The following is a 72,089-nucleotide window of genomic DNA, read 5'->3' on the forward strand; positions in this document are numbered from 1 at the left end:
AACACTAATTAATAAATTTTTATTAATTATTTTAAATAATTAGCACACTATACATTTATTTACATTAATAAATAATTACATTTTTTATTTTTATTCGTATATAATTCTTACATCATTTATTTATTTTTTATTTTTTCTTTCATTTTTCTTCTAGTTATAGAATAATTATAGGAAAAAATATGCAAAAATTTTGAACCTGAAACTGTAACCCAAAATAAATAGAATTTAATTATTATATATTATTAATATAAATTTTTTTATATAATTAACTAATTAAAAATTAGTCTTAAGATGATTTTGAAAGTAGTTATGATGGAAATATCAAGAATGACTATCTGTGTGGTAATTATAAATTCAAATGAATAAAACACATGCATTTACGGGGGGAAATGTATATATTTTCTTTTTAATGAAGTTTCTTATCATTATATTTATATACTATATATCTATATTTATATTATACTATATATAAAAGAATGAACATTTTTTTTACCTGTTTTTGTGTCTAAATTTACTCTTATGATTATTCTGTGAATTACTGATTTTTTAAATATTTTTTTTATATAAATTTCGCTCTAAAAATTACTCAAATCCTTTAATTAACCATCACTATTATATAATTTTCACCATCTCAATTTTTTATTTATTATTTTATTTACTAAAACAAAGTTTCTCTTTTCCTTTATTTAAATAATAAAGAATTTATCTATCTATAATAAACATATACTACTAATTGAAGTACTTGCTTTTTATTTTTTATAGGATTACTTTCTATTAGAAGAAAAAATACACGTGGTCTTTGTAAAAAAAACTCCTTTTTTTCAATGTACCATTTTATTTTATTTTTCACTTACTTTTCTCACTATATCTATACTAATATATAAAGGAGATACTACTTTTAATAATTACTTTTGATTTTCATTTTTACATGGATCATTTTATCCTTTGTTTATTTTTCATAACTCTCTAAAACTACCTTTTCTTATGAGTAATTTCTCATTTTTTTATTATTCTAAAACTACTATAATTATTTATAAAAATAATTATTTTTTTTCTGTTTTCTATGCTAATATATAAATACTAATATATAAAGAGGATATCACTTTTAATAACTACTTTTAGTTTCCATTTTTATCTTTAGTTTATATTTCATAACTCTCTAAGACTATTTTTTCTTATGAGTAACTTTTTATTTTTTTTCCTTTTTTCTATTTTATTCTAAAACTACTATAATTATTTATAAAAATAATTATTTTTTTCTTTTCTTATGTTAATATATAAAGAATATCACTTTCAATAACTATTTTTAGCTTCTATTTTACATAAATTATTTTATCCTTTATTTAATTTCCATAACTTTCTAAAACTACCTTTTTTTATGAGTAACTTTTCATTTTTTTTTTCTATTTTATTCTAAAACTACTATAAATATTTATAAAAAAGAATTACTTTTTTCTTTTAATATAACGTAGAAAGTATCTTTTTTCTGCTAGTTTAATATTAAGCAAACCCCGTTAAAAGTTTCTTATGCCCTTTCCCTCCAACAAATAATCCTACCAACTCTCCTTATTTTCTTATCTCTTTCCCTTTGTCTCGTTTATTCTTCTTGTCGTTTTTCCATCGCATTCCAAAACTCTCCGTTTCAAAACAAAAGCAATATTAACAATAGTTAAGGTGGTCGTGATCCTCAACCGCAGAACCATGATGCGGTTTGTGATGACAAGCTCCAAAGATGTTTCCATGTTCTTCATCTTCGTGTCCTTGGCTTTCATGAATTGCTTTCAACACTTTGGATCCAACGCTCAACCCATTCCACAAGAAGAAGGTATGCACTTTCCATTTTACTCTTACCATGATTTTTGTGTGTGTGTGTGTGTTAATATCACTATGTTTGATTGATTGCTACAACGTGTGAATTTTGGAAACTCTTTTGTAACTTCCCAAACTGGCCCTTTTGTTTCGCTTCTCTTTGAAAAAGTGAAACTGCCTTTTACTTTACAAACTTCCAACCTTTCTCACTTGTGCTCCAAACCCAACTTCCACTATTTGGTTCATCAACTTGCATGGCTACTTGTGGTTTGTTTGGATTGGTGGTGGGAGATTTAAAATTATGGTGGCACCTTGAAAAAAAATTGAAACAATTATGTGTTACTTTGTTTTCGAAGTAGAAAATATCTAAACTGATTTTGGTAAAAGTGAAGCCAAACCAAACATCCTAATGGTATTCTGTTAAAAGATCCATAAGGAAATCCCCAATGTCCATGTTTCTTCTTCTTCTTCTTTTTCCTGATCCCTCTCTTCCATTAACATTTATGTAGTTTTGTTTTGGAGGAGGTTGTGTTTCTAACTTGCTAAAAAAATTAAAAATATATCTGTTTGGTTTCTTTGATCTATGAATTCTTATTAGCAATGCTAGATTCTTCATCATACTTTAATTAATCATTCTTCATCATACTTTTTTAATTTTCTAGGATTATTTTGGCTCCGGTTGAAAGTGAGAAGGATTAAAAAAATTGAAATTTTAATTGAAACAGAAAAGAGAAAGAAAATTATCGTTATCCATGATTTCTCTTATGTTTATTTTCTTTCCTTTCATTGAAACTTAGGGACTTGAATCTGGGTTTTCTTTCCTCTCATTAAACAAGGGATTTGTACCTGGATTCTGGATTTTTTTTTTATTATTTATTTTTATTTTGACACTGTCGTGATTTTTGGAATGTTTTGGTATCCAATGTAATCACGACAATTACTCATTACTACGTGATGTGAGGTTGCCTCGTCTGTAAAGTACAAGAGGGGCCACATTATTATTTTTAATTCTTTACAAAGGGGGAGCATATTTTTTATTTTATTTATTCGATATTTATCTTATTATTAAGGAGACCCTTGTTTGCAATTGCTTTTATAATAGATGGATCATGCAGTTGAGATAGGACATATATTTATAATTTAAGGCTGAAATATATGTACAACACATAATATTACAGCTGTTGAGCAAGCTACAAGTTTGAAAATTGCTAAATAAGTGAGGGAAAATTGGTAATATAACATGCATGTGATTGTTGTCTAGATGTGTGCAAGTCAAAGAAAGTGTGGCAGATCGAATTTTAAATTTTCTAGAATTTTATCCTTTTAGGGCAAAACAATAGCTTCTCCCAACACATGATTTAATTTTATTTCTTTCACCTTTGAGTAGTGACAGAGATGTTCCACAGGCTGAAACTGTGCCACCACTAGTTATTAATTAATTAGCATGCCAATAATTAATAGAGAAATGACACTTTTACCACCATGTGCATTAATTAGTAGCAATAACATTTCGCAATTCTATTCACATTTCACACGCGAAAGAGACTAAACATACTATTTGGCACATAAAAATCGTGGCAGCCATAGGAGAAAATAAAGAAAAGTGAAGTAAATTGTGATAGAGTTAGGTATATGCTAGTCAAATTTTGTGTCAATACGCTCTAAATGTTCTTTTCTCCTTAGGATAAACATGGCATTACTTGTCAATGCAATAATGTGTCATATGATTAGTATCCCTTAAACCACACGATTCTTCATCTTAAGGTTTAATTATGTTTATTGTGGACGTCACGTCGATCATGTTTGTTATGTGTATTATTGACGGTTGTTATAATAATATTGATTTAATAGGACTAAGATGCTTCACGGGGTTCATTTGAGAAGCTTTGACAATTTGGAATATATATATATATATAATTTATTTATTTTTTTCATGGAAAAAGTTCAATTTCTCATATTATATTGTCCGCCATGTATGACTTATTGGTCAAATTATGAATAAAAAGGTAGCATCGTGCTCAAATTGTTAAGGCTATATATATTGACTAGAATTGCAACATATGAGCCAATGCATATGTTTACTAACTAAAGCTTTTGACTTTGCTAGAGTGTTTTCTTGTTAAAATGAGTAGGTCACAATCTAGAATTTACTAAAATTGACATGGTTGGAATTTACTTATAAGTAAAAAATAAATAAATAAATAAAAATAAAAAAGTGATTTTACAATATTAAAAAAATTAGTTATATACATTAGATTTTATTAATTTATAATATTTAAAAAAAATTTGTCTTTATTACAATTATCAAAAGAAGTAGTGCAATTGACATATCATGCATTAAAGAAAATTTTTTTTAGAAAGAGTATTACTAAATGAAATAAAAATAGTGAAAATTTGTTTATAATTAACAACAAAATATGTGTTTTTGTTTTTTAATAATAGAAAACAGAGGGAATATAGTTTGACATCCGATCTTCTTTTGAAAGAAGTTATAGATTCTCTTAAAATTGGCCTAATAATTTTTAAATTACTTAAATAAAAATATTTGGGATGGGGATGGTTAAGACATAAATGTTTGTTTTTACTAATATTTAGTACTCCTAGATTGATTATGGTGATGTCAGAAAGATTTGTTTGGGAGGCTACGAGATTATCTCTTGGATTTATGTTAATCAGTGGTTAATCCCACTTGTCCCACTCCCATGTGATGTGAAGAAGCACTTTGACATTCTTTTGTATATTTTAAGAAGTTTGATTAAATTAATTGTCTCATGTGATGTGAAGCACTTTCATATTTTATTTCAAAGAAAGTTTGATTAAATTAAGACAAATACGAGATGCATGTAGCCTAAACTATTTAATTTTCCTTTGCAGTGAAATTACTAGGAGCAATATCAGAGAAGCTAGAGAACGTGAATTGGAAAGTTACAGAACGTTCCTGCAACGGTGGTGGAGGATTTGATAACAGGAAAATATCAAGGGATCAGGATCAAATCATAAGGAATGTCACGTGTGATTGCACTTTCAACAATAACACCATTTGCCATGTGACATCCATGTAACCATTTTTCATACCCTCTCTTGCTACTTACTATATGCAACTTGGACATAAGTTGTTATTCACGGTGACACCAATAGACAATAGGGTTCTGGGAGAGTTAGAGAAAACAAATGAATTTCTTTTTAGAGTTAATCACTTATATACTGCTAGTGTAAAATTTTTTTATACTGGTAATTAATTATATTTTTTAATGGTGTCATATTACTGTTAAAAATAAATGTGTTTACAGTGACATAGTACAATTAAAATATATAAATTAGTTGTCAATATAAAAAAAACTTTACACTGACAGTATATAAGTAATTAACTCTTTTTTTATGATGAACTAATGAAATTTTTACTCATAACCTCTTTACTAGAGTGGACTGTAACACTCCTTTTAAATAAATAAATAAATAAATAAAAAATCAGTTTATTGAAAATTACATTTTGTGAATTTCACATCTTATTTAATATTATTTCTTATTCTAATTACAAGTATCTTAAGGCAAATAATCAAGATAAAGAAAAGTAATTAATAAGGTTACTTTTAATTTATTCTATCATAAATTTAAGTTTTATTTTAAGTACACCCTTTATTAAGGGATTAGTGTATTTAATGTTAGTTATAAGTGAATACATACATAATAAGAAATAAGGTTAATAATAAATAAAAGGTATATAAGAAATTTAACCTAAATTACTTAAAAAATTAATGACTATTGCTTATAATTAAGAGTAAAGAAAAATTTAATTTGTTGCTTATAATTAAGGTCGAAAGTAGGAAGTTTCTTCTGATTTAGTAACAAGACTACTAAATTTTTTTTATTTTCAACAAATAATAGAAAGTATTATTAGCAAGTGAGTGTTAGAATGAATGTGGATAGTATTTTTCTTTGAAGAATATTCATTTGAGAATTCTAATTCAAAAAATTGGTTATGATAGTGCACTCAAGGGTATCAATGTATCTGGACCATTACCCGATGAATTTGGAAATCTAACTCATCTGAAAATACTGTAAGTTTTATAAATTCTTTTTCTCTCTTACTTTTCATGCATGTTCACAATGTTGTCACTGTCAAAAGATATTGAATATAGATTAACCATAAACTTAATTGTTATAGGTGAATTGACATAACATTAGTATGCATTCTAGTTCTTTCATATGAAAGTGAAACATTATTAACTTCACCAAATGCAAAGGAATCTACATAGAAATAACTGAAACTTTTATACTGAGCAGTGATCTCACTCGGAATTATCTCAATGGCTCAATTCCAAAAAGTCTTGGACGCCTCTCTTCACTTGTCACTCTGTAAGTCATCACTACCTTTGCATCTTTGTTTTTTTATCTTGCTTGCTCTGTTTGTAACTGTGAGGCATTTTCTTCATTTGTTAACTGAGATTGAGAGTGGTTTTCTATTTTTACCGAGTTTAATTTTCATACATGGTAAGTATACAGATTTTTAGTTTTTCACACATACAACTAATTAGAAATCATCACCACAGAAGTGTCTTAATATATTAAACAACCTATAACTGGATGACGGCATAAAAAACTTTTATACTAATAGATTAATAGTGCATTGAGTTATTATTTTTTTTTTCCCAAGTGGGGTTTGTACGATTTGCCATGTAACATAATTCAAATCTTCAATGCACAATTGTTACCTTGTTTCAGATCACTTTTGGGAAATCGACTTACTGGTTCAATTCCCCCAGAAATTGGTGATATGGCTAGTCTGCAAGAACTGTAAGCGTTTGAGAAAACTATGATGTTAATTGATTAACATTGGAGGTGGAATAAATATATTTGTAATCCATGTTCACAGGAACTTAGAAGATAATCAACTTGAGGGAACTCTTCCCCCGAAGCTTGGAAATATGAAAAACTTGGAGAAATTGTGAGACCATTTATTTCATTTTAGTAACTTTATTTGGAGTACATTATCAATTTCAATCATTAATTTGTCTCTTTGATGCACAAATTATCTACAATTTCAATATTTCATACTGTTTACTCATGCATGTCTACCTCCTTTTTTTTTCTCACTTTTTTATCTAAATGAATCTGCAGACTTCTTTCTTCAAATAATTTCACAGGGACAATACCAGAAGCATATGGAAAACTAAAGAATCTCGCTCAGTTGTGAGTGACATGATGTGATACAATTTCTTTTCCTCATTTTATGTCTTTGTTGAATTGTGAAATAACACAACATTTTCTGCAGTAGGATAGATGGGAGCAGTTTATCTGGGAAGATACCTAGTTTTATTGGGAATTGGACCAAACTTGATAGATTGTGAGTCCCAATCTTGATTCATCCATAACATCTTCTATGTTGAAGAATGAAATAATATTTTACTATCATATCATGCTTAACTTGCATTGTATTATCTGAGAAAATTTTCTTTTGGTAGGGATTTGCAGGGCACATCCTTGGAGGGCCCAATTCCTTCTATCATATCTGACTTGACAAGTTTGACAGAATTGTGAGTAGTTTCTCCTTTTAAGAAATTCCAGATTATTACATTTTGTCTGCATTTTAGGAATGCAATTTTCAATCAAGTTCTGCTCAAGGATAAAGTTGCTAAAGCTTAAGTTTTAGATCTACCGACAAAAAAAATATTGTTATTAGTTTTTATAAAGTAAAATGGTCTCCTATGTTTGCAAAAAGACAACATATATCTTTGTTATTTAAAAAAAATATATATCTCTCTTAAAATTTACTTTATATTTTTGGGTCGCTATATAGGAACTTTTCATTGATTAAGCATTTATATATCAGGAGAATATCTGATTTGAAGGGACCAACTATGACATTTCCTAATCTGAAGAATTTGAAACTCTTGATAAGACTGTGAGTTGAAACCATCCCTGCTTTTACCTGAAGAACAATATAATTCACTCAGGCTTTTATCATTTGATTTATATTTATTTCTGTAACCCAGGGAATTGAGAAATTGCTTAATCACTGGTCCAATTCCAAGCTACATTGGAGAAATAGAAAACTTAAAAATTCTGTAAGTTTCATCAAGGGTATATTACTGGCTATATATGCTTTAAGTTGTTTTATCTACTTGTTTACCAATCTCATTATTATCTATTTACATGTTTGGTTTAACGCCTACAAGGTAAGATCCATTCCACGACAATTAAGAAGCAAAAAAATCTAGCTTATGCGTCTTTCCAATATTTGGACGTCAAAATCTCATCACACAAACACATCTTGGACGTGCAAGCAAGCCCACACTTAATTTTATTTTTCAAACACATAAAAACAAGAGACATGTGAGTCTGCTTGATATATTTCTCTTATCTGGCCCTCACTGAAATGCTAGTATAGTAGTAAAGAAATCTCAGTTCTGTTTTTAATCCATAGGAATTGAACTTGGTATGAAAGAAGTTACAACAATTCATGCTCACTGTTCAACCAACTGAGCTAGACACCTTTGGTAAAGGAATTTGGTATCACAATGGTTAATGAGAGAAGTTAAATCATCACAAAATTAAGGATTTAGAAGTCACTACTTTGATTCCTTTATTATCTTCAAAGTTATAAATATTTTTCAAGACTTATTTTTAGATACTCTTCAGCTGTTTGTATAGTGTTTGAAAAGCTACTTTTGAACCATTGAACCAAAATCATTACAAATGGGGACATGTTCTTTTAGGTGATTGAGATTTGTTGGTTAGTTGGTTAGTTGAACCAGTAGAATGATAGTGTACAAAAACTAGGATGTGTGTATAAATTTTAGTATGCATCATCTTAGCAAATTATCAGCAATACAGTGTTCCAAAATGGCAGCAAAGAGAAAGATATTAAAAAATTATTGGAAACTTGAAATTACCTCTCCTTACATTCTCTTGTTAGAATTTTGCTATGGCATGTGCTATTACTTCATCATAGTAATCATCTCTTTTATCCTTTCAGAGATCTGAGCTCCAACAGGCTGACTGGTCCAATCCCAGATTCATTTCAAGACTTGGGAAAATTGAATTACTTGTAAGTGAACATTTTTATTCTACTTCCTGCAAATAATTTGATCTCAAGAATGCTGGTTACTTTTTCTTAATTAATTTTCCTCAGTGATATAATGAGACATATGTTCATGATGGATGCAGCTTTCTGACTAACAATTCTCTAAGCGGACGAATTCCTGATTGGATAGTGAACTTAAAACAGAATGTGTAAGCATATTTCCTTGAATTTTTTCCACCGCTTTAATTGCATACTTTAGGCTCACTTGTTGAAATTTAGCTTATACTATTCTTATGCTTAGTCTTGAGCACTCATTGAATTATGAAATTTAATCTCACTCTGTGTTCTTTCAGTGATTTATCTTTGAACAATTTCACAGAGACTTCTGCATCTAGTTGCCAGATTTTGGATGTGTAAGCTTCTTATTGTTTAAAAATTATTTAAGCATTTCATCTATATCATTACTAATTATGGTATTATTATTGAACAGGAATATAGCTTCCAGCCACTCTCCCTCAGCAAACACTTCGTATGTTCCTTCTTGTGTTCTAGTTTTAATTCTACATCAGCTTTGAATCATCTGTTGAAACTAACTTTCTATATTGTAGATTATCTTGTTTGAAGAGGAACCTACCTTGCTCAGGAAAACCCCGGTGTGAGTGTCTCTAGACTCAGAAAATCGATCATGTTTTCATAAACTATAATGCCTTTGTAAATGAAATTATGATTGTTTCATTTTGAAGAAACATGAGTGAGAGAATTTTTTTTTATTTTATTTTTTTCCTACTTTTCCATAAGTTATTCATTTTTAATAAAATATGTTTTTAGTCTCTTGAATTTAATATAAATATATTTTTGAATTCTCAAATTAATCTTTCTAATTTCAAAAATTCTTGTTTTAACTCCTTAAGTCACTAGTAACATGACTAAAAGTAACAAATTGAGACGGCTAATAAGAATTAGTTGATTTTAAATTTTTAATATAATATTTCTTTTAAATAGAAGACTAATAGATAAATTTTGTGTGATAATATTTGACATATTTGTTAACGATATTTAAGCAGAAGGGTGACAATAATATTTTTTAAAAAATTACAGAAAAAATCAATTTTTAATTTGAAGAATCAAAATAAATTTACCTAATATTAATAAAATCATATTTTAAGTGTTTTTTTTTTTTAATATGTGGTTCACTTACACCATGTCCCTGCAGTTCATTCACTGTTCATAAACTGTGGAGGATCTGCAATAAAGTCTGAGGGCAATGAATATGAAGCAGACCCCAGTCTACGTGGCATTTCAAACTTTGTTGCTAGTGATAGTGGCAAATGGGCTTATAGTAGCACCGGAGTATATCTAGGAAATGAAAAAGCTGATTATGTAGCAAAAAATCAGTTTTCTTTGAATATTAATGGCCCTGAATACTACCAAACAGCCCGCATGGCCCCTGTGTATCTTAATTACTATGGCCTTTGCATGCTGAACGGCAATTATAAAGTGAAACTTCATTTTGCTGAGATAGTGTTCTCTAATGACCATAACTTCAGCAGCCTTGGGAAGCGTGTATTTGATATTTCAATTCAAGTGAGTAATGAAGCAAACAATTTGTTGTTACTTTTTATTCCTTCTAAAGTTTTACTCGTATTTTATATCTGGTTCTCCCGATAAAACAAGAGTTCTGAAGGTAGATATCTACATTACTGTGTATTGACAGGGTATTAAGTATTTGAAAGATTTTAATATTGTGCAAGAAGCTGGTGGAGTTGGTAAAGGAATCACTAAGGAGTTTAAAGTGGATGTCGATAACAACACCTTGGAAATCCAATTAGCATGGGCAGGGAAAGGAACTAATGCCATGCCTATAAGAGGTGTATATGGACCTCTTATATCTGCCATCACTGTGACCCCAAGTAAGTAGTTTTCAAATATTAGTTTCCTCTAAATTAAATACCTTGGCTCTGTTTACATAAACTTATCCAAAAATACTTATAAGAAAGAAAAATATGAAGGAAAAATGAAATAAGCTAAAATTAGTTTATGCATAAGTTAATTATAGAAGTTCTTTTCTATTAACTTCTTCAAAATTTTATTTTTAACTCATGCATAAGCTAGTCTTAGCTTATAGAAAAGCTTATTTCAGTTTTTCTTCTTATTTAGCTCTCCTTGAAATGCTTCTAAAGAAGCTTATCCAAACAAACTCTTTGTCTTTTCATGTTCTGTAAGCATTTCCACTTTGTTGTAGACTTTAAAGTTATTAGACATGGGCTGACTACTCGAACAACTGTTGGAATTGTGGCTGGGGCATGTGCGATTGTCATATTGATACTCTTTGCTCTTTGGAAGATGGGTTTCCTTTGTAGGAAAGATCAAACAGACCAAGGTAAGATTTAAGTCCAAATTAAGCAGGCAGTTTCTGCCCTTATGATTTGGAATACAAGGTTCAGATTGGTTTGAAGTCAAACATGATGAATATACTTCTATCATAATCTTATAATGTAGTAATAGGTATGACTTTTATCTAACTATTAATATTAGATCATACAACAACATAAAATTTACTGCAAAGATCCAAATTATGGTAATTTTACGTTAACAGTTGGTTTCTCATAAAAAGAATTCTCCGATTTCTGATTTCTTTTTCTTTTTAATTTATAAGTTTTTTTTAATCTGAGTACCTACATCTACCTTGTTGCAGAACTTCTAGGTCTGAAAACAGGTTATTTCAGTTTAAGACAAATTAAAGCTGCTACTGATAACTTTGATCCAGCAAATAAGATAGGTGAAGGAGGTTTTGGACCAGTATACAAGGTATCTTTGGATACATTATTATTATCTTAAGCATTATGAAGGCTTTGAAATTAAAGCACTATTTTTATAAATGAGAACATGGCACTAAAGGACATTGCTATTCACAGGGTGTACTGTCAGATGGTGCTGTGATTGCTGTTAAGCAACTCTCCTCGAAATCAAAGCAAGGAAATCGGGAATTCATCAACGAAATAGGCATGATATCTGCTTTGCAGCATCCAAATCTTGTGAAACTTTATGGCTGTTGCATTGAAGGAAACCAGTTGCTGCTAGTATATGAATACATGGAGAACAATAGTCTTGCTCGTGCACTTTTTGGTAAATGTCTCATGCGCATCTTTTGTTGTGTGTACCCCTACCGAGTTAAAATCTAACTGAAAATATTAACTCTTCTTTTGTAGGTAAAGAAGAACAGAGGATGCACTTGAACTGGTCCACAAGAATGAGGATTTGTGTGGGGATTGCAAGGGGATTAGCTTATCTTCATGAGGAGTCAAGGTTGAAAATAGTACATAGGGATATTAAGGCAACCAATGTGTTACTGGATAAGCATCTCAATGCCAAGATATCTGACTTTGGTTTAGCCAAACTTGATGAAGAAGAGAATACACATATCAGCACAAGAATAGCTGGGACAATGTTAGTACTATGCCATAGCAGCCTAAACTTAATCACAATATATCTGTTGCTTGCAGTTATATTCATTTAATTAAACATAGAAATCCATATATTTCATTGTTTTGTGAAATCACTGACACAAGGGTACTGAATGTTCTCTTATCAGTGGTTACATGGCTCCTGAATATGCCATGCGTGGTTACTTGACCGACAAAGCAGATGTATATAGTTTTGGAGTTGTAGCTTTAGAGATTGTTAGTGGAAAGAGCAACACAAATTATAGGCCAAAGGAAGAGTTTGTATATCTCTTAGATTGGGTAAGTGACACTTTTGTGAGGCTTTTTTATTATATTTCAATATTTTCAAAATGTTTTTCCTTTTTCATCCATATCCAAGTTTTCATCCCATTAATCTCCTACTATAATAAGGATTGAAGATAATTTTATACATTAAATAAAAGTAGACATTATTATACTTCTCTTTACTTATATTATGCTTTCTTTTCTTGTTTCCTAGTGTTATGGTTTGGTTGAATTTCTAATACTATATGTTGCATCTATTTGAAGGCCTATGTTCTCCAAGAGCAAGGAAACCTTCTGGAGTTGGTGGATCCAAGCCTTGGTTCAAAGTACTCCAAAGAAGAGGTAATGAGAATGCTTCATTTGGCACTATTGTGCACCAATCCTTCTCCCACACTTAGACCACCTATGTCATCGGTAGTGAGCATGCTTGAAGGAAAAACTCCAATTCAAGCACCAATAATCAAACGCAGTGACAGTGCACAAGATGTAAGATTCAAAGCCTTTGAGATGTTATCACAAGACAGCCAAAGTCATATTTCTTCTGCATACTCACAAGATAGTATAGAGCAAAGAAGCAAATCAATGGGGGGACCATGGGCTGACTCCTCCTTATCTATTCCAAGTATAATCGATTATTCTTCAACCAATAAACTTGTTCCAAGTTCCAATGACGTGTGATTTCCTAGTTGGGGAAGTTGACTCATTGAACTCAAATTCTTGTGTAAAGGATATAAATAGTAACCATTCAGAGAATCAGAGTTATAGCAGCATACATACAAAAATTTGGTGTTGAAGTCAAACATCAAATTTCAAGTGTATAGAAGATTTTTCGTTGTTTAATATATATGGAGGTTTTAAGGCATTTCATGTGTTAATCTTATGTTAATGGCATTCAATTTGAGTTCCACCCCAACTGCCTTGCTTTCTTAGGCATTAAATGACCTCCATGGTTATAGCTAAATAAGGTTCAATTTATATCATATAAAACAATAAATACATGATTTTGGGCGGATGTTATTTTTTGTTAGACTTGGATGATTGAGGTATGTATGGTTACAATTTTGAAACTTGTAACTGATCTCGAATCCGAACGCAGTACTTACAAGTAAATCTCAATTGAATCAAAATTAGAAGATTTTTTTTCTTAAAATAGTTTAAAAAATTAACTCAACTTTCTAAAGATAGGATCACAAGCTTAAAAGTTCATCAAAATCTAGAAAAAGAAAATGAGTATAAGCTTAAAAATAAAGAAAAATTAACACCTTGAATTATGACTGCTAGAAATTTCCATAAGTAGGGAGGTAAATAAATCGTGTAGAAAATAGCCAAAAGAGAATACACCGGATTTCATGATGGATATGGTGTTGCTGAGTCAGAAAAATAGATGATGACTTAAAACTATGACTCATGTTTAAGAAACAAAAGAATCATCTTATCACTTTCGAAACAAATTTTGGAACTCATTGGGGAAAAAAAATTTAGAAATGAGAAAAAGAAGTATGTGCCTACTTGCAAGAAATGGCTACAGCTTTGGGGCCATGAACATTATTAGTAATTTATGAAGAGACAAATTAAAAACATTATTACATTAAAAAACAAATATCATTCATTTTAAAATATTTTTCAAATGCTCAAACTGCAGTCACAAACGGAAAGAGTAGTCAATTACATCAGCTGGTTACTCTTCAAGCTTCTTTCTGGTGATAATTGACAGGTTTATTTTATAATGTCTGATTTAGAAGCCATGAGCACGGCAAGTTTGATGATAATCAGAGGATCTTACACCCAAATTCACGACTAATTTTCCATTTCATGGCTAAATAATTTTGTACAAAGGAAAGATCCTTCCCAAATAATAACCATTCGACTACGAATATTACGACTAATCTAAGCAAAAAAAATAACAATTAGAAGTACTCCCACAACTCAATTTGAATCTAACTTTTTATAAGTTACGCCTGCAAAATAATTAGAAATTCAATAAGTACACCCGGTTCCAAAATGATTTGAACCGAACCATAGAAAATGACAGACTATTACACTAGCAGCCAAGACAGGATTTTGTATTCACATAAAGATGGTAAGCTTTGTTGTTAGGAGTTTCTTTTTTTTAATTCCCTGCAAGTACTGTCAAGGAACCATACCTATGTACACTTCATGCAAAATATAAAACAGATGGTACCAAACACATGAACTCTATCAAAACTCAATGCCACTATTTAACTGAACAGAGAAGGAAGGGCGCCCAACAGTGGAGAGAGGAACATCGACTCTTAGAACCAGACCTGAGTTCCCTACATTCCCATTCCATTTTGATCTTCCAATCTGTAACACAACAAAAAAATGAGACAACCCATTTAGATTATGATACATAAGCACTCTCCTTTCACAATGAACTTTGAAAAATAATAATCAACAATTAGTGCTGACAAAAGTCTACAATGGCAATAAAGCATGAAATAATCAATATTGATAAGCATTCGTGAATCATGATCCCTGTTCTGAGATTTCCACCTGGAATAGTAACTAAAAAATAAGAACCTGAAAGATCCGAGTATGCCAATTTTATATTACCTAATACATATTAGACATTTAGACTCACATTGGCTCCCAACCATAGTTCTATCATAATCATGTTTTTAAAACATTAGAAAACATCCAAAATGGATCTTGTATAATTCAATTATGCTCATTCAGCAACAACTTACAGATACTGAAGCAAATGCAGAAGGATATGTCATGAAAGCACATCCACAAATCAGATTAAGTTGCTCTTTAACTGAATGAATGAGTTCTGCTCGCAACCCTGGATTGCTTCCGCCAAGTGTAGGACAAACACTGACCACATAAAATATAACATGAGATCAGGATGTATGAATGATTAGATACAAGAAAATTTGAGACAATAATGAAGTACAACAAAAGATTAGTTACATTTGTATTAAGATGCATTGGAAATATTTAGACAATTAGTGCATGTTTAGATTTGCATAATTTGCATGGGTCAACAGCTTTCTATTAAAAGATCAAGCTCCCAGTAAGATTTTGATTAAAATTTAATTTGAACACAAACTAATCCAAATACCCACTTATTGATTGTGTTATTAGAATAAAACAATAGTCTAATCCCAATAAGTAAGATCAGCTCGATGGGTCACACGACACCATTAGACTCAGTTAAGAACCAAATTCTCACAGATATTATTCACCATAAGATCCCTATTAATAATTTCCACCTATATCCTTCTTGGTCTCCTTCTATCCCTTTACACAAGGCTGAAAACCACATGATCATTACATTATGTGGTATTCAGAAAACTAGGAAGTTACATTACATATCTGTAATTCATGTTTGTAAAGTACATCTTAAATTAAAGAATAGAGCATGGCAGGTTACACAGTCCAATACTTCCTCTATCAGGCTTAAAATTAAGAAGAAAAAAAAACTTTAAAAGCTTTTTTTCTCTCATGAGTGAAACCATCAAACTGCACTGCATTCTTATTTATTTCAAGAGTGAACTATGCTTTCAAAACTATAGTGAACTTGACTCAAACACTTTGAATTTTGCAGCAAAAAAACCTATCCATACTTAGAGGAGACAATTTTATAATTTTTATCTACATTGGAAAAGTTCAATCTGAATGTTGATGCGGTAGACAAGCATCCACATCAAATATCAACTAAGTGAAGCAGAACAACTATTTTCTTCACAATAGCATTTATGAAAGTGCCGTGGCAAACCCATGATAATCACAGCACCACCATCACTTTCCCCTGCCCCAAAACAAAAAACATAAAATAAGGCACAAAAGGATTGTAACATCTTACCTGAATTGAACGGATGGCCTCACCATAAGACCAGATCGCTTCCAGGCCAACGCTTGAGCAAGACCCAAAGAAAACGATTTGTCGGGCCACTGTACCATCGGTGTGATTCTTGTTCCCCACTTGTTCTATGAAAACAGGAGAGTAACCAATATTAGTTCCAATGCACAAGGAAATCAGTTTAAGCTAACATATAGTGAACATTAAACATCATTTCATCAAAGCCTTCAATAACTTGGATTCTAACCTTGCATGAAAAGCTGAATCTCATTTCCCCAGGATATTGACCCTGCGCTTGAAGAAGACCTCCACAAATAGGAAGGAATGCACTGGTACTTAGACCCTCACCAGATACGTAGGTTAATTGCCCATTAGGGAATTGAAGATCCACAAATGACTGGGTGCAGAAAAATAAGAAGATGATGATATGAAATTTATTTCAGGGTAATTAAACAACTAGACAAACATAAATCTAATTGACTTAGCCACACGATTGCTCATGTACAAAAAGTAAATTATATTCTATCCAAATATCGAATCCAGTATTTTATGCATAAAGAAATGATCTCAGTCAAAATTAATGGAATTTAGGTAGAGGAAAAGAGAGTAACAATATACTATTGATAAATGATGTGCAGTAATATGCTAAAAGATACAAAAAATAAACCCCTATTTAGTATTTATACTAATATTAAACTCATAATTCTAATTAAATAAGGATCATCTAAGCCACCATAAAATATAGCAAGATAAAATATCTACATATTCTCAGACGCTCCATTAACTTACACAAGCTATGGGATTCAGGCAAAGCATGGACATTAAAAGCCACCTTCTGTGTTTTGACCACACTGCTGGACAAAGAGAATGCATTCCATTCTGACAATAAAAAAAATGATCGAGTAAGATAATAAAAAAGCTAAATTTGGGTGGGAAGCACTACATGGAACATCCACATGCAATATTACACAGAAGATGGATAATAAATAAGCAATTCTAGACAATAACTAAATACATTTATCATGTAAGAGAGTAATTTCAACAAGAAAAAGAAGGCATACAAACTATACTGTAGTTGCTGCTTCCTTAACAAAATACATGCATAAATTATTATAATCTTCAAGATGAATACCTATACTAACATGGGCATCATCTCAGTATACTTTGCAATAGATTGGAAAGGAAAACTAATTAACAACTCAATGAGCAAATAGTGTTCAATGATCAAATGCATATGATACAGGTTATAGAGCCCACATACTCAATAAAGCAAAAGTATAGGTGTCCAACTTGTATTCGATACTGGCAACACATCTTATGCATCCCAATGTGTCCAAAACATACCAATTAATTGTTTTATTTTTTAAAAAGAAAAATACTTGGTACAGCTATGATATGGATGAGAATTTCAGGGTATAACTTCATCAATTTAGGGTATGACTTCATATCAAGTAGACACGAATTGTAAATTTTATTGTTAAGTTTCTTTTACCTTTACCTTATAATCCAATGTTACCGTGTAAGTTGTTCAAAATAGTGCAACAAAAAGGAGTCCCCCGCCACTTCTAGGGCTTGCAAACAACAGACACGATACCAAATGCATCATCACAGGTAGTGAATAGGCAATTCTATAGAGCCAAAAGTTCTTTTGCGCAAGACTAATGATGTTTTTGTGCTATTCTAACTTGGACAGGGAAATTGTCTATCTAGTGACATGTCACAGTAGAAAAAATACATTATAATATAGGAAGAGGACAACCTATAAAAGTTTTTTTCTAACGAGTGTCCAACACAATGCCCACACGGTTGCTTTCAAGGATAAAAAGCAAAACACAATATCCATGGGCATGCTTTATTCCCCTTCCCTATTATATTACTAATTTTGTAGCAAAATCCAATTTAGCCAGCTGAATCTCATCTTTACCTTTCTATCGTAGCCATACCACAGCAAGTGCTGCTTGGACAAATGAACAGGGAGGAGAAGAGTTGAATCACGAATAAAGAGAAGAGGTCCAAGCTGAACCAGGAAAAGGGATGAATTTTCATTTCCAGATGTAGAACCACCATGCGATGCCTCTACTCTCCACAAATCTCCCCTTGCAACTAAAGAACCTTCCACTTCTTGAGTTCTACTATCATAAGTAGATGTAAAATTTATTATTCCCTGTACATGAAAAAATATAACCAGTAAATGAAACAGATAGAGGAAGGATGCGTACAACAGAGGAGAAAAGAGAATTTAGCCACACAAAATACAGATTAAAGAGCCAGCACATTTTTTACATACATTTCAAAATAAATGTTGAAAATAAGAAATCTTTCCAAACAAACAATCAAATTTTGAAAGCTAATTGGCTATATTAAACTGTCCCGTGAAGGACTCAATATAAGTCTGATCCACAAGGTAGATCATTTTTCAAGTGGAGATTCTAACTGAACAACAAGATCAACACTGTTGATATGCTTGATTGCTAACATGATCAATGTCATAATCAAATATTTTACTCTGAACTATTAAGTACAAGTAATCATTATTAAAATTTATAAAGTTTTATATAGCAGGGAAATTTGTGGGCTTTGGAAAGAATAAATTTTAAGGTCCAGATTTTACAAATGATAAAGTAAGGAATCATTTGTTAAAGTCATCGTATTTCTTTATCTCTAAAGTAGGACTTGTGCAACTATATTAATATCCCAAGATGCCACTGCACCTCACCCATCATGAATCCCAAAAGAAATTGTTAAGCAATGAAGAGAAAACAACTCCAGTGCAAAATCATGCAGGTTAGCAATCCTCTGCGGCTTCCTCTTACAATAACATAACAAAGACCAAGGACAGACCATCCTCATAATAATATTTAACACCACAATCTCACCAACAAAGGCACAATCTAATCAGAACAATAGCCACTTGATCTCAGACAGAATAAACTTTAAGAAATAACAACTGTTTCTTCTGCACATGAAGCCAGAATTTCACAGTAAACCATAGCAAGCAATCACTTCAACAGCTCTTTTACAATCATAAATGCTCTCCTCCCATTACACAACAACTGTTTTTCACACTCCATCAGTAAGCAAGCAATTAAACAACACCAGTTAATCACTCCACACCAACAATCAATCAGCAAATCAACAAAACCAAACATATAATCTTAAATAACATCATACACAAAGCAAAACCCACACCAAGTGCTTTTACCTGTCGCCTGCCCAGAAGACCGATAGACCCAAGGTTAAACCCACCAGCAGCAGCACCACCGCTGCCACCACCGCCACCAACCTCTTCCTCCGCACTTCCACCTCCACCGCCACTACCACTAACACTCTCAGCAAACCCATGATTCTTCAACCTCTCACTAAGTGACCCCAACCCCAAATCCTCCTGCACAACGAGCCCAATCCCTCCTCTCTGCCACCCCTTATCCCCAGCCTCCACCCTCACCGAACTCTCCTCGTGCTTGAACGGCACCGGCACCGGCAACGAGCGGAAAAACTGCTGAACCAGCCCATTCAAGCTAGCCCCAAAGTCCGCCCCAGCCTGGCCTATCCGGCTACCGATGTCGAAAATCGCGGACACCCCATTTATCCCATACTCCTCCGTCGCCAGCGCGAAATCCCTCTTCCCGAAGCTCTGCGACGGAAACTCCAGATCGAAGAGCTTCGACGTCGGAGGATTCGGCCACGCAAACTGCGGAGGACTCATGTGCGTCTGGATCAATCCACTGAAACCCTGGGCAAGCCGGTCAGCTAGGTCCTGCCCGTGACGCTGCACCTCTTCCCAAGCCTCAAACGACCTCTCCACAGACATTTTCCTCTTCTCTCCAACCACAAACCTCGCTAATCGCTAATTCTTCATAAGCTCTAGGGTTTCACTTATACACTCACAAATCTAATCCAAAAAAAAAAAAAAAAAAACAAATCAAACCTTCAAAACTCAGTCTAAACCTAACTCTATTTAATCTAAAAATAAACTCATATGATTTAGGGTTTTAATCGAATCAGAGCTATAAGAGAAAAATCTGAATTCAATTTTTATCTAAAATAAAATATTGATTCAGATTTTTACGCAATAAAATTTTAAAATAAACGAATCTATGAACAAAATATTTGGTTAATGAATTTGGTAAGAATAGTGAAATTGAAGGGTCTAAATAGTGTTAGGTAGGGTGGTGAGGTGAGAAGTGAAGTGAAGTGGTTAAGGGAGGCGTGGGTGAGACATGGTGAGAGCGGTAAAAGGGATGCGCGGGATGCGCAATGCGCACCTGGCATGGTAGAGCGACACGTGGCGTGGGATTTGGTGTTGTGGTGTGGTGTGGTGTGGATGAGGGAGGACCAAGATTTTATTTGAATGATAAATGATAATGATGAAGGAATGGGGAATGGGTCGCCTGAAAAAATAAAACAAATGGCACTGCCAATCACAACACGTCAACTTTCCACACATTTCCCCCCACCACCACGGTCCACACCATCTAACTCAATCTCCTCATTTCATAGATTTTTTTTTATTAGTGCGACAAAAAATATCCTCATCAATTATATTCATTTTTTTTAAATATATTTTTTATTTTTTAAATTTAGATAAACTTTTTTCTATTCTTTAAATTTAAAATTATTATTTTTAATTTTTTTAATCTTAAAAAATCTTATTTTAATTTTTATATTTAAATTTTGTATATAAAATCTATTTATTGGTGTTCATGTTAATAAAAATATTACACATAATTCTAAGTGTGTGGTTCAGCAGTAGGGGTTGATCCATCCTTAAGCAAGGTCAGAGGTTCGAATCCTGTCTTGTGTATGCACCCGCATTAAATCTTAAGGTCAGTTATCCCACCCTTTGAGGTGCCTCCAACATAGCGAGGAAATTAGCCACTACTATCGGCAGTGGATATTCTAAGGACGAACCAAAAAAACAAGATTTTAAATTATAAAGATTTTTTAAAATTATAAAGATTAAAATAAAAATTTTAAATTTAAAAGACTAAAAATAAATTTAAATCTTGATTTTTTATTAATATTTTATAATTTTTTATAGTTTGATTATAATAAAAAAAATATTTAAAAATTAAACTAAACGTAAACTAATGCAATGATTCTTTTTTATAAAAATAAGAAAAAATATAAAAATGATCACAATAAGAATTCAACCTAAATGTCCATACGTCTAATTATTTCAATTCATCTTCACTCAATCACTAATCTAATTTTAGTGGTTAAACTAATGAGTGATTCATACGAAGAGCTTACTAAATCAAAAATTTATAATTAAAAAAAACAGTCAAAAACTAGCGAAACTAATAAACATGTGTCGTTAATAGTTCAAATTGTTTCTAGAAAAATCCATAAATAGTATCTGTTGCGTATAACAACCTACTGGTCAATTAAGTGACAAAAGATTTGCATAAGTGCTATGAAATTTTAAATTTAAATTTTTATATCATTTTTGTACATGCGTACAAAAAAATAGTAACATGATCTAAACATGATAATAACAAATAAAAGTGTGGATTCCATTGTGATTGCTTAAAGCTAAAAAGAAAAATGAATAATAGTGAGAGAGAGAAGATAAGAGGGAAGAGGCACAGGTGCATCTTCAAATTTGACGATTTTTGTTTCGTGATGATGTTAGAACATTCAAAACTAATGAAAAACCTACTGAGTTGAAGTAATTTTTATTGATAAAATAAATTCTTAAATATAAAAACAAGAAATTCTTAAATGAATAAAATATGCTTTTAGTTCTGTAAAACATTTTAAATTTGTTTTTAAGTCTTCTAATTTTTTTAACTAAATCAATCCTTCTTAAATTTTAATGTGTTAACATTTATTGTCAACATTAACTATTATAATAATAGGTGATGTGACATGAAAATATTCACTATATTTTTTTAATCGATAATATTTTTAGTCTCTTAAATTTAGGATAAATTTGTTTTTAGTCCCTCAAATTTAAAATTGATGTTTTTAGTTCATGTAATTTCAAAAAAATCTTATTTTAGTTCTTATATTCAAATTTTGTTAAGAAATTTATCAAATATTATTGCATAAAATCTACCTTGTTAGTAAAAATATTATATTAAATACAATTAATTAATATTACTCAATTTTCTTAATTAGTTACTTTCAGATATGTTATTGGTGATCTGACTTTCATATATGTTATTGATGATCTGAGGAACTAAAGATATTTAAAGATTTTTAATGAGATATTTAGGAACTTGACCGATGATATTTTATTTTTAGGAAAACAAGATATGGTTGTTAGGGGCGATGTGAAGAGTTTTCAAAGTTAATTCTTCATCCTCAAGTTCCAATTAATTGCTTCTTGGTGTTTATGACTAGTGATAGCATGTTAGCATTCATTTTTAGTTGTGGCTTTTATGAGAACACAAGAAACATACTAATTAATACACCATTATTTTGTGTTTTGATTGCGTAGTTATAACTTATCTAAGACGTGAAATGTTCGCAATTGATTCAAAATTTATTAAATTAATTAATATTATACTTTATCCTCAAATTTTATTAAATTTTAAATTTTAAATTTTAAATTTTAAATCTAAACAAAATTGTAATTGTTATTGGAATGAGAACATTTCAACACGTGCACAGACCTGCTAAAACTTTGCTTTCAAAAAAATCATTTTTCTTAACTCTTGAAATAATGAGCATTTTAGCCAGAAGTTACTATCCTACAAATACTAATTAATAATTATTATTATCTTTTAAGGGGGTTTTAAGGCATATGCTAAATGCACAGCATAATTATTTGACAATCTTTGTTTTAAGAAACCAACAACTATGAAAATATATTAATATTATTTTTAAGGTAAATGATAACTACTGTTTTTAGGTCTTGGTTAGTTACTTAAGAAATAAAATTTATGAATGAAAAATATTTTTTTGTTTTAATTTTTTTTTTTCATGAAGTTTTGATATATACCAGACGTTATAGTTTTGTTAAGTATTTTGTTTTCAATTTTTATTTTTTAAATTATAGCCCTTTATTTTATTTTAGATTTATTATAGTCGTTTTTATCTATTAATACGTTTATTTTGACCATTTATGTTTTATATTTATATCAATTTGTTACTTTTAAAATCATAATCACTTTCAATTTTGTGACAAAATTTTAAATAAGTTTTTAACTAATTTAAGATGTCAAACTTATCAAATTTTATTTTCTTATATGAAAATTATAAAATAATAAAAAAATTATATGAAAAATATATTTTATAAACAATTCTAAAATAATATAAAATTATAATTTTTTTCAATTTTGTGATTATTTTTTACTTATTTTCACACGAATTTTACTATATTGTGATACTTTTTAGTTTGAACTTTAGTTGTACTAAAAAAGATTCATATAAATGAATTTAATAAAAATATATTTTAAAATTTAAATTAGTTAAAAATTGATTTAAAATTATATCTCAAAACTAAAAAAAATGATTATTTCATTAGGATTAAATTGACTAAAATTTAAACAAACATTTAAAAGACAACAAAAATTAAAATAAATCTTAAAAATAAGATAAAAGATATATATATATATATATATATATATATATATATATATATGTATAATTTAATTATATTTTTATGACTAAAAAGTATAACTTTCTCACATTAGATCATTCCAGATTCGATAAAGTAGGTAGAATGACCTAAGGAAGTAAAATATTTGGTGAGGTCCTTTTTTTATTTTTGAATAAATTATACAAGTTCTAGTATATGATTTACATACAAAGACTCTGAAGTTCAAGTTAATATTTGTAGAGATGATAAAAGTGACTAATAGAAAGTGTGTATATTTTGTGTCATATGTGCCTACTTATATAATTTATTTAGTGTCAAAGTGACATCACCCACATGAGTGCAGAAGTAGTGTGTACTCATGTGAATTCTTGCAATTTTTAAGTTCTCGTTGATGACAATCTTTGATTATATCATAATATATTTCACACATATGTTAGTTTTCATACATTTATGAACATTCTTTAAGTGAGGCAAAGTATTAGGTTGTTTGTCCTAAGGTTGTATATTAGGTTTAAATATTTGTGGGTTAGCATGTTGGTTTGTTATTGACAACTTAATGGGTAGAGATGGATTCTAGGTACAAATCAATAATATAAAAAAGAGTAAATTAATATCTTAGGTATTGATGAAGGTAATTGTAAGTTTTCAGTCTTTTAACTTTTTAATATAATTTTTCTTAATCAAAACTTATTTTTAATTATTAACTAAATAAAGTTGAACTAGATCTTAACTTAATTCTGAAACACTTAAGTATTAACTCAATTTAAAAAATAAAAAATAAAAAAATGGTTTTGATTTTTATTTTTTGAGGAACAATGGTAATCCCATGATGAAATCGTCAAATGTATGATGAAGTTGAGAACATTGAACTAGTAGTAGTCATATACGTAAAAGTCACACTCATTCAACATCTTGTAAAAATCAATCATTCGATCATTTCCATTTTCTTGTTTATTGTAAATGATCTACGTGCTATCACTACTAATAACACTAACCATTATTTATAAAATATTTTTCTTTAATTTTTCATCCATCTAAAATATGAAATTAATTTTTTAGTTATTAATGATTATTTTATAGTAAATAGATAACATTTGTTTAAGGAAATATAAAAGAATTTAGATGTATTACATACTAACATAGGATCATTAACAACTAGGATAATATCTTAGATGATTATTTGACCTCTTAATAAATACAGAAGTAGTTAAAAAATTATCATAGAATAATAAGCATTAAAAATAATAATTTTAAATTTAAAAAAAATAAAAATTATGAATAAAATTTACAATGACCAATATAAAACTTACACATTTTACAAAGATTAAAAATACATTTAATCCTTTGTCTAAATTACTAATGATCATAAGTTAATAACTATTTTTTAAAAGACAGTATTAATATCACATACTCAAGAAAAAAGGTAGTTTAGTTCTATAGTACATTTTTTATAAAAAAAAATTTTACAATAATATAAAATGACAAAACTCCACCCTCGCCTCCACTAAATCTTGTAATAACAATGGATTGGTTGAAAAGGCTTACAGATTTACATGGTACAATTATTCCAGTTCTATTGTGGGTCACATGAAAGTTTCAAAATAAGGTGATTTTTGAAGCAGCGTTGGATACATTACATACTCTCATAGCCGAAGTGTATGCAGAATATAGCTCATGTCAAAAGGTGTTTCAGAAGGTCAGCTTGGACAATAAGCAGAATGTTGTTTCTTATTTGGTGATTTGGGAGGCACTAAATCCACCTTGGGTAATGTTGAATGTAGATGGTAGCGCTCTATAGATTCTTAGTCATGTTGGGTTTGGAAGTTTGGTGCGAGACTTGGAGGGTCGATTTTTATTTGAATTTTTTGGAAGCCTTGACATTTCGAACAACATTCATGCAGAGATTATAACTCTTGTTAATGGGTTAGAGTTATGTTGGGAGAGGAGGTTCTCTCATATCAAGTGTCAATCAGATTCTCTTTATCTGGTTCAGCTTGTTCAAGAGGGAACCAACCCGCAATATTATTATGCAAATGAGATTACACTCATCCGAGAGATGTTGAGTAGATCATGGAGTTACTCTCTCACTCACGTGTTTCAAGAAGGAAATTCCTATGCGAGCTGGTTGGTAAAGAAGGGTTTAACGTCAAACACTTCCTTAGTGATCATTGAAGAAACAAAGACTGCTCTTTAATTATTATTAATTGCGAATGCATCAAGAACTCCCTACCCCTGCTTATAGGGTTGAATTGTTTTGTTTAGGATTCTTTTAATTTGATCTTTCTTTGTTTTCTTTCTCTAAACTCTAAACCCTAAACTTAAAATGGAGGAGGTGCTTGTTTTTCATTTTACATAAGATAATTTAATTTACACAATAAGAAGAATTGATTTTAATAGATACATATATATTCAACATTTAAAAGTTAAATTTTGTAAAATAAATAGTGATCAATTTTTAAATATTTAATAATTTTAAAAAAATAGATAACATTTAATAATTTTTAAAAATAAAGTATTCAATAATTAAAAAAAGTTATTGATCTTTTTTATAAGAGAGAGAGAAGAGAAAGGATAAATGAAAAATAAAGATAAAAGAAAAAATAAAAAATAAAAGAGAGAGGAAGAATAGAAAAATAATATATACATACATATATATATATAGTGAGAGACAGAAAAAAAAAAAAAAAAAGAGAGAGAGAAAAGATCCAATACCTCTATAGTAAATCTATCTAATCTTATTATATTCAATAACATCAAAAATTCAACAATTCAACCGACGAATTTAAAATTTTTAATACATAGATCAAGTTTATAAATTTTTAAGAAATTAAAAAATTATTTGATACATCGTTTTATTAATTCAAATTAACATATAAAATAATTTTATAATTATCTATCAATTTGAATCAATGAATGAAACATTAAATAAAATGAAGTAAATCTAGATAGACTGATTTTTGGAGTAAACAAATCCGTCCTCACACACACACACACACATATATATACATATATATATATATATATATATATATATATATTAAGAACGATTGAATCGTTAAAATTTGATATAAAACACGAATTATAAAATGAAGTAAATCTAGATAGACTGATTTTTGGAGTAAACAAATCCGTCCTCATATATATATATATATATATAGAATTTTAAACTCTTAATTTTTTTGAGGAGAAGTTTAAAATTATACTATTTTAAAAAAATAATAATTCCAATATATTTAAAATTCCTTAAAAAAAGAATTACCCTTTTAAATATTCTCTTTCAAACATATTATTAAAGAAATGCACTCGAGAGAGAAAAAAAATAGTGAGGAAGAAAGAAATCTATCGAGAAGAGGAGGGGTGCTAGTTGAGATATATAATAGAAGGAAAAAGGAAATGGTGGTGAAGTGTGATATACAGACGACAACATGAAAGAAACAACTGAGTGACTTTTGTCGAGATATTCGTTGAACTATCGAGATATTTTCAGTAAACTGGACTGGTTATTTTAACTTTTATTCTGTAGTTTTGTTTTGTGCAACTTTTCTTTATTAATCTATGACGTAGACTTGGTCCTATTGATTACCATATGCATCTTATCCATGTAGTATTATTGGATACAGTGTGTAGTGTTAACAGATTAGTATTAATATTACGGAGGCATACTACACATTGAAGGGAAAAAGCCAAAATATATTGTCGTTGTCCTTCATATTATTATTTGGCAATGTGAAGAAGTGATGTTTGAATTGGAAACAAGTGAAGTAGTACATTTTTTATCATGATCGTCACTCAAACCTATAATGAATTACCATGATTCCTTTAATATATAGATATATAGAAATCAAAATTACAATATAATTTAATATATTTAAAATTATTATTGTCAAGTTATTATTTGACATTTTCACATTGTAAATTGTCAAGAATAGATATATTGTTTCATTAAATTGAAGTAAGATAAAAAAAAAAAACATTAAAATTGTCCTAACAATAGAGATTGAGGTATATACATGAGAACCTTAAGTTTAACTCAATAATTTTCTCTAGAGCCCTAGTAAAATCTAGAAATCAGAGTCAATAACCCCAAGCACCACATAATTAGTGTGCATACCTAACTCCTAAGATTTAAATCTAAAGACTGTGTGGATATTACCCTAGCTCCGACTAGTATACCTTTCAATTAAGCAAGGCAAGGAAAAAAAAAAAAAAAAAACAAGAGAGAATTATGAAATTTTCAAAAAATCTTGATATCACGTATCTCTATAAGGTAAAAACAAAAAGTCAATTACAAACAATAGGAGAATCCTTCACTCAACTGCAAAACCACCTATAAAGTACATATGCTCTTTAGATCCACATTCTAAAATGGAGGTTGAAATCCTCCTAAACCGAATAGAGAATGAAGGAAAGCTGATTCACTAAGTACAGGGATGCTCACAAATGTGCCCAGAAGCGCACTCCTTATGCACCTCATCATTACATAAATATATGCCAACGCCACACCAGCCCAGTAATACATCCCCAATGTTCCCTTGAAGTGTATAAGTGGCATGAAATTGCTTGCAACCCACACTATCTGCAGAGTGAGTTCCAGTAACATTCCCATCATTACATGGAATCTGAAGATAAGGGGAAGGTCTCTGTTTTTAACCACCCACACAATAGCCACATAGCAATATAACATGGGGAACCAGTTTGGTAATCGGTTGGCAGCTCCTGGGATATAAAAGATCAAATTATGAAAGAATGGAAATTTTTCAAGTAAAGGCTCTAGATAAAACCCGGTGGCGGATATCTGCAATGCTATTAGATAGGGAACACAGGATAAAGTTCTCCACCACCATTCTGGCTTCTCAGCATTTGCTGGGATTCGAAAACCAGATGAATGATATATAAATGCTTGTCCACGGATCATAGAATTGAATCTCCGAGACATGGGAAGTTTGAGTGAGAGGCGATCTTCTTTATCAGCAAATAGTGGAGATGAAACAGCAGTGAGTTGGATAGCTGATTTTCCTGATATGAAGAATTTGGGGATTAAGCAACTAAACAATTTTTAAGCACTTAATTAAATAACACATGCAATTTGATAAAGGAATTGCATTTAGATGACAAGGTGTATAAACAAAATGTTATGAGGAGATTAGCCAAAATCAACGTACAAGTCTCAAATGTCCTCTCATTTCGTTACTCTTACAGCAAATATTTTGACAGAGATCTATTTTTTTATTAAAATAAATTTAATGGAGTTAATCTAATATTAAAACTAGATAGAAAATCCTTAAAAAAAATGTTGGGGAGCAAGATGCTTACTTACCGATAGAATTGTCTGCAAAAGCTGTGATGGCATGATTCTTTTTCCTGTTGATTATAGTGCATCTTTCAGAAATCAAATATTTATTCCTAGTATAAAACCAAATACAAAGAAAATGTGAGGTTCTAGATGCCAATAGAGGAGAAGCAAGAGAAACCATGATATACCAACACAAACTCATCACATTTGAAGCATGAGAGAAACATGAATACATTGACAAAAGTCTATTAACATGCCACAATTACTACACAAAAGCTTAACAATGAGCCCTGATTTTCAAATTCCTCGTTATTATAAGGTCCTTTCTTGTATAGGCTAACCGTGATTAAATTAACCCAAGGCTATGTTTGAATTGCTGGTAGAGAATGTAATGGAATAGACCAGGGCATAATAAAGTAGAATGAATCCAAGTGGAATGGATTAAAAATATCATTTCATTGTTTGGATAACTTATAATAGAGTGGAACAAATATTCCATTCCATCATTTGGAAAAAGAACAAAATGGAGTAATTTATAACTTCTCATTTCCTTTATTATCCTTGTTTTAACTTTATTTTCTTCTCTTTTTTTGTCATAAAAAAGTCAATGTCATAGTACAAACTGTAAGGTTTTATTAGTTGTATGATCTCTGTGTTGTCATAGTACCCTGCTTAATATATTTAAAGAGCTTGTGCACACCTTTAAGACTTCTTTAGTTTATCTGATCAAACTGGAGAATAAACATGTTCTGCATTTTTTATTTATTTTCTGTCAATGGGGGTTCTACTTTGGTCAATTTAAACTATTGTTGGTTGGAGGATTTACAATCTGCAATGTGACACCCATAAAAGAAATTGTTTGTCCTTTGCTTCTATGTGCACCAGTTATACCAGAGAAGCAAACTGTGACTCACAACAAAATGGAACAATGTGCAGGCAGCAGCGTTTGCACAAGTAGAAAATGAGGGGAGAAAGTGACATCTAGCAGTTATAATAATAAGGTCAAATTAGACATTTCATAATTTAGAAAAATCGGACTCCATCCTCTGCATCCCAAATTAACGGGGGAAAATGCAATTAAACAGTGGAATGGGATCCACCCTCTCCCATCTTCAATTTTATAAATCATATAGGGGAACATTTTTTTTTTCAGTCACTCCATCCCTGACCATCAATCCAAACAAACCCTAAAGAGTGTACTTGCAATTCAAAATTTATTTTAAAGTAGTGCAAGAGCTAATGACCTGCTCACCAAAAAAAAAAGAACTAATGACCTATCAAATCAAATTCTCCTCCTAATAAAACCCAACACGCAGAGATACTATAACCACCCTTCTTTTCAAATTAAAAAGTATAATGACTCGTGAGATAATTTCTCCTGGAGACCTCAACAATCACGGGCAAAGAAAAACCGCACCACAACTCAAGGGCTAATAACCATGATTTACAAATTTAACTAGAAACCACAACCCTCAGTATCTCTTACAATGACAAAGTTCTAAACTTTTAAAAAAGAAGAGGATTGATCAATTGCCAAATTCAATTCAACTGTCTGTCTATTATTACATGAAAAAAAACTCCGGTGGCAGAATACCCACTTTACATAAATAACACATTTCATCAAAGTATCAAATTAATGCCACTTAGATCATCTTAATCCATAGAATAACAAACATGGGTTCCCCGAAAGTACAAATTAACCAACATAATGAAAACATGATGAAGAAAGGCCCCCACTAATTCATAGCGGCCCTTGTGAGTGTAATACATGTATGAAGCAATCAAAAACAACAATAATAAAAAAATATAAACATACAACAAGCAGGGAAAAATTGTAAGCGGTGGAATACCATACCTTGGGAAAGGGAGAGAAGGAGAAGAGGGGGGAAGACGGAGAAGAGAAGAGTTGGTTGCTGCCAATTGAGGTGCCATCTTCTCTCTTCTTTGCCAAAGGGTCACTATCACACAAAGAGAACAAAGTTAGGTAAGACCACAACAACAGCCTCGGGTTCAAGTTCAACCCTTCTCTTGAGCATTTAATCAAACACCTTGCGTTGCGAAATCCAAGAATAACAACAGAAAAAAGACTTAAATTGCACGCAATTGAAGCTTAGGTTCAAGAACATTCCAGAACAATCAGAATTTATCGGATTCACTGAGAAAACAAAATCGAAAAATCATGAACATGAATTAGAAAGCCTAGAAATTTCCGTCAAGTAAAAAAAAAAAAAAAATTATTATTATTATTAAGAGAAAAGGTGAAAATAGCAAACGAAGGGGTGTGGTAAGGAAGGAAACTTACAAGAGGCAGAGGAGAGAGACGAAGAGAGTGAAATGATATATAATGCTTCCTTAAACCGCCTTACTATATTGCTGCCGTTGGAAACTCTTGCACGTCACACTCACAACCATATTAGGTAATAAGAGTTTTTTGTTTTTCGTTCATCGTGTATCTACCTATAGCTTTGATATCAAAAGATGAGATAACTAATTCCAAAATTTAACGTCGTTACATATATAAAGTAGAATTTGAACTCCTGACTTTATTTAAGCGTGGATCAACCTCTACCATTGAACCACATGCTTGAAATTTAATAATAAAAGTATTTAATTAATTTTTAATAATATTTATATATATTAAACACTAATATTTATTTTTTAAGCTTGAATTTTTTTCGGTAACAATTTTTTACATATTTTTTAATTATGTATTTAATTTAATTTTTATTTATTATAGTTATTTATAAATTAAATTTTAATATTTAAAAAAAATAAGCATTAAATAATATAATTTTGTATTATAATATAAATTATTTATTATAAATTTAAAACATATCAACTACCGATCATTATATATTAATTAAACACGTTTATCATGTGTGGTAACGTTATTAAGGATTTTATTTTAACAAAACTTTTTTTGGAGATTCTTTTAATTATATATTTAATTCAATTTTTATTTATTGTGATTATTTATGAATAAAATTTTAATATTTTAAAATAAATTATTATTAAATAAAAATAATATTATATTATAATATAAAAATTAATATTATAAAATATCTACTGATATTATAAAATTATTTTATATTATAATTTATGAAATGATAAATTTGTTAATTTTTATAATAACTATAATAAAACTCTTTTACACATGTAGTTAATAATGTATAATCAATAAAATTTTATGAAATTTTTTTAAAAAAAATTTGTAGCTTATGATAAATAATGATGATTTTATAAAATTATCATATTTAAATGAATGTTTTTAACTTTATTATCTAATATTTTTGTGTTTTTTTATATCCATATGATTGTAACGATATTTTTTTTATATTGTTCACCAAAATTAATCTCTTTTCCTAAGTATACAAAATTATAATAACTCGTTCTAACTACTTTTTTCTTCAGGGAGATAAAAATGAACTAAGCCCATCATAACTTACATTTCATCTTTTTAATTAAAATATAAAATAATAGCTATGGAGTGTAGATCAATTGAGCAAAGTTATTTTCACTTAATAAATAATTTTTAGTTCAAATTATTAAAATTTATTCTTTTTCAATAAAAAAAAAATGAAATAATAACTATTATCAAATTTTTATTTATTTATACATGATGAGAATGGGCATCAAGTTGTCTCTCACACAAAGTCAAAAATATAAATGTAAGAATATATACTTTTTAAAAATATAACTACGACAACAAATACTATAGTATTTTATTTAAGTTTGTTTCTATGTCATATTTACTTTTCTTTCATTTTTTTCTCATTTTTAATAATAACCGCTTTAGATGTGAGGAAACGATACTTATAATAAATAATAGTTGGCACAATGTGAAAGAAAATTATGTAAGCAATGTGCATCTATCAACTTTGCATAAAATAAAATGGAAGCAATCTTAAATTACCTTTTAATAATACTTTTGTTTCTCATTATCTCAATCACCAGCTCAGCTTGAAAAATACTATCAAAAGATACATGTTCACACTTTGCTTAAAATAAATAAAGTATAGATATAGATATCATTAGATGAAACTAATAGAAAAATATTGGTATAAATGTACATCGTCAAATATGCAAGGAAAGAAAAAACAAGAATGTTGCTTAACATTTTTATTTATTAATAATATGTTATCCTCAAAGCAACTAATGGTTATTTTTACATTATTTTTTTACGTGATTTTATGTTAAACGTGCATCTTAGATAAGAAGTCAAACACATAAATAACTAATATTTTTAGTTTTGAAAGTGACATGAAGAGAATAAAAAAATATAAACAAGTATAATAGAGTATGGAGATAAAAGAGCATTAAATAAAGCATAGACTAATTTATAAAGGGTTTTTTTAAAAATGTTTCTATAAAATTTTATCTAAAGAAATTCTTATTTCATAATAGGATTACAAATTGTTTATAATAAGTCTTTAATGTGTTTGGCCTTTTAATTGATATCAATTAGTACATGTTTGAAATGACATTATTTACTTAGACTCAAAAATTACGTTAGAATTGATAATAAATATAAAAATTACAAATATTTACTTCTCTCATTCGTGAATTCACGTTGACGTGACCATAGTTCCAAATACACATAGTATATATTTGAATATTAATTTAAGATTACATAGAAAAATACGTGTTCCAATGTAAAAAAGTAAAATTTGGTGTAACTTTTTTTCTCAACCTCTTTTGGATTGAATTGAATTCAATCGATCCCAAACACATAGTAAAAGTTTTATGTTATCAAGAAAAAATTCTTAAAGTTCAGTGAACAGGTGATACCAGATGCATATTACTACGTTAACAAGAATTAAAGCCTCAAGCATCCATGGAAACATCTACAAATGTCATCATCCACATGCAGAGGAATGTGATAACGTATCAAATAAAAAAGGACCATTGAATCAAATTTCCACAAGGGTTCTTTTTGCCATTGAGTTAGGTTGCAATCTGTGGAGTTCTTTCAGTGGCAAACCAAGCCAATCCATACAATGTATACTGATGTTTCCAATAATAAGGTTTAACAACACGTACAATGATGAAATGAATGGGTTGCAAATGCAAATCCACCCCACACCTAACTAAACATGTATATTACTGGAGAACTATAAAATGAAGAAGGGAAAGTCACCAAAAAAAAAAAGGATAAAAGAAAGCATCTGCTTGCACTCACCTTCTAACATATACTGAACAAAACCAACAGAAGTCAATGTTCACATAATCTTTAATTACTGACATTCCTATTTGTGACTTCATCTGCCAAAAAAATAAAAAATAAAATATCATGTTTAAAGGGGGGAGAAAAATATTATACAGAAAGAGATTACTTATTTTTTCACCAACAAAATATCTATTTGAATAAACTTTTCTATAAGTATTTCTTGGAGAGAAAAATAGAAAAGCAAATCCAAATAAGTTTTTGCATAAGTTAAAATTAGTTTATGCACAAATTAAAAATAAGATTTTTGAAGAAGTTAATAAAAGAGAGTTTCTACAAATTAACTTATGAATAAACTAATTTTAGTTTACAAAGAAACTTATTTTATTTTATTTTTTCTATTTTTTTCTCCTAGAAGTGCTTTTGAATAGTTTACCCAAACAGACTAATATAATGAGTTTTTACACTGTCAACTACTAAGAAATTATGCAAGACGAATGACATGTATGATAGTTATTATAAAAGTTAACAAAATTATCATATAGGATTTTGGTTAGATAATAGTGTATAAAATCCTTTATGTTATCAGTGCATGTATTATTTGTTCTCAAAGAAATTCACTTAAAATCTATTTGGATATGAAAGAGTTTCTCTACCAAAAAATAAAGCTTATTTTAGATAGAGAAGCTCTCGAAAGTACTTTCAAACTTGTATTTAAACAGTTGTGAATGATGTAATAATGATGAAGTACCTGGTCTTGGAGTTACCAAGTGTGAGTTCAAGATCATCTGATCCAAACTCCTCATGGATCCTTTCTCCTTCCCATGGCTTGACAAGCCCCAACATGTTGCTTCCAAATGCAAATTCATCTGAAACAGCTTCAGACATTGGAATGTCAGCAGTGTGATCAGAGCCTGGTGGAACAGCAGGGGAGCATGTTCCACTCTGAGCCGGAGTCCACATTCGCGAGCCGCTGCCGGCCAAGCCGTCTTCCTTGAAGGCGAAAGGATTTGAGGATACCAAGCTGAATGTTGGTGAAGTTGGACTCACATGAGGAAGCTTGATCCCTGCAAACCACTCATGGTCAACAACCTGGCGTCCGGGGCTTGGAGGACTAGAAGATGGCAGGAATGAGTAGTGCTGCTGCCTGGTCCAACCCTGCCTGGCAGACTGGTCGTCCCACTCCACGTTGGTTCGTGGCGTTCTGGCTGTTGGAGAGCTCAGAGGAGGCGTGACCGGCGCGCTGATGGAGCCGCTGTGGAGGTAGAGGTGGGGGAGCTTAGGAGATGAGGCTGAGGATGAGGCAGTAGAGAGGTTTTTGAGCCATGGAATGAGGGAATTGCCATCAGCATTAGGAATTGTGGTGTAAGGAGATGAGGATGGGCTTGGAAATGAGGATGAGCCAGGGCTTGGATTGTAGGAAGCACATGGACTTGGATGGTAAGATGAACAAGGGCTTGCTGCTGATGATCCACCAACTATGTCCATGCGCTCTAAAGGCTTGCATCCCTGATTGTACAAAATGTTTCAATGAAGTTAAATGATCGTAATGCAGTGAAGATATATATAGATAGGATTTGCATGATCAAAAATCTTTCAAGTATACCAATTAGGTAGATAATCAAACAATGATTAGATGAAAAATACTATTAACATACTCTCTCATATCAGTGGAATTCAGATGAATTTCAACCAATAAAACATTGTGAATTAGAAAAAGAATGTCAGAGAATAGAGAATGAATTAATACTTCTCGTGATTCCATATTCATTAAGTAACAGTATATCAGTACATGTCAGTTATCCAACTCTGCATGTTCTCAGTTTATAGCGTTACTATCATCAAGATTGTCAATCTCAAAAGTTTATCTAATCTTATTAAGATCCCATAAACTCCAATCATACACTCAAATCTAAACTCATAAGAATTTTATGCATATAAAAAATATGTTATAATAGTTATAAATACCAAAATAACTCAACATTTCAACTTCATATTAAAGTAAAATAACAAATTACAATATTAAAGTTGTAATGTTTAGTAGAAAATTATGCAAAATTTTACACAAGACATAAGTTCTTAAAATAACAAATAAAAAATTAAAAAGGATCAATTTTTGCTTTTAGCAACAGAGGGAAAGAGATTACTCGAGATTGGACGAGATTGCTCAAGATTGCACAAGATTGCTCAAAAACGAGTTTATTTCTGAGTTGTACAGATGGGACCGACTAATCTTGTAAACTCAGTAGTTATTACGAGTTATCACTCAAGATTGATAACATGACTATCATAATCTCTTACTCAATAGACTGAGATATACTCGTAGGGCCGTAGCAGAACCAAAATACTGCTATTATTGATAATCTAACTAATGTATTATAACTAGGAATGAAAATAAATCAGGTCAGGTCAGACTTTGAATATATAAGACAAATTTGTTTTATAAAATTAAAGTTTAAATCAAATATATTATCTATTATGGCTTTTTTTTTTATAGGTCTAACATGACCTTTTTAAAGTCAAACATGACCTATTAGCCTATTTAAAAAACTATTTTGCATTAACATTAAATAAGTTAATAAATTTAATTTTAAATAAGTTAACAATCATATTTTAAATATACATGGAAGTCTTTGTTTAATTTGTATGATAAATCTTTTTTAATTTGCATAATAAAAAATAGTTTACTCTATTATTAAAATTTAGAATTTAAAATAAAAATTTAATTGAGAGACAACTCTTACATACTCATATACATTAATATACACCGATATACAATCACGCACAAACTATAATAAAGAAAATTATCTTATTAAAAAAAAACTTTCTAAATATTTCCTATATCACATTTGAAGTATTCTAAATAATCAATTATGAAGATAAAGGAAAAGGGTAGGCAAAGATGTAGTTACTAGAATTTTTATTTTTGATATCTTGATTTCGTACAAATAAAGAATATAAACGTTTAAGTATATTAAAAATGTAAAAAATATTGATAATTTGAATTTTGTATTACAAATTTATTTATTTAAATATATTTTTAATAATGTTATATATATATATATATATATTAATTATTATTATATCATAAATAAATAGATTGACCTATCAAACTTAATATATTTTTCTTATAAATCTAAGTTCAACCTTTTTAAAAAATAGACTGTTTTTAAAAACTCAAATTTGACATTTTTGTAAAATAGATTAGACTAAATTAGTCTTTAAATAGAACAAATTATAAGTTCTTGTAAAAAGACCAACTTATTCTCATCTCTAATTATAACCGGTGTAAGCCTTGGCCCATGCAAGCATCATCTATAAAAGCAGTAAAATATATGATAACACGTTGAACCTAATTGGGAGAAAAAATGAAAGTTTTAAAGTAATGCACCAAATGATGAATTTGTGTAGTTATTGACTGGTTGTATTGTAGTTCTGCAATGAATTACGGTATGCATGCACACAAGCATTAGACAATGCGGTTAATTTATGACACGAATCTTAGACTTTCTTACATTGCAATTTTTTTTTATTTATATAGAAATGATGATAAAAAGTTTATCGAAACAGATAAAGAAAAACTAAAGACATGTGATACTAATTATAAGCACTCATCTCAAGCAAGTCTCTCTCATTCAGGAGAAGGAAAAAGAATGAACAGTGACATTGGAGTAGCCCGTCACAAAAGAAGGGTCAATGATGAAGCAAAAGACACTCGAAAATGGAATCCTACGTGGCCACGCTGTCTGAAAAAGTCAAAAAGCTAATGCTACCATGCCACACAGCAACACGGACATTACAAAGCAAAGCAAAATAACAAGCAAACAAACAAACACACCAACCACCCGAACACATAAGCTGGCAAATTTGCCCCCTCCATTTTACCAAATTGCCACTCTCACGCAATGATTGAAGCACGCCTCGAGGGCATTTCCGTCCCGTGAAAATGTAAAAGACTAAAAACAAAAAATTGTCCTGGTTTCTCAGGTGACCATCAGTCAAGAAAGAGAGCGAATCTTTGATGCTTTCCCACTACGATGCCAGGACCACTGTCCACCGGATCCATCGTACACAGCTAAGGATTATATAATTTTTTTTTAAGGATTTTTTTTAGGTGAATTAAAAAATTAATTTTATCAAGCAAATTTTTTTTTATATACATAAATCCTAAGATCAATCTCTTAGCATCTTTCGGTAGAAAACTTCTAAATTTACATTCACAGAAATTCTATGTAAGTGAACCTCTTTGGCTTAAGTTATCTAAAAATTAAATTTAACTTATGTACACCCACAAGAAGTAAGAGAAGTTTTATTAAGAGAGTGTTAAAGAAGTGAATTTTGGTCCTTAAATCAAATAAGTGGTTATATGATTATTAAGTAAGCTTTAATTCTAACTTTGAATGTATTTTTTTTATGAATACGTCAGGACTGGGTGCATTTTAAACACACATACTAATAAAAAAAAATAACATTAGAATAAGAGAAAATAACATTAATTAATATTTTTTAGTACAAAAAAATTTAAGAGTAGAGAGCAATGTTACAGCCTAAAATATACAAAGTCTTCGGATTCCAATTAACGGTTAAGAAGTCAAACCTTCTTTCCGTGTTGTCCAAGATCTCATCTCATCTTCATCCGATTTACGGCTAAAATAATTATTTTTTCCATTACATATATTAAAACAAAAAAAAAATGTTTTTTTAAATATATTTATTACACCACAAAACGCAGCAACTTATTATTAAGCTTTAAACAATTAAAATTTATTAAAAAAATCTTTATTGCGATACAAAACTAAACTATTTAAAGTTTTTTTTTTTAAATCATTAACAAAAATACAAACAAGTGCCAAACAATTAAACATGATTTTTTTTTTATATTTAATTTTTTCAAACAATTCACCATAATTAATTACTAGAAAGTAATTAGCTGAACTCAATCTTCAAAGGTTCCGGTGTTAATTACTCACGAAAAGGGATGGAACGGAACTAATTTTTTCAACACAAAGTAGTTGATCAATATTTCTAACCAATAACATTTTAAAACAAAAACAAGAAACCTTAATTTTTAACTAATTTTATTTTTGTCTATAAAGAAATGTCCTTTAAAGCTTAAATGTTCGTCAACGCCATCTGGAGAACATTCAAGACAATGCATTTAATCTATCTACTTCAAAGGTTATAACTAAAATCAAAGAAGCTAAAATGGGGAGTGAAAATAGAAAGAAAAGAAGAAAAAAAATGGTACCTTTCGGTAAGTGGTTCCATCGGGTTCAACGGTCCAACCAGCTTCGTTGCAGAGAGCTTTGAGGACTTCATTGTTGTCGCAGTGTTTGGGGAGTTTGAAGTTTCCATACATCCTAAGACCTGCGAAGATCTTGGCAGCTATGGCTCTTCTTCTCCTCTCTCTCCTCTTGTTGTTCTCTCTCTCCTTCCACGTGGGTAGCCTCGTCCCCGACGTCATCGCTCCCAAAGAACACAACTTTCAACCAGATTCCGACAAACAACGTTAAAACGTCTTCTGGGTCGGAGAAACAAGACAAAGGGGTGCCTCAGAAGTTCCAAAGTCGGAACATTTGGTTCGGGGATCGGAGATCTGGATGGGAGATCTGGTTGGGTTTTGAAAGAAGGAAAAGAAAAGAGTGAGTGAGGTAATTGATTAGCCAAATTTGCGGATCAAATTGGTGATCATGGGTTTTGGATTTTGAGAGAGAGAAAGAGAGAGAAAGATGGTGTTGGAGATTTAAGAATCCAACATCAACATGGTAACATGGTGGTGCTACTAAATCACACCACGGGCCAAAACTTTTTCACTCACTCACTTTCTTTCTTTCTTCTCTCTTCCCTTGCTTGGTTCTGCCAAGGCAGTGTCAATTTGTGAGAGCTTGTTGTGTGTGTCAAGGACTCTATAATGACCTTCTTTTTTTCTTTTTCTATTCTTTTCTGAATTTAGCTAGGTTGGTTACTTTCCGTTGAATGCGAGAGAGTCTATAGATTTTTTCCTTTTTCTCTTTTTTTTTTTTTTTTTTTTTTTTATTTTTTTATTTTTATTGCTTTCTTTCTAAATGAAAAATTATAAAATAATGATGTATGCCCACATGCTGCAATGCAAATATCTCATTGATTGAGTCCTAGTATCACTCATAATTCTTTTCCCTTGTTGATCACATCATTTATTACATGGAAATTACTAGAGTTGGTAACGATCACATATTTAGATAATTTAACCTTATTGTCATAAAAAAAAATTCCCATATAATGATATACTTTATAATAATACAATATTTATTATTAAAAATTATTTATATATATATATATATTATAAATATAATATATATATTATTAAAAAAATACAAGTATAAATTATAATGACATGTAATATATTATTAGATATTATTTAATATAAATACTATAATCTTATAAAATTAAATGTTAAATAGATTTACATTTACATATATTATATTTATAATTATATTTAGTTTTTGTATGTCACTTTATGTAATTTTTTTTATGGTAGTAATATACATTCTTCACATCTTTAAATAGATGAATTGGATTTAATATAAAAAAATAATGATAAATATAATATGTGATACAATAAAATTTGAAGAGAGAAATTAAGAGAAAGAATTAGATATAAGTAAGATAGAAGATGAAGTGCATATGGTGTTTTTTTTTTTGTATCGTCACTCTATATATATATATATATATATATAGGCAGATACAAAAAGGGGAAAACATAGTTGATAGATCCAGAACATAACATCCTTATATAATAATTTTAATAGTAAAGGTAAACTTAGATCCAGCCATAAATTCCTACTTCCCCATCAGGCTCTGATACCAGATGTCCCTGAAGTGGATCTAGGAAAGAGGGGAAGAAGGAATGTACAGATGCAGCAGTAAACCAGATTTACACGGCAGTAATCCGCACAATACTGGGTATCAAGAGCACACCTGACGAGTCAGGCTTACAAATCCCAAGTTTTCACAAACTTTATGATGCAGAAATGTAATGCAAGAAAGAACAAGATTTAATACAAAAGAGTTGTATTGATTGAATAAGAAATACAAAGGCAAGAGAGAAGGAGTTTCTCACTCTAGGCTCTCTTACACGAACACTTACAAGTTCTAGGAATGGACGATATATATATATATATATATATATATATATATATATATATATATATATATAATATTATTTATTATAAATTTTTTTAAAAGTACTATAAACATATTATTTAATTTATTTATTATTGATTTGAAAATTATAAAAAAAATATAAAATTTTGAGAAATTCATTAAATCAAATATAAGATTTACAAAACTTTGTTATTTTAAAATAATAATAATAATAATCAATAAGAAAGAGCATATTTAGAGAAATACACGGCTAACATTACGGTAATTCTATTTCTTTTATTTTTTTTTCTTTGAATGTAGATAATTAAGCATTGCTTCTCCAAAGATTATTTTTGAAAAAAGTGTTATTTTCTAACGATGTGTGGTTATATAAGTATATTAATTAATATAGTTGTTAATGTGTGTATAAGGTATATATTATTAATATATTTAAACTTAATATGTAAATGTAAAATTATATGATAAAGTAAGAAAAGAATGATGCATGAAAATGAATTTCTTTTTGAACTAGGAATATCTTTTTGAAACGGCATCATATGAGCTTTGATAAAAGTGAGTTACTATAGTCAAAGTAATGCTAACTTTAATTTTTGTTCCTGCCTTCAAAAGTTAGCCCCAAAAACCATAGAAGTGTGGAGCATGATTTTTAACCTACCCTTTTCTTGCCATAGCCATGTGGGTTTTATTAATGAAAGTTCAGGAACTGGATTCAATTAATGCAACTTTTTTCCCCTACATTGGTCAGGGAGTCTATCATGGAGAAAAATCTCTGTTGTGTAAAATGGATTTCCACTTGTGTCATTTTGTCTTCCATTAGTATACCCTTCTTCCTATACCATGTATCTCTTTCGTCATAATTGAATAATGTTATATCTTTTTTAATTAACAAAAAAAAAGTGTTGTTATCAAGATTAAAGCATGTTTCTCAATAAAATATTCATACCTATAAACAATATTTGAATCTGTCTTGATTTTATAAAAAAAATATGAAATTTGATTAGATAGGGTACATGTATGAATAATATTCAATTTATTAAATTAGATACATAAATGAGATAGACATATACTTGTCCACCCGTACTTGTATCTTTATATTGATCCCCACTTTAAATTTTTAGGAACTTAATTTACTTTTTTTAAAAATTTACTTGAGATTTATATAATTTTTATTATATTTTAAATTTATATTAAATAAAACTTAATTAATGTAATTTTGTAATTGTTATTCTATATTGAAATTCTTGTATTTTATATTTTTTTAATAAAAAATATTTAATTAATTTTTAGACAAGTACGAATATATCCAATACTTGATAAGGACAAAGATGAGACAAAAATTTTAAAAATGTCAGATATAGAAACCAAGATGGATATAAAATATAAACTTGGAGATAAGGACCAAGATATCAAAATTCACACTCGTCCCACCTCGTTGTCATCTCAAAATATGGCCATACATAAAAATTGAAGAGGAAATAAAAAAAAATCATTTTATTAGAAAATGTTTTAAGAAAAAGGAAATTTTTAGCTAATCTAGCACGAAATAAAAAATTAAATATGTGATAATAACATTGTTATATCATATTAAAATGTGTTAACTTAAAATATGAAGTAATAATATATTAAAATTTATTAGTGACACTTACATAAATTTTCACTTCCTAATACTCTTCCAATAATTGGTTGAAAACTACAAATTCTAGTGGATCTTATCACAAAATTAGGATAGAGACTCGTTAAATAAAATGTGAAATTCACAAAATTTGCGAGTTTCGATGAATTTCAACCAATAATAAAGAAAATGTTATCAAATGAGTGCTAAAAAGAGTATCGGTAACACTCTTTTAATATATTATATTGTGAAATCTTAAAAAAAATTTGTTTAATTATCAATGACTAATTCCTGATAAAAAAATCGATTGATTGTCATTAATGAGGTCTCTCATCTTAACCACTTTTTTTCTATATATATAACTCAAATTTAAAATCTTGTTTAAAAATATTGAGTTCAATATTATTTACATCAACAACTTAATACTAATCTCTAAAAAAAAATTAATAACCCAATAATTGTGATGTTGATTATATAAAGCTAATAGAAAAAATATAATGGTATAAAAAGGTTAGGACTTGAAAGGAAACAAGTGGACAGGGGTTATTTGATCTTTACACCTAGCTTTAATGTATTGGAAGATTGGACATTTAATATATAAAGTTTACCGTAAGAAATCACAAAGTTGGACCATAAATTACAAAGTTGAAGAGAAGAAAGAGTTATGGAGGTTATAAAATTCTCTTCACTAGTCAATTGTGAATGAGAAAGGGGTAATTCATTGCTGCAACAAAATGAACCCTTTCAGGACATGGACCAAGTTCTTTTTATGTCTTCTTTCCCACCAACCATGGTGCCTTTAATTAGTGATAGGAGAAACGCCCCATGGCCTACAACACAGATAAGATGGGAAAAATAAAATACAGAAATAAGAAAATGTGCAAAAGAAAAGAACCAAAAAGGCCAGTTAATAAAGGTCAATTTCTTGTTATTGTAATAAAATTTTTGTTCCATTTTCATTAACCTTCAACTGATACCATGCTTTGTTTTTGAGATCTAGAAGTCAATTATGATACTGAAAAGATGTGCTAAGGATTGAGCTACCAAATGCGTTAAGGATAGATCCAATGTTTCATCCAATTGAAAAGATGGGTTATAATGATCACTATGGGACTTATTATGCATGTGTTTGGTTTAGATATAACCAACACAAACGAGAAAAAGCACAAATACTAATATGAATTCTTTGGGTCAGGTCGGAACAAAAATTAAATTTTAGGTCTTTGACAAAATAAAAATAAAAATAAAAACAAAAACAGGACAAATAAAACATTTATTAGCAAAATTATTGCATGAGATCATTATCAAAAATCATAGTTGTAGGTTTGCATAGATGTATAAGCAGCCCGTTATCCACATACGAAGTTGATCATTTTTTTTCTAACTCAATTACATTTTTAACGGATTGAAATTGAATTATTGGGTTAGGTTAAACATATTCTAATTAATTCAATTAAATTGAAATTAGTAATATGTTAATGAACTTCTAATATAATTAATTTGACTCAATTTGACCTAAATTAATATTATTATTAAAATATTAATTATGTATTTGGTTGAAATATCAATTGATCAAATAATTATATTAATGTTGTTTGGGACATTTATTAGTTATATAATTTATATAAATATTAATCATATAATTTATATTTTATTTTTGTTTTTAATTTTTTTCAAGTTTTAGAATATATTAGTATGTAATAAATTGACTTGATTAGTCAACGTAACTCGATTCAATTAAATCAGATTAAACTGGATTGGATTGTTTGACAAAAAAAAAACATAAATTTGACTTAATCAAACTCAATTATGTTTTATTGCGTTAAATCTTAAATTAGGTCAAATTTAACCTAACTCAACCCGACTCATTTATATCTCTAGTTCTGGAACTTTATTTTCACACTTACAATGCCTTTAACCTTTATTTTGCTATTACTTCCTAATTTAAAATGATTGAATTCTTCATTAGTTTTTAAAGTGTCAAGTATCGTTTGATCTTAACAAATGTGTTTTAAAATATAAAAATTTATTATCCATTTTGATTAAATAACTTCCCTACTAGTTATCAAATACATGTTTTTAACTTTTCAAGTTTGGATTACATTAGTTTTTATAACTCAAGGCTTTCAAGTGAAGTCCCCTCTCATTTAAGTGCTTATTGTTTGTATATTTTCTTCTAACAATAGTGACATTTCATACTACTCATCTTTTAATCTAGATGCAATTTTGTGACTTTGATCTTTTTCTCAATCCACCTTACCTCCATGAATGACTCACTCCTTGCTCAACTAGTGCATGACATTACATTAAAATGGATATTCATTGGTTAAAATTGTTTAGAGAGCTAATGAAAGACACACGTGTTAGAGTTCGGCGCACGTGCTAATGAATACGGTCCGTTATCAGCGTGGGGAACAAAGAAATGAAGAAATGATGATAAATTGATAATGTATTCCCACATTGTTGTAGGGAGAATAGAGGGTCCCAATCTTTTTAAGTTGATCCCACATTCCCTTTGGGTCCCATTCATTCATCTCTAGTTAATTTCTATAGCATTTTGGTATTAATTTATTCTGAAAGTAAGTAAAATCAATTTTATACCTTCTAATACGTGTTTGTATTTAAAGTTAATAATTAAAATCAAATAAAATATACATCAAATTAATGCATGAATAAATTAATGTATATATTTTCTATCTCATACTAAGTGTTGTCTTATTAAATTATTTTACATAAATTAATAAAAGTTATATTTCTAGAGATTATTATAAGACTCAAATAACTAATTTACAAAAATTTATAAAAATTAGTTTTATTGGTTATGATCAAGAAATATATCTTAAATTTCTTCTTTCTTAAACTATTCCTGAATTAGCGATATACCTAATGCATGTTTTTAAAGTTTTTGCATTTGAAGAACAAAAAACGAGACTATTTGTACTCCACTTAAATGAATTCTACTTATTTTTTACTTAATAAATACATTTAATAAAGGTATTTTGTAAAGAATAAATTAATGCTTGGGATATAATATATTAGATCTTATAAAAAAGACCAAACTAATTTAAAAATTTGGGTCGATCCAAGACAGTAATAAATAGATGAAAAAATAGTAATTTTACAAAATTAATCTTCTCTGATAGAAATAATGTTACACAAAATATATTTTCTATATAATATTATTTGGAGTATTAATTAAAAGGAGATAATTAATTACATTAAAAACTATCATGATATTATGAATCTTTGAATACGACACTTATTATGAAATAGTAGGAATAATTATTTTGTTTAAATATTCTAAACAAGTTTTTAATGAAAAATAATTGTGATTTATATAGAAATAAAATTAAATGAATATGTATTTCAACCATGCTAAGTAAATTTAAATTAATTTATTAAAATTTGAAATTAACAGGACTTAAAATATTTGTTAAAATAACCCTCATATTAATGAAAAAAAATAAAAGAATATATAAATAAAGAGAATTATAGATTTAAAATATCAAGGTATTTTGTAACAAAAAAAAATTAAGGTATTTTGAAATAATCAAACTAAACTGAAAGCATATTTACTAATAATTTACTCATGTTTTTAAAGATGTACTTCACATAAATTTTAATATGATATTAATATTAATATTTAAAAATATTCAAAATCATAATAATAATAATAATCTAGAAAACTAACTTCAAAGATTTCTCATATAATTAACATATGTGTGAACTTTTAGGATCAATTTAGTAGTGAAAGGTTAAAATAAATATATGAAAATTTAGATTCAACATATCAATATCGGCCTCATGAGAGTGACAAAACTAGTTAAGTCCCTTTACTCCTATAAGTTAGGACTTATGATCAAATTTGTCTTCTCTATGTTTTATATCTTTCATATGAACTTATGCTAAAAATGAGATAAGTGATCTATAATTTCACTAACAATTTTCAAAGAGATCAGTGATTGACTCTAATCTTACAAGGTATTGTAACTGGTCATAATCTAAATTTTATGTAATATATATATATATATATATATATATATATATATATATATATATATATATGTCAACATCTTCATGTCAAATGAAACAAAAAAAATGTATCTTTTTTAGAAGTGGCAAACATCTAATTTATAAGAAGCAAAATTGTATTCATGTTATACAAAGAGAAACATAAGCTCAAAAAGTTAAGGTATTTTGAACAAAAAGGCTACCACCCGAACATTTAAATTGGAAACCTTATATAGATGTTACACAAGCAAACAAAAAATAGTCCTAAGAGGTTGGTCATGCGAAACAAGACAATAATTTAAATAATTTTGTTAAACATATTACATGTTCAAATAACTCAAGCAAGCAAATACAAAGGAGTGAAATATATCTCACTACATGATCCTAATGTGAAATGAAGGTTAGATAGTACACATATAATATAAAAAAGAATAACAAATGTAACAATTACAATTCAAACACATAACAAGATAATTACTTTATGTTATGCAATGTCAATGTCATTAAATAGGCACTAATATGCAATTATGCATGTAGCACCAAGTTCAAAAATCTCGTATCTCTATATATAGTAACTTATGTGTACACAATAGTCGATAAAACACCATAGCATGATCCTAATCTTTAGTGACCTTCCTAACATAGGATTCATAACACATACTTTAAAAACTCAATTTTCATGCTTGTGATGTATGACTCATACAAAGATGCTCATATTATCTCATGCTTCTCAAATATACACATTAAGTATTTTCAAATTTCTCAAGTCAGATCATATTCCTTCATAATAAGTCCTCTCAACACGTATATCTCACATTCATCAATATACTTATAAAATAATTCATGAATACTCAGAGAACCTTATTCCATCTTAGAATAGGTCCTCTTATATCACTTATGACTTATCACATTTCTCATTTCACATATGTCATCAAATAGAATACAAAGACTCAATTCACAATTCATATATTAAAATATATATAACATTTCAAACATCACAATCCTCATATACAAACATCATAACACATTAATAAAATTTTGTCAAAGACTCCACACTTAGTGCCAATGTTCTCTTGATTAGCTTTGAGAGAATAAAGAGCAAGCTCACTATCTAGAGTTCCCACCTTTAGCATTGACCTTTTCTTGCTTGCCATCGAAATAATGGAGAGCAATGATAGTTCTTTGGAGTTTTCGCACTTAACCCCATAAAAATCACGCTTAGCCTGAGCTTGGTGCTTAGCCCAAGCATCTTTATACTTAGTTGTATCATGTAGGGGGTATTAGAGGTTCTCTTTATGACTCTCACACTTAGTCTCGTAATTTTCATGCTTAGCTTGATACTAAGACTTAGCTTGATCATGAAATCTACATTTGGGTGGAAATACATTTTTTTCCAAACTAGTGGGCTCATGAGCTCTAATGGCTCAACCACCACCCACTAAATACTAAAAGACATACAAATTTTTACTATTTATTACTTATAAACATCAAATTCATTTGATATAACTCATAAATCATACAAAAATCTTGCAATATCCCCAAACCCAAAGGCAGGGTTCCAAAACTCAACGCTCTCCAAAAAAATCCTAATTTTCTCAAGAACCTTAAAGATAAACAAAATTCATAGTATAGCCATCCAAAAAATTCAACTATGAAAAAGTAAGTGCTCTAGGCTATTCACAACCATTCCAAATGAATTAAAACTAGAATAAACATAGAATCTACATATTTAAGGTCAACACTACTATTCACAATGCATTGAGACAATCCCCGCTCTTCTTACTTAAAAAGACACTTTCACAACAAAAAGGATGCAAAACTTTGATCCACTCCTTACACTTCTTACTTTTTTGTTGATAGTTCTAATAATACAATGATTTTATAGGCAAAAGAAAAATTAAAAATATTAAGAAAAGACCTAATTTTAGAACCCTAAAGACTATAAAGGATAAATCAAGTTCAATCCCAACATTTGTTTTTTTTTTTATGAAAACCACTTTGTTTTTTACATTGCTTGCTGGAGCAATCGTCAAGTTACCCATAGATTTAGGTGCAACTCATTTTTAAGTCTAAGAAAAACAAATTATAAATTGTTGATCCTCAGTTAAAGTCAAAATAGAACATTTGTTTTTTTTTATGAAAACCACTTTGTTTTTTACATTGCTTGCTGGAGCAATCGTCAAGTTACCCATAGATTTAGGTGCAACTCATTTTTAAGTCTAAGAAAAACAAATTATAAATTGTTGTTCATCAGATTAAATTAATCTGACGAACTCGACAATCCAATCTGAACTAATTAAATTGATTTAGTTTCTTTTTGTTTGGGTCCAACCCTAATCAAATTAATTAATTTATATATTATTTATTTATTATTTCATTGGTTAACAATTAATACTTATGTATCATTTTTATTAATTTGAATATGATTTTGTGTTACAATATGTATATTTTTTTTCATTTTTTTCAAACACTTAAAAAAATCAAGAAGAATTATATTACAAAATATTAAGTATCATTTTTAACATATTATAATGTATTTAAAATCTTTAAGTCGATTAAGAAAAGAAATTAAAAAAAATTATATTATAAATTTATAAATTTAGCTAATTTTTGACAATATATTAATTTAATTAATGTTATAAAATTTATTTACTTTAAGAGTTTTTTTAAATTTAATTTCTTTGAGAAATTTATTAAACATTTTGACGATCTGAATCGAATTGAACCAATTCAATTAATACTAAATTTATTTGATTTGGATTAAGAATTTTTTTTATAAAATCTAAATCAATTCAAACTAATTAAATTTAATTAATTTAAATTATATTTTCACTCAAATCCAAATAAACTCAAGCCGTGAACATGCTATAAATTCTACACACAAATGAGGCTCCTATGTAATCTGTGGTAACTATTTGTGATAGCAAGTTCAATAATCCAACCTACTATGATTGATCCAAACACATGGACATCAAGTGTCACTTTATTAGGAAGTATGGCTTCATCAACTTGATCCTGTGAAGTATGAATACCAGCTATCCCATTCATTAACCAAGTTCTTAACTAATTAAAGTTCTATTTCAGACACATAGCTCCAAGTTGAAAAAAAGTATGTGACTAAAATTATAATATTAATATATTTATAGATTAAAAAAATGATAATAAATAATTAAGTTTAAGAAATCATTTAATATTTTAGAAATCTATTTAATAACTTTTTAGTTTTAGAAACTAATATTATGACGCTTTCAAAATTGGTGTACTCATTTTTTTTTTAATATTTTTTTGCGATCAATTTTATCCAATTCCCATTCTCTCTTCTACTAATAAGAAACATCTCCTTCTATATATACTTACCTTCTAGGGGGCCTTTGAAATTAAAGGCCTAACTAAATCAACCACCTTTAGATATTTTTAACAAATAAGGAATTAATGGTAAGAAAAATATTATTTATATTAAAGAGAATAAAACTTATGATAATATATATTTGTCATATTTAAGAGTTTATTTTTGAATCTTATAATAACGTATTATTAAATTACAATGTAAATTTCTTACTCCATCTATCCTTACAAATTACATTACGTACTTAGTATTTCTCAAATGGATTAATTAAATTAGCACATCAATCTCAACGAAATCCATTTTAAGAAACCATTCTGTTGTGTCTCTGATTCTCCTTTAATTTAGTTGTTGTGTTTGGGATTTGGAGTGTATTTTCAATTTCAAGAGTAGTTTTGATTTGCCATTCATTCATGGTCCTCTCTGTGTTTATCTTTAGAGTGGCCTACTGCTATGAGAATGTTTCACAAAAAAGAAACATTATCATAACATCTAATTAATTAACCAATTTAATTTTTTTTAATTAAATTGTTCCTCATTACTGTTAGGAAAAATTACGCTGATCTTTCCCGTAACTTCAGATTTGAGAATGGAGCAAAAATAATTGTGGACTAATAGCACACACAAAATTGATAACGGAGTTCGGCCAACTCTGCCTACGTCTCCGGGCTGCTGCAGATATTTTACTGAAAAGGGAAATATAAATAGTGTTTACAAAACACTCACAATCTCTCAAAATACTCACAACCACTCACAACCCATGACCCAACTATACCCAGAAAAATTAAGAACTTCTCTCTCAATTTTTCTATACAAACGCTTTGCTAAGTATTTGCTTTCGTTGGATGCATAAAATGAACGGAGTGGCTTGCTATTTATAAGGAACGATTGCAGTGTGAACGCTCCATCAAATTGTGAATTCGGTGGCCTCCAATTTGGAATTCGGTTTCCAAATTCAATTTGATTATTGTGCCTCCAATTTTGATTTCGGTGGCCTGCCAAAATTGATTTCATTGGCAGCCACTATATTTGACTTTTCAACAATCTCCCACTTGAAGATTGATTTCAATCTGTCTTCACACTTTAATCAATGCAGCAGCCTTCCCTGGTCTGTTACTCTAGCAGGCCAACTGAAGTTGAGCACAACTTCAGTTTGTCAATGGTCACCACCTTTGTCAACATGTCTGCTGGGTTCCTGCTTCCTAAGATCTTCTTCAATGTTAACACCTCATCCTCTAGCAGAGATCTGATAAAGTGATAACGGATATCGATGTGTTTTGTCCTAGAATGAAATGCTGAATTCTTTGCCAGATGTATTGCACTCTGACTATCACTATGCAAAACACTCTTCTCTTGGATGAATCCCAGCTCTGTTAACAAACCCTGAAGCCATATCAATTCTTTACTGGCTTCTGTCACTGCTACGTACTCAGCTTCTGTAGTGGATAAAGCGACAATTTTCTGTACCTGCGACATCCAACTAACAGCTGTAGTACCAACAGTAAAAATGTAACCGGTGGTACTTCTTCGGTGATCGACTTCACCTCCATAGTCTGCATCTACATATCCTTGCACCTTTATTTTACCTTTACCAAAGTGCAAACACCTTTCTGTGGTGCCTCGTAGATACCTCAGAATCCATTTAACTGCTTCCCAATGAGCTTTTCCTGGATTCGACATAAACCTGCTAACAACTCCCACTGCATGGCCAATATCTGGCCTTGTACAGACCATTGCGTACATCAAACTTCCAATGGCTGAAGCATATGGAACTTTAGCCATAAAATATCTTTCTTCCTCCGTCTGAGGAGACTGATCCTTGGATAGGCGAAAATGACTAGCCAAAGGTGTACTAACTGGCTTGGCGTCGCCCATGTTAAATCTTTGCAAAACACGGTTGATGTACTCTGTTTGAGATAACTGCAAAATCCCTCTTTGCTTATCTCTTGTGATTTGCATTCCAAGAATCTTCTTTGCAGGACCTAAGTCCTTCATGTCAAATTTTTTTGACAATCGCTGCTTCAAGCTTCTTATCTCATCCATATCTAAACCAGCTACTAACATATCATCAACATAAAGTAGCAGAATGATATAACTGGACTTATATCTCTTGAAGTAGCAACAGTGGTCAGCATTGCACTTGTGGAAGCCTTCTTTGTGCATGAAGCCATCAAACTTCTTGTACCACTGTCTTGGAGCTTGTTTCAGACCATACAAGCTCTTCTTCAACCTGCACACCATATTCTCTTTTCCTTTCTCTGAGAAGCCTTCTGGTTGGTGCATGTATATCTCCTCATCTAGATCTCCATGAAGAAATGCAGTCTTCACATCTAACTGCTCTAGGTAGAGCTCTTCACTAGCAACAATGCTCAACACTGTTCTGATTGTATTGAGCTTCACAACTGGAGAATAAATCTCTGTATAGTCAACTCCTTCCTTTTGCTGGAATCCTTTGACTACTAATCGAGCTTTGTATCTTTTGGAGCCATCATGCTCCTCTTTTACTCGATACACCCATTTGTTGTGAAGTGCTTTCTTATCTCTGGGTAACTCAACTAGTTCCCACGTCTGATTTGAGATCAAAGACTTCATTTCGTCCTTCATGGCATGCTCCCACTTGCTGGCATCTGTGGCCTGACATGCTTCATCATAATCTTCAGGCTCACCTCCATCAGTCAGCAACATATAGTTCATGTATCTCTTGTTAGGTACATGAGGCCGGGATGATCTCCTCACAGGAGCTGAAGTTGAAGGCTCTGGTGTGTCTGACTGTTGTTCACAACTTTGCTCTGTTGATTCCTCTGGCTGAGGAGTTTCAACTATAGGACTTTCTGGGACATCATCCACCTCTGCATACACTGGCCTACTCTCTTCTGAGTTACTGGCATCAGTGTTATGTCTGTCCTTGTACATCACTCTCTCATTGAAGATTACATCTCTGCTGCGGATCATCTTTTTGTTTTCATCATCCCATAGGCGATAGCCAAACTCATCTTCACCATAACCGATGAGAGTGCACTTCTTCGATTTTGGATCAAGCTTATTTCTGCCTTGATCACTGATATGCACATATGCTACGCAACCGAAAACTCTAAGATGTGTGAGTTTTACCTCCTTTCCGCTCCATACCTCTTCTGGTATTCTATACTCCAATGGTACCGATGGACCTCGGTTGATCAAGTATGCTGCTGTGTTGACTGCTTCTGCCCAAAACTGTTTTGGTAAGCCTGACTGCATACGCAAGCTTCTGGCTCTCTCAGTCAACGTTCGGTTCATCCGCTCAGCTACACCATTGTGTTGCGGTGTACCAGGCACGGTTCTTTCCATTCTGATTCCGTGCTCATAGCAGAACTTCTTGAATCTGGTGTCTTCATATTCACCACCATTGTCGGTTCTGAGCTTTTTAATCTTCAATCCTGTCTCATTTTCAACCATGGCTTTCCATATCTTGAAAGCCTCAAATACATCTGACTTATGTTTTAGAAAGTATACCCATACTTTCCGAGAGTGATCATCAATAAAAGTCACGAAGTATTGCTTCCCACTAATAGATGAGACAGTCGTTGGACCCCACACATCGGAGTGAACAAGCTCGAGTTTCTCCTTCTTTGGGGTTCTTCCACTTGTCTGAAAGCTGACTCTTTTCTGCTTTCCAAGTATACAGTCTTCACACATGTCAATTTCCACTGACTGAAGACCTGATAATTTTCCTTTAGAGTGCATGATCTTCATCCCTTTCTCACTCATATGGCCAAGTCTTTGGTGCCATAAATTGGGATTGTCATTTGCTGCAACTGCAATTAAATGACACGCTCCTGCTGTTTTGTAAAGAGTACCACTCTTTTTACCACGAGCAATCGTCATTGCACCCTTGGAAATCTTCCAATCATCACCATGGAAGGTCGTTGTGTAGCCTTCACTGGCCAACTGGCCTACTGAGATTAAGTTCTTCGTCAGGTCGGGAATATGTCTGACATTCTTCAATTCCCATACAGACCCTTTTAGCTTAATCTTCACTACACCTTTACCAACAATCTCACAAGATTGTTCATTACCAAGGTAGACTTTACCAAGGTTTCCGGGAACATAATTCTCGAAGAATTCTCTCTGCGAAGTAGCGTGGAAAGATGCTCCAGAGTCTAACACCCAAGACTCCTCCTTGCTCTCCAAAGAGCATATTAATGCATCATCTCTTCCTGAGGTAGAAGCAATATTTGCCTCTGCTTTCGCCTCCTGATTCTTCGGTGCATTCTTGCACTGATTTTTGTAGTGCCCGGTCTGCCCACAGTTCCAACACTTGATAGTTTTTGAGTTGTTAGAACTACGATGATTTCTGGATTTGGACCTGTTATCCCTTGATTTTCCACGTCCATTTCCTCTGGTTGGAGCCCTCCCTCTTGACTCTGTATGTAATACTGAAGAGGTTGAGGATTCACCCGACTCTCTCCGTCGGATCTCTTCACTGAGAACCAGATCACGAACATCATCTGATTTCAACTTATTGCTTCCCGATGAGCTACTCACAGCTGTGACAGTAGCATTCCAACTTTCTGGTAGAGAAGACAAAAGTATCAATGCTCGTACTTCATCGTCAAATTCAATTCCAACTGAACTCAACTGGGTTGTGACTGTACTGAGTTCATTTAAGTGTTGCGCTACTGATGCGCCTTCCGCCATCCGCAAGTTAAACAACCGCCTCATCAAGTGAACTTTGTTTGAGGCTGACGGCTTTTCATACATACTGGAAAGAGCCGTCATAAGACCCACTGTGGTCTTTTCCTTTGCAATGTTGAAAGCAACATTACGAGATAATGTCAAGCGGATAACTCCAAGGGCTTGTCTATCAAGAAGGAACCATTCATCATCCTTCATGCCCTCTGGTTTCTTTCCTTCGAGAGGTTGATGTAGCTTTTTCTGGTACAGGTAATCTTCGATCTGCATCTTCCAAAAGCTAAAGTCCGTACCATCGAACTTTTCAATTTTCACCTTTCCTTCATCTGCCGCCATTGCTCCCACTCAAATCTGACTTCTCGGATCGCTTCTGCCGACAAATTGGTAACGTTGACCAATTTACACTATTCACTATTCACGTGAATAGTACTATTCACAAAATACTATTCACATGAACAGTATTCTCTCCAGCAATTTCGATGAGCTATTCACTATTCACGTGAATAGTACTATTCACGAAAAATACTATTCACATGAATAGTACTCTTGCCAAAGTTTAACAGAAACAACCAGCTCTGATACCAGTTGTTAGGAAAAATTACGCTGATCTTTCCCGTAACTTCAGATTTGAGAATGGAGCAAAAATAATTGTGGACTAATAGCACACACAAAATTGATAACGGAGTTCGGCCAACTCTGCCTACGTCTCCGGGCTGCTGCAGATATTTTACTGAAAAGGGAAATATAAATAGTGTTTACAAAACACTCACAATCTCTCAAAATACTCACAACCACTCACAACCCATGACCCAACTATACCCAGAAAAATTAAGAACTTCTCTCTCAATTTTTCTATACAAACGCTTTGCTAAGTATTTGCTTTCGTTGGATGCATAAAATGAACGGAGTGGCTTGCTATTTATAAGGAACGATTGCAGTGTGAACGCTCCATCAAATTGTGAATTCGGTGGCCTCCAATTTGGAATTCGGTTTCCAAATTCAATTTGATTATTGTGCCTCCAATTTTGATTTCGGTGGCCTGCCAAAATTGATTTCATTGGCAGCCACTATATTTGACTTTTCAACAATTACATGTACAATTGCTCCTTCCCTGTGCTTTTCACCACATTCCTTCAATGTTTGTTAAAATAAAATTTTACTGTCACACATATTTTTATAGTGGAATGATATTATTTTTCATTAAAAATAATTTTTATTTATATTATAGATATATTATATATTGATATATTATTAAAAAATATAAATATAAAATATAGTAACACATAATATATATTGTTAAATCTTATGTCATTCAACATAAATATTAAAATTGTGCATTGTCAAATATATTTATATTTACATATATAAATTATAGTAATATTTTTAATATGTCATTATAAGTAATATTTCTTGTAGTGATCACGTTTATTTTATACAAAGAGACAAGGAGAGATTGTAACAACCTCATCACAACTGGTACAATTTTTCAAAAAGAAAAAATATTTGATTAAAATAAACAAATCTACCAATGAAATTTATAAGTTACTTGAATACGTAATCATCTTGATCAATGTGAGAGTTTTGTTAACCCATTGTTAAGAAATTAAAAATATACATTTTTTTTTATTAAATATCACATTGGAGATGCATTCAATTTTTTAATAAAAAAATTTACTTTTCAAAAAAAATTATTAGTTAGTATTTATAACGTTATGAATTGGAAGCGCAAGTTTGATCAGGTTTCAAATGTTCCAAGTTCCAACCCTCAAATGGGGTGGTAAAGATCTATCATCTTCTCAAACCCATGATTCTAAAGAGGTTGCATGGCATATTCAACAAGGTCCCAAGCATATAAATATTTTAAAATTTAAATAAGTTTAAATATATTTTTATTTCTGTAAAATGAGTAAATTTTAATTTTGATTATTGTAAAAAAATTTCTTCTAAAATTTATTTATATTTTTTTTATCCTTATGAAATGAATAGACTTTAGTTTTGATCTCTGTAAAATATATTTTTTATTTTTATTTTTCTAAAATTTAAAAATATTATTTGAAGTCCATAATAATTATTTTAAAATAAATAAATAATATTTATTTTAAGGATCTACAAATTTTCAAAAAAATGTTAAACATTGACATAATATCATTAAGATGATCACTTAGTCTTTCAATAAATAAAAAAAAGTTAAAAATATCACACAAAATATAAAGACTAAAAATAATGGATAAAAAAATAAATTATTTTACAATCATACTAAATGCTATCATTGAAGACTATGTGTTCCATATTATCATTTGTCTAACACACTTTAAATACATTTGTTCGTGCTCTTATTAATAGCCTTGTAAGTTGCCCACTCTACTTTCTTTCTAATAACGAAAAATCATCAAATATTTATCTAAAGTTAGTTTATGTCTTCTCTATCAAGAGTTTTATGTTTGTGATCATATCAAGAGATGGGAGGTTGAAATATCATTTAATAGAAAATTAGATAATTGTAAGCTTGGAACCGTTCTAACATGAAGCATTGAAAGAAATGCCTCATTCATAAGCCATTAAAATGACCTCCAATAGCAGGTTTTGCAACTTGTTAATTGCAATATAGTCTTTATATTATATGCGGAGGCACTATGGAGGCGCGGTGGCGGCGGAGGCACAGTGACAACAAAGGTGTCATCTCCTTCCACGGTGGTGGCAGTGAAGGCCTGACCTCCACCGTACGGTAGCAACAAAGGCGCGACCTCCTTCACGCGGTAGCAGTGCGGGGGCGCAGGCTCCTTCGTGCAGTGGCAGTGGAAGCGCGACTTCGTTCGCGCGGTGGCAGCAGAGGCGCAACCTCCTTCGCACGGTGGCAGCGCGGAGGCATGGGCTCCTTCAAGCTATGGCAGCGAAAGCGCGACTTTGTTCGCGTGATGGCAGCGGAGGCGTGGGCTCTTCCTCCTCAGTGCTACCTGCCTCATGTCCCTCCTCTGCCGCTACCTCCCCTTCCCCGTCGTCTGCGACGTTCAACTCTCCTAGGACCTCTCCTAAACCCTAAACCTCGCCACCTCCAAATCTTGCCCTCCCTGCCCCTGGCTCACCCTCGACGGCCTTGTCGTCGCACTTGTCGCTGTCATTGTCCTCGTCCTCACCACCCGCTAGTGGCCAAAATAGTAACCCTAAATAAGGCTTAATTTGCAAAATACAAAAATTTCCATAAAACAAGTTACAGATAACAAATTTGAACCGTTGGTTATTTTATTATTAAATCTAACGGTTAAAAATGATGCTTCATTGATGTACCACTTTTCATACTGCTTCATGTTAGAATTTCTCTATAAGCTTGGAACAACGTGACCCATATAAGATTACATATGTAAGGTACTAGTAACTTGTTCTCCATTGTTTGCCATGTTTTTGTGGTTGGGAGTTGCAAGGAAGGATAAAAAAGCCAAAATGTTTCATTATTACAAAGCAATTTGGAAACTTTAAACCACGGAAAAAATACTTAAACAAGGAAGCGTTAGTTTTACTAACAATTAATGATAGTTCAATAAAATTTGTTAGGGCACAATATTATTTATATTATATATTATTATTATTATTTATGAAATATTAAATAAACTAATAGATGATAATTCAAAAAACAATATTCTCTACATTTTTAATATTAATTACTTATGAGGAGAATTATCTCTATTCTAAGAGTAAGTTTTGATAATTCACCATAAAAAGAATAAGTCTTGATAGAGCTATTATACTTAATAATTCATAGTTCATGATGAATTTTAACGATTTAAATGTTAAATTAAAAGTTCTTATTATATATAAAATAAGTACACAATTTTTTTTATAAAATTTAAAAATCATTTTATACTTCATTATATAAATTCCTATTAACACACACACACACACACACACACACATATATATTTGGAATGCTAATATACTCCCACCTATTTTTTAGTAGGAGTATGTTAGCAACTTACACCAAAATTTTAGGACAAAAAAACCACTCATTTTTTTTTATTTGGTTAATTCGTATAAAGGATATTATAGTAATTTAATTTAATTTTAAATTAAAATAAAATATTTTCTCTCTCTTATTAATTTCATTCTCCAATTCATTTATTTTTTCTATTAATTAATTTTTATTTGTTCAAAGAGAGAGGGGGGAGACATCATGAGAGATGAGAGAGAAATAAGTTAAAGAAGGAATTTAATAGGAGAAACATAAATAAGTTAGAGAAAGAATTTAATAGGAAAGAGAAATGAGTTAAAGAATGAATTTAATAGGAGAGAGAAATGACTTAGAGAATGAAGTTAATAAGAGAGAGAAAATATTTTATTTTTATTTAAAATTAAATTAAATTACTATAATATCCTTTATACAAATTAACCAAATAAAAAGAAATGAGTGATTTTTTTGTCCTAAAATTTTGGTGTAGGTTACTAACATACTCCCACTAAAAAATAGGTAGAAGTATATTAACATTCCCCTATATATATATATATATATATATGAGGAGGGTTCAAACGACACTGGTGTAACTTTTACTAAGTGTTACACCGCTCAATAACTTTATATTAAATGTGAATTTTGTAAATCCAACCGTTAGATTGAAAGTTCATATCTCTTAGATCATATATGTCAAATTTTGTTAAAATTGAACAACAACTTGAAGGTAATCAAAGTGTTCATATTTTAGTATATTTTGAAATGTATATATTACGTCAATTTTGTTTTACGAGAATGAAGTATCAAATCATCTTAGATTAATATAAAATTTGATATATATGATCTAAGAGATATGAACTTTCAATCTAACGGTTGGATTTACAAACTTTACATTTAATATAAAGTTATTGAGCGGTGTAACACTTAGTTAAAGTTACACCGGTGTCGTTTGAACCCTATACATTAATTTGAACTTATACAATAAAGTATTAAATAGTTTTCAATTTTTGTAAAAGTTTATACACTTAATCTATACAATAAGAATTTTTAGTTTAACATTGGATCATTGAAAATCATCACGAACTATGAGTTATTAAGTAACTCTACCAAGAATTATTATTAGGAGTAAGTGGACCACTCTTCCATTTATTTTATATATATTAGTGAGGTCAAGATATTCCGTGTCTTAATATACTTTGTACAGAAAAAAATAGTATCTTAAGTGTAGGAAAGTGATGGTCCATAGTTATTTATTGTGAAGGATAAAAAAATATCAATTAAAAGAAATTGCTATGTAGTTAGTAAATTTTGGTATTTAAAAAGAATAAGCAATTTATATTTTCTATAAAATAAAAAAAGAGTAAAAGGATTTTTATGAAAATGAAAACCAAAACGATAACCAAAAAGAATAATCCTTTTTCACACATATATATGAGGAGGGATAAATCCACTTACTCGAAAAGTAAATCTTGGTAGATTTATTTTATTCAATAACTTATATTTTACATCAAATTTTAATTTAATAATTGAATTATTAAAATTTAATATGAAATATAAATTATTAAATGATATAAATTTACTAAAAATAATTGGATCACTCCTATAATATATATATATATATATATATATATATATATATATATATATATATATATATATATAATTGTATCCCAATTCGGTTAAGAAGACGACATCCTCATTGTTAATTTAAAACTTAAACCACGGGAAAAAAAAAAGCACATACATAGGAGGACGTTTCTTATATAAAGTTGACTATTCAATGAAATTTATAAGAGTACATTTTATATATTATTATTCTAGTATAATATATGGTTTATTTATGTAATTTGGCGCTAGTGGGAGATGTGGGAACTGGTTCTCGCCCTAAAGTGAGTAGAAAAGAGTAGATTGATGCATGGAGTTCGAAATGGCAAACTATGGGAAAACGAAGGAACACGTGTGAGGCAGATCGATGCATGTGTTAGAGAGTGATGCATCCATCTGGCAATGATGTTATCATGTGTCTCTCTTTTCTGTTTCAACCAACATTTTTAAGGTCTGATGGTTCAACTCGTATTAATTACCTACTATTAATAACAATTAAATTATACATAAAATAATATCAAAAAACATTGCATCATAATATTATAATATGAAAAACTAAAAAAACTTAAATTTTATTGGATCTTAATGTAACAATTTGATAAATATATATATAGAGACGAGTTTACCTAGACTTACTCCGTTCAATAACTCATGTTCTACATCAAATTTTAACGATCCAACCGTTCAATTCCAAGTTCTTAATGCATAGATCAAATCTATAAATTTTTAGAAAATTTAAAAATCATTTGATACTTCATTTCATTAATTTGAATCAATGTATAAAATAATTTTATGATTATCAGTCAATTTGAATTAATGAAATGAAGTATCAAATAATTTTTAAATTTTCTAAAAATTTGCAGATTTGATCTATGCATTAAGAACTTGAAATGAACGGTTGGATCGTTAAAATTTGATGTAGAACATGAGTTATTGAACGGAGTAAGTCTAGATAGACTTACTCCTATAATAAAAGGATCCCTCCTCATATATATATATATATATATATATATATATATATATATATTCAATTATAAATAAATATTAAGTTATTGGTCAAGTAACTATTAAACACAAGCTATCTCATAACAACTCCTGATGAGGTTCTACTTGAAGAAGCCTCAAAAAATGCCTTCAAATTCTTCTCGGATCCTTGGAAGCAATGCAAGGACTAGAAACTCCAAGAAGAACAGGTGTGACCAAGCTTTATCCTAGCTAAGTCTGGATAGAAGAAACGGTAGCCTAACTCTACAAGGAGAGGAGCTCAAGTAGGGTAGAGTTTAGGCTAGAGAGACTTTCAGATGGAGAGAGTTCTAAGTGAAGAATTCTCATTCAAATGATTTCCAAAAGTGTTACAAACTTCGGCCAAGATGAATTTATAGGAAAAATTAGGTTAAAGGTTATCCGTGGGTTGGCCTAAGGTTAAGTGAAACCATGGTATGGTTTACTTAACCTTAGGCGCCAAAATTTGAATTCAAAAATTCAAATTTTGGTGCCAACCGGTCACCATCCCATGTGTACTCATTTCTGATGTAATTTGGCATCCATTTGAGTTACATTTCGGTCACACCATTTTTGCATGTGTGCACATGGCCGAAATGCATACCAAATGTTATGCTAATTACATGCAAATGATGAAGCACATGCAAACCTAAATTAACCCTAAATTCAAATGACCATGAAATGAAATCCTAGTCTAAGTGGCCGAAATACAAGGCCCAAAATACAATACAAGCCCTAAGGCCCAAACCTACACTACTCCTATTCTACTTGGGCTTGAGTCAAAGCCCAACTAAAAAGTGTGATGGGCTTTCCTTGAGCATGAGCCCACTCTTCTTGAATCCTCTTTGCTATAGCCCTAGTAGTTGGGCCCTTGACCCATGAGCCTCCTCCATCAACTCCAAATAGATACCACCATCTCTAGCATGGAACCACCAAAACATCTAACTTGTCCTTTGAAGTCTGACCTAATCTTATCCCATTCCCATTATAATATGATCACAATCAAACAATAAAGGAAATGTGGGTAAACTTGAAATCAAGAAATCAATATATAATTTAGAAGTAATAAATTAACTATATTAGCAACTTAATCAACATAACTCTCAACTCAACCACATACCAACATATCAACTCAATATACAATTTCACAACTTACTTGCATACCAACTTAATAACTTTTCAAAATATTAATTCAGCATATAAACAACACAACTTATCAATAACTCGATAACATAACAACTAAACAATATATCAACTTACAACATAATACAACTTAGCAACATATTAACTTAAACAACATTGTAACATAATGTACCATCACACATTTCAACTAAGATTTCTTACAACAAGATGAACAGTCTAAGTGGTTTGACTCTACCAAACCAATTTAACAATGCAAGCTTTTTGGGTTTACTTGATCAACAATAAATTTGGATATCAATCCACAACACAACATAATTTATCAAATTTTGTCACTTAGACTAGGAAAGTCAAGTATCTTTGTCAAGAATAGAACAATTTGGGTGTGAGTCTACCACAGGCTTATCTTGCATAACTAAGCCTATATGAAATTAGCTCGTTGACTACCTTCCAAATATTGCACACTTCAAGTACTTAGTTAGAGATTTTGGTCCACAACCTAATACTTTACTCAATTGGTTGCTTCTATACCAGTATACGGTATTAACTAAGGACTTAAAAAAGAATCAACATTCCATTTCAAGAGAAAACTATATGCTCAAGAAGAGTTTTTCAATAATTGGGCTCTCAAAGCACCACAACATATATATACATAATAGGATATTCAACTTTTAAAATATATCTCATCTAGTTCTAAGTTCACAACACAACTTGACACAATATGCATCATGTATATTACAACATAACTCAACACATCTTGCCTGAAGCACTTCACAACACAGTTCAATCATCATGCATCACACACAACTACATACTTTATAGCTCATCACAACTCAATATCTTACAACTTTATACAACAATTTACTTTTAACAAACAACTAAATTCCTCATCATAGCTCATCATAGACTATCATCCTATCAATTAGATTCAATCATCATCAACCTTCATGTAATTCCCTAACACAATAAGATACAACTTAGAGTATTACAAATTTTCACATGAAACAAGCGCTTCAAGCTATGAATAAGGTGTTTTGAGCAATTGAAATTCACTCCAAGCACCTTCACGACTTGCTTTGAGCGAGCTCAAATAGAAAGCATCCTTGAGGGGAGTGCTCAGCTCGCTCAAGCGAGTGATGCTCACTCTAAACCACCAAAATTTGCCTTAAGTGCCTACATTGAGTGCTTTGAGCGAGCCAAGTTAGGGAAAACCTCTAAAATGGTTGCACCAACTCACTCTAAGTGAGTGATTTCTTGCTCTAAGCCACCAAAATTTACTCTAAGCGTTCACACTGAACACTTTAAGTGAGTAAAGTTAGAGGCTACCCTTGAGATGTCTCACATGCTCACTTAAGTAACCCTATGGACGCTTTGAGAGAGTAAACCTAGAAAACTATGCATACCTCAAGGATAGATTCAACAACCTAAAACAATTCCACTCAATAACTCAAAATTCTTACTTCCAATACCATACATTCAACATATAACTCAGATTTCAACGCATATACAACATAAACAACTTAGAATCATCATAAGGGACAACATATAACCACATAAAGATGTAAGATTATCAATTTATTTTCATTCTACCAAGAACAACTAAAAACCAAGAACACCATACTTTACTTCTTCGAAAATTCAACCATCACATGTCACCAATGGGCAAATTTGGAGCACCACCAATTTGATTTCCCTACAACAACTAATCTAGAGGAATGACTCTACCAAAACCTTTTGGGAAATAAAAATTAGTTCTTCACCAATATCTATTGGCATATCTGGAAACTTAGGAATGACCTCATATTTAACAACAAAGATTGGTCCTCATGACTCTAGAACATGATAAAATCATCCCTACCCAACTATACATTCAACATTCCCTATCATCACTTCAAACAGACAATGTCAAACTGTTAAATGGCACCCACCTTAAGGAATTTTTGTAAAACTTAACACTAAATGTTAACACACATGGTAATTTGAGGAAAGTTGGCTATGGTGGTATTCTTTAGAACTCAACTAGCTAGTGGCTCAAAGGGTTCATGGGAGCTTGTGGTATTAATTCTTCACTTGCGGCTGAACTACATACTATCTACAATGTGTTAAAGATAATTCAACAAAATGGCTATATATTTCATATGTAAGTTTGATTATGAGAATATTATTAGATTAATTACAATGGTGTAAATGAAAACCATTCTCATGCACCCTTTGTTGAAGCAATCTAATCACTTATGGATTAGGATTGGAAAATCCTCCTCCAATACATTTTTCAAGAAGGGAACTCTTGCACAAAATAATTGATAAATAAAGGAATTGTGGAAGATCACTTTCTAAAAATCATTATATCATATCCAACAAATTTATATTTTTTGTTATTTGGTGATGCTATAGGAACAATTGCTATCATGGAACATTAGTCTCTATGTTATTTTGTTTATATTTTTCTAGTGATATAAAAAACCACTTAACTTTTATAAATATAGCATGAACTACATATTATACATAATTGTTTGAGTTAATTGAATTTTTTTAATTCCTTATCTAATGTTAATCTTTTATTTCATTTATAATGTTAATTCAGTTTAAAATTAATAAATTACAATCTTATTTAATAAAAAATTATTTTTTAATAAATTAATGATATAATTTATTATTTAATATATTTTTATACAATAAATATAAACCTACAATAAAAACATATTAAATAATCAAATTTATATTTAATAGATGAAAAAATGTAGTAAAAACTTAAATTGAAAGAATATATATAATCTATTATTTAATATATTTTTATACAATAAATATAAACATACAATCAATTTTTTAAATTATTTTTTAATTATATTTTCTCTTTTTAAATACACTAATAATGTTATATTATCCATTATAATATTATAAAATTTTAATTATTTATTGCATAAAAAATATATTAAATAATATATTCACTAATATTTTATTATATTTTATGTTTTTAGTATATTTTTCATTTAATAAATTTATATTTATTATTTAATATGCTTTTTATTCAATAAATATAAATATACAATAAATTAATATATTAAATAATATATATACGCTAATATTATACTATATTATTCATTTTTTGTTACAATTTATTTTGTATTGACTTATTGTATAAAAGATATATTAAATAATAAATTATATAATTAATTTATTAAAAACAATTATTTTTATTAAAGAAATTTATTATTTATTAATTTTAAACTAGATTAACATTAAATATAGAATTAAAAAATAATTAACAAAATAGTTAAGTTATATATAATAATTAACTAAATTAATAATTGTTCAAATTATACTTATGAAAAGTTAAGTAGTTTGATAATGGTCTGAATGGTGAGTTTTTATAAGGAAAGTTATTAGTTTTAATCTTTAAAAGGTCTATTTTATTTATTTTCTAAATAAATTTTATATCTTCTTGTTATGTCATTGTCATGTCATTTGTTTGTGTCAATATTTTAATGTCATTTTATCGATTTATGTAAATTGTCATACCATTAATTCATGTCAATATTAATGTTATATCATCTTTTATTTGACAAAAGAGACTAAAATTACATAATTTAAAAATTTAAAGTATTGGAATTGTGTAATTAAAAAAAAAAAAAGAGATCAAAATTGTAGATCAAAGATTATTGGGAGACCAAAAGTACAATTTTGACTATTTTTTTATTATTAAGACTTTATTGAGCTTAATGTATGTTATTGTTGTATTTTAGAGATATTTCAATAGGTTCAAAGTCTCATGTTGATGTTGTACATATTGTCCATCTTTACAATTAATTATGAACCATGAACCATCTTTCAATAAAAATCTTATATAATCACAAATATTATTAGTTTGAGACGTATGATATCACTATCTTCAAAAACTTATTGGTATCCTAAAATATATCAAATTCTTTATAATAATAATTGGATTAGTAGAATTAACAAGTTTAGGGTTATATTAACTGAATTGTTATATTTCATATAAAATATTATTTTCTCAAATCAACCAAGACTAAGTCAATTGATCAAGAGAATAAATTTAAAACAACTAAAAATAAAAGGCAAAATCAAAAGGATAAAATGAAACTCACTCTAAAAGATTAAACCAACGAAACTAAATTAAGTAAAATACTAAATTAATTTATAAATATTTTAAACCTGAATAAATAAATACATTAAACATTTTAAAATATCATTCAAAATATGCATAGAATATGTGGGGGATAAATTTGAAGCATTGGTGGTGTGAGAAATATTTGTTTGTAAAAGAAAATAAAGAAATGGGAACAAGTGGAAAGGAAACAAAGGACGTTGAAAAGTGTGTGTGGAAGAAAGAGCGGTCAGCGTAGAAAAGAAAACGTGTTTTTCTCTGTCGACATTAACAAACAGACATTTTTCATTTCGTCATCACAATATCTTTCTGATTTTCTTGTCCTCCTTTTATTTCTACATTTTTCATTTTTCTCTTTTCTCCAAAATCACCTTTCATGTGGATGCCCCTATAATATTATTCCTGCTACCTACAACATGCAAAACAATGGTTTTTTCATTTCATGTTATCCGAAAATTTGTGCAATGTCCACTGTGATTTTGTGAAAAAACAAATGGTAGGATTAAAAAAAGGATTGGTTTTTTTTTTTTTTTTTTTTTGGATAATCATAACATTAGTATGAAGTATTTATCTATTGTTAGAAATGATGATTAATTTTTGTTCCTAACATGAAGGATATTTTATGAAATTGGATGGGCTTTCTTGCGTACAGCATGTTGGACTGTTGGGTTTATGTTAGACTTTTGTACACTCTCCCTGTTTGCTAAATACATTCCTCTTTTCCTTTTATAACTATATTAACTTTTATTATCAAAAGGCTAAATACCTATTTTGTCCCTTATAATCTTTTTTTGTTTCAATGTAGTCTCGCTTTTATTTTTGGTCTCAATTTGGTCCCAAACTAATTAACGGAGTTAACTATTGGCCACGTGGATGTCACCTAGATGCATGTGAATGCCACGTGGATGAAATTTTTTTAAAAAACACCTGGAACCAGAACGGCCCGTTCTGAAACCAGAACGGGCCGTTCTGGATGCGCTTTTAGTGTGTTAATTTTGTATCGGAAACGGACCGTTCCAAATGCAAAATTTACACACCAAGAGTACACCAGAACGGCCCGTTCTAAAACTGAGAATAGAATATTATTTATTAATTTTATTAAAAAATGTAATAATTTTGAAAAATATTTTTTTATGGTAAAATTTTTAAAATTACTTATTTTTATAAAATACAATTGCCTTATAAATAGAGTAATAACTTTTTATTTTTCTCTTTCTATCTGAAGAAATATTTAAGTGTCACTTTATAATTTTTTGTAACTTATTATATTAGATATAACAACATAATTAAAATATAATTAATAATGTCATTTCATCATTTACTGTATAGTGTCATTTCATTGACAATATAGTGTCATTTCATCCTTTACTGTATAGTGTCAATTTGGTAGTAAGTGGTTCATCCTTTAGTGATACATTGCATTGTCCTTAATAATACATTATATAGTCTAACTGTTTAGCAATTGAAGTTATCAATTTTCATTGACAATATTACCAAATTTAGTGTTTGAAATGCTTTGTACCTTGGGTCTTTTTCCTTCCATGATTCACAACCGTGAACTATAATCATTGATCGTTTATGTTTAGCACTCTGGAACCAGAACGGCCCCAGAACGGGCCGTTCTAGTTGCACTTTTAGTGTGTTAATTTTGCACCTGGAACGGGCCGTTCCGGATGCAAAATTAACACACCAAAAGTGCAACCAGAACAGCCCGTTCTGGTTCCAGGTGTTTTAAAAAAAATGTCATCCACGTGACATCCACCTATGCATCCACATAACATCCACGTGACATCCACCCATGCAACAGTTAACTCCGTTAAAGAAATTTGGACGGAAATCCCACATTGAAACCAATTAATTTATTAGGGACTAAATTGAAACCAATTAATTAGTTTGGGACCAAATTGAGACAAAAAATAAAAATAGGACTACATTGAAACAAAAAAAGATTATAAGGGACCAAAATAAGTATTTAGCCTTATCAAAAACACACTTCATAACAAAATTATCCTTTATATTAAAATATAAAAATATAAAAATTCTATTTTTTATACTCAACTTTATTTTTCTCTAAACGATTATTTGTTTTTTATTTTTCTCCTTTTTTTAATAAAAGAATATTACCTTAATTTTATTGTATCCTTCGCCATCAACGTATACGTTGTATTCAATGTCCACATTTTAGTCCCTATCATTTTTTTTTCCAAAGAGAGCACATAAAAAAAAACAAAATTTTATAGGGACTAAAAATAATAATATGTAATAAGAAATAAAATAAATTAACAAAGGCCATAATAAAAAAAAATTGAATTTTACAAAAATGATTTTAAAAATATAATTTTACAAGAATCAAAACAAAACAAAACAAAAATACCTGCAATCAATACTATTGAAAGTCACACCATAATCCGGCCCACAAAGATGACTTGTGTTCCAAAGAAAACGTTCTGAACTGTAGTTAGGTGCCTCCATATGAATTCTCTTCTTTTGACTTGGGCATCATTTGAAAACTTCTAGGCTAGTGTAGCAACAAAGATTAATTTCACCTAATGTGATGAGTGTGTCTCAATTTCCCCAACACGTGAGAAAAAAATTTAAGGAATATAAGTTATTCTGTGTCAACCAGAACAACCTTATATGGTTTGACTCAGTTTCACAACCTCCTTCAGCAAATGACTAACGGACTTCTTTACTTCATCAGGCACTACCAGCTGGGGGTGCACTGACTCTAAAGCATACAAAGTAATAACCTTCATTACTGTCATTAAATCCAAATTATTGGTGTCACAATGCCATACACTTTGATTAGCAAACTTGCATGATTGTTGCAATGAGCATCTACTGCAAACCTGATGGAAAAATAAAATGTAGATAACACAGGTATATTTTTCGTGTATAAATAAAGGGCAAAGAATATACCATTGATTTAATCCCTCAAGTATCATTCTCTCGTATTTAATCCCAAAAGTAATAAAATTATATAAATAGTCCCTAAAGTATTGTATATCCATCGATTTAGTCACTGAGTTGGTATATTTCACTAACATTTGGAGACTAATGGATGGATTTTGCACTACTTGAAGGACTATTTTTATTTTTATAATTTCTAATACTTCAGGGATTTTTTCATATAATTTTCGTACTTTAAGGACCAGTTGAGACGAGAGAGAGAGAGTTTTAGAGATGAAACTGAGAGTATTTAAAGGACAAAACTTCAATATGGTTTTTTTAAGTGTTCTTAATTTTGTTCTTTGATCAAAATGGGAGTTTAACCTTTGTGTCCAATATTGACTTATAATACAAACCTTTATTATACGGAAACTCTAATTCTGATTTAAGAACACTTAAAAACACTTAACAAAATATATTTAGCTTTTGTCCACAAATATATTAGAAAACATAGTGAAAGTACAATTGGTGCATGCTATGCCTTACAGTGTTTTCTGGAACTTCAAAAAACTTTCGCAGTCTTTTAGCAGGGAAGACAACACTTCTGACGGTGTTGGGGCAACCAAATACAGCCACTTGCTTCAGGGCACTTCCCGATAGCCATCTATCAATCCAATTTCATGCTAGAAATAACTAATTTGGGGAAAACTCTAAAAGATAAGCACTAGGAAAAAGAAATAAAAAATTTACCATGCTGCCAATCCAATTTCCAAACATATGACGTTACCAAGTTATATAAAGGGAAATGTAAATTGAGTCACTTGCAACTTTGCATACACAATGTCAACCATTAAGCTCACTAACATATTCTACTATCCACAAGCCATCAAATATGGAAAATGAACTCAGTCCTCAAACAAGATATCAGTCATCTTTTCCACACAACAATAAAATATTACCAAAATATTTGATAGTTAAAACCATTTTCTTGTGTTTGGAAGATCATATTAAACTGTTATTTCTGTTTTATATTCCCAAACATAACACATATCAATCCATGTAAAACCAATTAAAGCACAGGACCTTCAATAACTAACAAGATCTTAGCACTATATGCCCAATTATTACTACTATCAGGGAAACAACTCTTACGCTCAGTTATTTGGTTCCTAGGCAGTATCGGTTCTGGTCTCCTGCTCAGAAGAAAAAAGAAGAAATTTGCAAATTATTTACACCCTAATCCAAGAGGGAACTCATACTCCTTTTTGTAATCACTCGATCAACGGTGATTTTTATCATCTATACTCAAACAAAACAAAATGCACTTCATTGCAAATACACTTCAAGAGAAAACGTCTGCTAAAGGCCTCAAGCACAAGTGTTAAAGTAATTATCAAAAAGTGAAACCGCATTTGCATAAATATAAATTGAGGAATGCTTGCATACATTATATGTAACACTCTCTCTAATGAGTCTCTTTCATTATGACCAACAAAAATTTGTAATTTTCAATAAACTTCAATCAATAATAGAGAGTACTCAAAAAAGGAGTAAACACCCATTTTGATTCCAAATTTAGAAGACAATGAGCTTGTTTGGATATAAGCTATACACACTTTTGAGGACTTATCTACCGAAAATAAAGAGTATATCCTAGTAGAAAAACTCTCAAAAGTACTTCTAAGTTTGTATCCAATCAGGTTCAATTTCATATAAGTATATGAAACTACGAAATTGTAATATAAGTTTCAAAAGTGCAAATTGACAATCACATTGATCCAAAACTCAAAAAATCTTGTAACTAAAGTGATAATATTGATATACATGTACCAAAGTGACAATGAGTAGTAAAATTCAAGTACCCATTTGAGGAGACATATCACATTCCTAATTTCAAAGACTAATATGATAATATCATTCAAATTCAGAGACCAAAGTGGGTTTTTCCTCATTAAAAAAAGGGTAAGAGAGTGTTAGTATATATAAAAAAAAGAGTTCATTGACATAATAATCTTACTTGGCGATTTCTCGATTATCTCTTGCGAATTTGTGTGCAGCAAACTTGATATAGCCGAGGGCGAAGAAATTGGTGAACCAAGCAGGGTCGAAGCTTTTCATGCCGTTGGCGAAATTGGCGTCGTTAAAATAGCCCTTCTCGTGCAAGAACTGCGCAAACGTAAGCATATCGGGTGAAAGCTTTTTAACAGCCACGTT

At 30.0% G+C, this 72,089-nt stretch overlaps 5 protein-coding genes across 12 annotated transcripts in view; 1 reads left to right on the forward strand and 4 right to left on the reverse strand.

Moving 5' to 3' along the window:
• Positions 1-1,531: 1,531 nt before the first annotated feature.
• On the forward strand, positions 1,532-13,423 carry LOC109789185 (putative LRR receptor-like serine/threonine-protein kinase At1g53430). Of its 2 annotated transcripts, none has more exons than XM_083065550.1 (24): positions 1,532-1,825; positions 4,684-4,867; positions 5,796-5,867; positions 6,094-6,165; positions 6,532-6,603; positions 6,683-6,754; positions 6,928-6,999; positions 7,082-7,153; positions 7,272-7,343; positions 7,607-7,711; positions 7,803-7,874; positions 8,786-8,857; positions 8,977-9,042; positions 9,187-9,246; positions 9,324-9,362; positions 9,442-9,488; positions 10,047-10,417; positions 10,548-10,743; positions 11,076-11,213; positions 11,529-11,641; positions 11,749-11,959; positions 12,043-12,280; positions 12,426-12,576; positions 12,826-13,423. In XM_083065550.1, exons 1-24 carry the CDS (start codon positions 1,702-1,704, stop codon positions 13,237-13,239), a joined length of 3,105 nt encoding a protein of 1,034 aa, XP_082921676.1. In that variant the 5' UTR covers positions 1,532-1,701; the 3' UTR covers positions 13,240-13,423. The 2 variants fall into 2 exon arrangements, with proteins under 2 accessions (XP_082921676.1, XP_020203672.1); XM_020348083.3 differs by having other exon boundaries at positions 1,533-1,825; positions 7,640-7,711.
• Positions 13,424-14,487: 1,064 nt separating this feature from the next.
• LOC109789179 (uncharacterized) lies at positions 14,488-20,767 on the reverse strand. Of its 2 annotated transcripts, XM_029269397.2 has the most exons (8): positions 20,653-20,767; positions 19,590-20,279; positions 18,312-18,551; positions 17,177-17,266; positions 16,635-16,784; positions 16,391-16,515; positions 15,270-15,399; positions 14,488-14,886 (listed from the first exon to the last, which is right to left on the reverse strand). In XM_029269397.2, exons 2-8 carry the CDS (start codon positions 20,196-20,198, stop codon positions 14,761-14,763), a joined length of 1,470 nt encoding a protein of 489 aa, XP_029125230.1. In that variant the 5' UTR covers positions 20,199-20,279; positions 20,653-20,767; the 3' UTR covers positions 14,488-14,760. The 2 variants fall into 2 exon arrangements, with proteins under 2 accessions (XP_029125230.1, XP_020203667.1); XM_020348078.3 differs by lacking the exon at positions 20,653-20,767 and having other exon boundaries at positions 19,590-20,585.
• A 7,392-nt stretch (positions 20,768-28,159) lies between these two features.
• TIC20-IV (translocon at the inner envelope membrane of chloroplasts 20-IV) lies at positions 28,160-31,683 on the reverse strand. Of its 6 annotated transcripts, none has more exons than XM_029269502.2 (4): positions 31,532-31,683; positions 31,085-31,187; positions 29,254-29,297; positions 28,160-28,952 (listed from the first exon to the last, which is right to left on the reverse strand). In XM_029269502.2, the coding sequence occupies exons 2-4, from the start codon at positions 31,159-31,161 to the stop codon at positions 28,297-28,299; spliced, it is 777 nt and encodes a 258-aa protein (XP_029125335.1). In that variant the 5' UTR covers positions 31,162-31,187; positions 31,532-31,683; the 3' UTR covers positions 28,160-28,296. The 6 variants fall into 6 exon arrangements, with proteins under 6 accessions (XP_029125335.1, XP_020204318.1, XP_082922163.1 ...); XM_020348729.3 differs by having other exon boundaries at positions 29,254-29,339; positions 31,532-31,680; XM_083066037.1 differs by lacking the exon at positions 31,532-31,683 and adding an exon at positions 31,278-31,523.
• A 2,451-nt stretch (positions 31,684-34,134) lies between these two features.
• On the reverse strand, positions 34,135-40,353 carry BEH4 (BES1/BZR1 homolog 4). The gene is made up of 3 exons (XM_020348727.3): positions 39,642-40,353; positions 35,145-35,902; positions 34,135-34,491 (listed from the first exon to the last, which is right to left on the reverse strand). Exons 1-3 carry the CDS (start codon positions 39,855-39,857, stop codon positions 34,488-34,490), a joined length of 978 nt encoding a protein of 325 aa, XP_020204316.1. The 5' UTR covers positions 39,858-40,353; the 3' UTR covers positions 34,135-34,487.
• Positions 40,354-69,281: 28,928 nt separating this feature from the next.
• The window catches only part of LOC109789696 (craniofacial development protein), a 3,244-nt gene continuing 436 nt past the window's right edge, over positions 69,282-72,089 (reverse strand). Inside the window, exons 1-3 of the mRNA XM_020348726.3 lie at positions 71,893-72,089; positions 70,422-70,539; positions 69,282-69,835 (exon numbers count right to left, since the gene is read on the reverse strand). The exon at positions 71,893-72,089 is cut by the window's right edge and continues 436 nt beyond it. Coding sequence (XP_020204315.1) covers positions 69,620-69,835; positions 70,422-70,539; positions 71,893-72,089 — 531 coding nt within the window. The 3' untranslated portion in view covers positions 69,282-69,619. The remainder of the gene's footprint in view (positions 69,836-70,421; positions 70,540-71,892) is intronic.

Source organism: Cajanus cajan, chromosome 10 (genome assembly GCF_000230855.2).
Source record: "Cajanus cajan strain Asha chromosome 10, NIPB_CcT2T_4, whole genome shotgun sequence".
Lineage (NCBI taxonomy): Eukaryota > Viridiplantae > Streptophyta > Magnoliopsida > Fabales > Fabaceae > Cajanus > Cajanus cajan.

Bases quoted from the DNA above. Each gene is read 5' to 3' on its own strand.
- LOC109789185 (XM_083065550.1), top strand. From the start codon at position 1,702: ATGATGCGGTTTGTGATGACAAGCTCCAAAGATGTTTCCATGTTCTTC. The intron at 7,154-7,271 runs GTGAGTCCCAAT...TTCTTTTGGTAG, and splicing joins TGGACCAAACTTGATAGATT to GGATTTGCAGGGCACATCCT. The intron at 11,642-11,748 runs GTATCTTTGGAT...TGCTATTCACAG, and splicing joins GTTTTGGACCAGTATACAAG to GGTGTACTGTCAGATGGTGC.
- LOC109789179 (XM_029269397.2), bottom strand. From the start codon at position 20,198: ATGTCTGTGGAGAGGTCGTTTGAGGCTTGGGAAGAGGTGCAGCGTCAC. The intron at 18,552-19,589 runs GTAAAAGCACTT...TTTCATGTACAG, and splicing joins GTCTTCTGGGCAGGCGACAG to GGAATAATAAATTTTACATC. The intron at 16,785-17,176 runs GTAAGTTAATGG...TTCTGCACCCAG, and splicing joins GCCTGAATCCCATAGCTTGT to TCATTTGTGGATCTTCAATT.
- TIC20-IV (XM_020348729.3), bottom strand. From the start codon at position 31,161: ATGGCACCTCAATTGGCAGCAACCAACTCTTCTCTTCTCCGTCTTCCC. The intron at 29,340-31,084 runs GTATGGTATTCC...GTTTTATACTAG, and splicing joins CCTTCTCTCCCTTTCCCAAG to GAATAAATATTTGATTTCTG. The intron at 28,953-29,253 runs GTAAGTAAGCAT...TCTTCATATCAG, and splicing joins TTTTGCAGACAATTCTATCG to GAAAATCAGCTATCCAACTC.
- BEH4 (XM_020348727.3), bottom strand. From the start codon at position 39,857: ATGACGTCGGGGACGAGGCTACCCACGTGGAAGGAGAGAGAGAACAAC. The intron at 35,903-39,641 runs GTACCATTTTTT...TTGTACAATCAG, and splicing joins ATGGAACCACTTACCGAAAG to GGATGCAAGCCTTTAGAGCG.